The sequence below is a fragment of the Cryptomeria japonica genome, chromosome 1 (genome assembly GCF_030272615.1).
Source record: "Cryptomeria japonica chromosome 1, Sugi_1.0, whole genome shotgun sequence".
Taxonomy (NCBI): domain Eukaryota; kingdom Viridiplantae; phylum Streptophyta; class Pinopsida; order Cupressales; family Cupressaceae; genus Cryptomeria; species Cryptomeria japonica.
In genome coordinates this window covers 233594427-233666515 of record NC_081405.1, presented here as the reverse complement: position 1 = coordinate 233666515, position 72089 = coordinate 233594427, and positions in this window count along the sequence as shown.

Here is a 72089-nt window from a genome sequence, read left to right as displayed (position 1 = left end):
AAGCCATATAATCCGGTATGTAAAGAATATCAAATGGGTAAACATGTCATAACCTCCTTTAGGAGTATACAAGATAAATCAAATGATGTTATTGATCTTATTCATACTGATTTGTGTGGCCCTGCAAGAGTTAAAAGTTTTCATGGTGATAGATATTTTGTGCTAATCATTGATGATTATTCTAGAGTGATGTGGATTATGATTATTCTAGAATGATGTGGATTACTTTTTTGAGAGAAAAATCTGAAGCATTTGAAAAGTCTAAAATCTTTAAGGCTGAAGTGAAAACTAAGAAAGGATTGAAGATTAAATGTTTGAGATCAGATCATGGTGGAGAATTCACATCCAGTGAGTTTAATAACTTTTGTGACAAGCATGGTATTAGAAGACAATTTTCTACTCCCCCGACACCTCGGCAGAATGGAGTTGTGGAAAGAAAAAATAGAACTATCTTGGATGTTGCTATAACAATGATGATGGAAGATAAACTACCTCATATATATTGGAGAGAAGTAGTTAGTATAGCGGTTTACACATTCAACAGAGTACATAACAAATGAGAAACCGGTAAGACACCTTATGAATTATGGTTTGGAAATACACCTACAGTTAAGTATTTCAAAATTTTTGGTAGTAAATGTTATATCAAGAGAGATGATACTATTGGAAAATTTGATCCTAGAAGTGATGAAGGCATATTTCTTGGTTATTCTAATGAAAGCAAAGCATATAGATGTTATAACAAGAGATTGCAGAGAATAGTGGAGAGTGCTAATGTCAAAGTAGATGAGCTGAGAAAAAGTCAAATCAGAATTTATGAGAAGCAACCAATAGTGGAAATGATTATATCTGAACTGGTAGCACCTTTACCAGAACAAAGAGTTGAACCAGTTACTCCGACAACATTAGATAATTCTACAATAACTGAAGAACAGGGAAGAGGAACATAGAGTCAAAAGGATCCTAGGAATGTGAGATTGAATAATTCTAAAGATCAAATCATTAGCGATAAGAGAAATGGAGTGATGACAAGATGAAGGTTGGCAACTAATGAGGTATGTTTAATTTCACAAGTTGAACCGGTATCAGTAATTGAAGCACGTAAAGATGAATTTTGGTTAAAAGCTATGGAAGAAGAATTAGATTAAATTGAGAAAAATAACACATGGACTTTGGTTCCCCGACCTAAAAATAAAAATGTTATTGGAACTAAATGGGGTTTTAAGAATAAATTGAATGAGGATGGTCAAGTTATAAGGAATAAAGCTAGATTGGTTTGTAAAGGATATTCTCAGAAGGAAGGAATTGACTATGGAGAAACTTTTGCACTGGTAGCTAGGATTGAAGCTGTAAGATTATTTCTTGCCTATGCTGCTTATACAAATTATAAGGTTTATCAGATGGATGTTAAATGTGTATTCTTGAATGGGGATCTTGATGAGGAAGTTTATATTGAGAAACTTGATGGTTTTTCACTATCAGATGATACTGATATGGTTTGCAGGTTAAGGAAAGCTTTATATGGATTGAAACAAGTACCTAGAGCTTGGTATGCAAGGTTGGATAAATATCTTTTGAAACTTGGTTTTACTAAGGGCAGTGCTGACAGTAATTTATATTATAAAATCACTGATGATGACATACTGATTGTTGAAGTATTTGTTGATGATATTATTTTTGGAGGTGAAGATAAATTATGCATAGAATTTTCTAAGAACATGGAGAAAGAATTTGAGATGTCTATGATTGGTGAGATGAAATTTATCTTAGGTTTGCAGATTACTCAAACTGACAAAGGTATTTTTATTTGTCAAACTAAGTATTCTAAGGAATTTTTGAAGAAATTTGGTATGGGAGATTCTAAACTGGTAAGTACACCTATGGTTACAAGTGAGAAATTGACAAGGAAAGATGTTTCTGCACCGATAAATCCTACAAGATACAAATCTATGATTGGAGGTCTACTTTATTTGACTCACACTAGGCCTGACATTATGAATGTTGTTTGTATTGTTTCAAGATTTCAGAGTGATCCTAGAGAAAATCATGAGATGGTGGTGAAAAGGATTTTTAGATACTTGCAAGGTACATCAGAAAATGACTTGTGGTATCCTAAGGATGTTAACTTTACTTTATGTGCATATACAGATGCCGATTGGGATGGAGATGTTAATGACCAGAAAAGTACTTCTGGTGGAGCTTTCTTTCTTGGAAAGAAGTTGGTTTCATGGATTAGCAAGAAACGGTCATGTACTTCTTTATCTACTGTTGAAGCTGAGTATGTTGTTGCTGCTACTAATTGTACACAAGTTTTATGGATGAAGCAAGTGCTAAAGGATATAAAGGTCGATCGTGATGCACCAGTAGTTATTCATTATGATAATTTTGCTGCTATTGATATATCAAAGAATCTGGTATTTTAATCTAAGACAAAGCACATATCTATCAAGTATAACTTTTTGAAGGAGAAGGTGAAAGAAAATGAAGTTAAACTGGTTTATGTGAACACTAAAGAACATATTGTAGATATTTTCACTAAACCTCTATCCAAGGAATCATTTGAGTACCTGAGAGATAGATTGTGGGTTTCTGCCCCTCCGTAGAGACTTGATTGATGCGGTTTGACATCACTCCAGTATGCATTATTAGAGATACTATTCATTCTGGGCATTGATGTGGGATGCTACTGCTCAGGGGGAGTAGTTAGCTTTGAGATTTAGAGGCTTATGTTTTTGCTATGATATTTCTGTCAGATTTTTGGCATTGATATCAAAGGGGGAGAGATAGTGATGTGAAAAATAAATTTAGAGCTTTAAAGATATATTATTCAAAGGGAGAGAGACATTGATATTCAGAGCTATATGCAAGAGATTGCTAGTTGTCTTCCACAGAGGGAGACTTGTTTGACATTTCTTGGTACTTAGATGTTTTTCACATCTAGTGTTGCCATCAATGCCAAAGGGAGGGATTGTTGGCCATTTGGTGGAATTGATTATGTGTTGCATTGATGTTTTTTCTTGGTACTTAGATGTTTTTCACATCTAGTGTTGCCATCAATGCCAAAGGGGGGGATTGTTGGCCATTTGGTGGAATTGATTATGTGTTGCATTGATGTTTTGTCATTGATGTCATTGCTAGCTATTTGGATGCTTTACTGACATCCTTCTAGCCCCGGTAGGTTGAGTAGTTTTTGGTTAACTTGGATCCGACATGATCTGGTTGACTCTGGTATAATCTGGTGATGGAATTGGCTTGTTCATAATGCTTATACTGATATTTGGTCAGTTGGTTTTGGTTGGGTGATTGGATGCTATCATACTTACTTAGAAGATTGGTTTATGGTTCCAGCGAGGGTTTCACCAACTGAGATTTTGGTGGAGATCTTTGATATATTGCATAATTGGTTTTGGTGCAGCACCTGATGGAGTTTCAAGATGTTGTTGGTGATCATTTTGGAGACTTGGCCTTTGGAGATCATTGCTGAAGTGTGTGGACCTATACTTGGTTCCGGTTGATCTAGGTTATGGACCAACATTTATGTAACATGTGGATAGGACCTATTGTTGTATTTCCACGATATCTTGTGTGTTGGATATTATTTTTTTTGGTCTAAGGCCAACATGGTTTGTAATTATGTAATTGGTTTATTGTTTGGTGGCCGACCTAATTGTTTATGGTCAAGGGTTTGTATAAATAAAATGTAAGATCTCATTGTAGATCATCATGGTTATTGTAAGAGGTCATGGTCAAGGAATGTAATGTGCGAATAATGTAATATCATTCAGGCACAGGAGTTGGTCGATCATTAGAGATCGAATTGGGTATAGAAGAGGATTTAGTCCTTCGGTATTAAGCTTAACCGAAACTATACTCAGGCATAGGAGATTCTATCTTTTGCAGTTCAACACTTCTCTGGATTGTAGTCTGGATTTGTATGTAGTTAGTGAGACTCCTTTTGTGATGAGCAGTGTGCTCTAGGTTGTTGGCCTTCCTACAAGTGCAGGCCCCTTCATTGTAAATTCACATACTTACTGGAGAAGTATTATCTGATTGTGGGTAGGCTTCCCACCATGGTTTTTACCTTTACCGGGTTTTCCACGTACAAATCTTGGTGTTGTGTGGATGGCTTTTATTCTGTGATTATTGTTTATGATTAATTGGATTAACTGCTATTTCGGTATTATTGTTTTGGGTTCCAGTATTGTTGTTTTAAATTGCTAATGCTTACGGTAATCTGTGACAACTGATTCACCCCCCTCTATCTTAGTTGTCTTCTAGTTATCTGAACTGTCTAACACCTTGAAATCCACCAACACACCTGAAAATTCATTATTTTGTTTCCTCTATTCCACTCCTCTTAGCAAATTGGTTTGTACACTTTTCCTCATTCAATCCTTGCAGCAACCTACAAATACTTTCTCCAAACTTGTTGTGTTGGGTTTTTTTTGAGCTTGGATTCTCTTGCATCACCCCACCTGAACTATTCACCATTGGTATAAATATTGATCCAACAACAATGTGGTAGTGTATGCATCTAATTTCCTCCCTCTCATTGTGATGTAAGGAATCTCCTAAACATCATCCATCATCACTTCTATTTCACTTATAAGTAGGTTAATTGTGCTTGCATCATAGTCACATAACTTAGTTAGTGTAATTCACATGCACGTGTTTGTCATTAAATAATATCAATAGTGTCACCATAGTCTTGAGACCTATATCCTCTAGAAATGCCAATGGTATGTGTAGTGTCATAAAATTGTGATCCTTGCAATTGTCGACCACAATAGAGTCCTCATGCATGCGAACTGAATCCCTAAGCCAGATCAGAGACTGGAGACTTTCTTGATACCTAAGAACTACATCTTGCTTGCCCTTTGCACTGCTTAGACTGCATTCTGTCTTGGAAAAAAGGGAAAGACAGGGGCATGGCGCCCCTATCCCTTGCCCTATTTTGGGGCAGGACCCTTCAAATTCTGTATTGGAGGTTTCACATTGAGCGGTAAAAATCCCCCAGTGTCGGCCTATGATGGAAAATCAGTCAATTAAACCTAATTAACGAGTATATAAGTTATATTTTCCCTTCCATTTGGGCATAACACAGATACATGCAATCACACATTCAAGCATTCAAGAGCATTCAAGCATTCTTTTCCAACATTGATCATTCTCAAGTCTCTCTTCAAGGCTAGGTGTTGTATTCAAGTCAAGGATTCAACTATTGAAGAGGGGATTCATTCCAACATTCAATTCCACACGAGAAAATCTATCTATATTTTATCTAAAACCTCCCTTGAGGTGACTTACATTTTAGTCTTTCATTTACATTTACTTGCAAGTACTTTCTTTCATCATTTGGTTAATTCCAAAACTGGGGTTTGACCTGAAGGCAAACCCCCAATCCCAACACCTTTCCCTCTCTTTTTTGTGTGTAGGTTGCAGGTGCACGACTGTACTTTCAGATTTGGACTCCATTTGTAGAGGCGGAAAAACCCTTTTTGTTTCATGGATTTTTCGGAGGACTGTGTACATTCCCGCCATGGTCTGGGCAACTTTTCCTCAAATTCATAGGGCGGCTTCAACTTGACATTTCACTGCCAGATCCAAGTGCACATCTTCATCCTATGCTTCTATCTTGAGTTATAATCAGATCTTTGTCACTTTTCCACTTGATCATAAGTACACAATTCAATTCAATTCAAATCTCAATCTCAGAAGAGGGGATTCAGTTACCATCACTCAGAATTCAATCTCTTTCTCTAGAGGTTGAATCTAGTGCATTTTCCCCCCTCTTATAATGTAATGCATGAAAAGTGTTTGATGGGGAATCCACAGTGAAACTTTTATCTCTCCTTGGAGGGAAGAAAATCTTTCCTCTTGATCTCTCCATCATTCACCTTTTCCCAACGTTACAGTATGCATCATCCTTGATTGGTAAACCTTGTAGACTAATCATCTATAGATTTTACATATGTTTACTAATTTGTACCTTATATTGCAAGAAACACTAAAATAAAGAATGATAATTAATATTTTCTTAATGAATCAAAATTAATTAAAATTTTGACAAGATTAAGGTTGCTTAATTTATTATTTTTAAATTCAAGATATACTTGTGGGAAAGTTTGGGGAGCTTGGGATGGGCTTACAAGATGAATTTGTAAATGAAAAAAACAAACAAAACATCATTTAACTTCAATACATGCTTAATATGTGCATGTACTTAGTAACCTTTGTAGGAATATCACCTCCTCAAATTGTGCTATTATTGTTGAATTCAATAATTATTTAAGCTGTAAAATGCACTAATTTCATGGTGGTGTTACACAAATGAAATCAAATTTGTATTATTCACCCTTCCACCAATTTGATTATTAATCCCCATAATAAAATTTCTAATTCTAAATCTATCATCTATTTGATACTAGGGTATGTATTTGAGGAGTTAGGCGAATTTCTCCCAATACTCATTCATAGATGAATCCCCTTGTTGAAGATTTTGAAAATCTATTAATTTTTGATAAAAAAGATTTGGGGTAGCCAATTGTGTCTGAAAATGATCACAAATTCGTCCCATGTTAGGCTCAAGGAACTTAGTCCCAACTCTTCCTTATTTCTCATCCACTAAGTGGATGCTTTGCTTGCTGGCTAGTAGGCTCCCCACTTTGCCTTGGTCACCTCTAAGTAGTTTCTAATCTTGAAATACTTCTCCATCTCAGTTAACCAGGCCTTTGTAGCATCTCCTGACATCGTGCCATCAAATTTGGGAGGGATAACTTTCTTCATATCTGTAGAAAGTTCTAATGCAGCCTATATTTGCATCTTATTATGTGCTCTAGCATCTGATTGATCTTCCCTATGCTCACTTTGTGGAATATGTTCATGTCTATTATCATCACATCTTTCTTGGGTTTCTTCTTCATTTTCCTGGTCTATGCTAGCTCCTCACTTATTGTTCTAATGTTACAATTCTATCCTTGGTTTCATTAAGTATGGACAATATTTGTTCTAACTTAGCTATAGGGTTTTTAGGGTGACTGGATTCCTCTTGGCTCCCTCCAGTATTAACCCTAATGCAAACCATTTTGGTTAATCATAGTACCTTGTGCAAAATTAATATATATTAGACACTATGTTTAACTTTGTATTCCAATTCAAACTCAATTTGAAACATTAACAAGATAATTCACATATTTTTACAAAAATAGAACACATTTATTGTAGTTTATTTTAAAACATAATTTATAATTTTTTTAATATTACTATCACTACTAGTGTGTGATGCTTCTATGGGCACTTATAGCCCCTCAAAGCTAGATATGATAAAATAGGAGGTGATATGTACTCGCATATACCCCTATCCCTCCTTCACTTATTTCCCTTTAAAAGGGGTTTCACAATCATGCTCCTCTGTCATGTCATTGTGAACAAATATTTTGGATGAAAAATAAGGGTCTAATGTTTACTTATTTTTCATAGGCCATTTCTTCCTCTTACTTCGGGGGTATTTTATGATGTCAACAAGGATCTCATCTTTAGATATGAGGATATATTCCAAATAGTCGTAAATGTAGTGGGTTTCTTTTATACTAATGTTGGGTATGTTCTTGTGAACTAATTTTCACAGGGTTTGCCTGATTCTCATCCCTCCCAACAAAAACAAGAACATTTGCTTACGTTATCTATTTATTAAGTTTGAGAAAAAAATCCTAGTGGTGAGCTCATAGGTCCATGTACTGAACCTAGTAGCTTTGATACCATATTTAACATCTCTTTACTGAACATAAGAAGTCTTGAAAATGGTGTAAATTTTGATCTAGTGTTTGTATTTGTGAAAGAGAGACTTGTAGAGAAATCTCATAATCAAATCCCCTAACCACAGTAAAAGTGTAAGATGGGAAAGCAAGATTAGTGTAACATAAAAAAATTAATTAAATTTCATTGAAAGTTAAAGTAATAACATAAATGTAAATAATCACATAATTTTTTTTTAACTTTCAAATTAACTTTTTCAACACATAAAAATATGAATGATTGTATTGCATAAGATATATTGAAGTATCTTTCGATTTGTCATCAAGAAATAACATGTGCTTTTCTTTTCAAGTACTAACATACTTTCAATTACACAGTTGAGAATCAATTCAAAAGGTAGAGTTTATAAACTACAAGTGTCTAGATAACTTGATCTATATCTCAAGCCTTGGTGAATTGTTTGCAAGAGGGAGAACATCACTCAAGTGCTTTTCCTCCAACCACAAATCAGTGGTCCCCTGCACACCTTCCAGCTAGAAGTGTCCCTAACTTTCATGAGGGTATAAGCAAGGAAATTGTCAAGGAATGTCATTCGAGTTCTAGTGTGGTGTCATACATATTTCCAATAAACCATACAATAACATTTATTTTTCTAACTATTTATGACCATCCTGACTGGACTATGCAACTGGAACATAGTGAATCAACTAGATACAAGCAAACTATTGCATCTCTTTGGCCAAAGATTCAAATTAATACACTTATAAAGAACTATAGTTGAATGTTCACACAACCCTACTTGTCTTGGATTACTACAATCATCCTATAATTTCAAACTCAGTTGACTCAAATACAATTCAAGAGTTGGCATGGAACCTCTAGTCATACTTTCTTGCATTCTATTGATTTTGGGGAACTGCTACTACTTCACAAGTGAAAATGATAAAACACTTGTCTCATATCAAGATAACATTAATCTCAATTAGTTAAGGAACATGTGTGTAATGCTACCCTTCACATATTTGTGACCTATTTATTTTTTCTACAACTAGTAAGATTTATTGTTTAAGAAAAAACAACTTCTCTTTGTTCCTAGTTTGAATAGGTTTTCAAACTAGTCTTAAACATGATTTTAGCTTTAATTGACCAAAAGGACTCTTTTAGAGTTCATACTCTTTTAGAAACCAAAAAGGCTTAAATATAATAGTTCAATATTGAGAATGGAACTTGAATGAGGTACATCTTAACTTGTTGCCTTCTTTGATCACAAATCATACTACTAATGTCTTATCATTCATAATGTACTTACTAATAACTTAGTAGCATCCATATGTTCATATGTATCAATAAGTACAACCCATGCATATATATGTATATATATGAATATATGAAAACCAAAACTATTTTTATGCTCATAGCAATATATATTATATAATTAATACTTCTTTCCAAAATAAATAACAATAATGAATCATTTTTGCTGTTCTTAATAGAACTCATTCACAGTCTAAGTCAACTATCTCAAAGGTACATGCATGTACTTCCATTTGTATTACATAAATATACAAATACCATAGCTTCCAAATATAAAGACTCAGATTACTTTCGACACACAGCTATTTATTGTTGTCAAATATAACATTAAGAGTTTCAAAGAAATTGAATAGGTATGTTCAAAGAACAGTTCGTTTCCAACATAATTTATAAAATATAAACTTAGTTATATAATGTGAGCATTATGAAAGACTCATAGTTGTTGCACTAATAATACACACAAAGTTAGACAAATTCAAAAAACAATGCTAGCTCTCTACTCTTCCCATGCCCAGAAGAGATTTCTTGGCTTATGCCTAACTTCTCTTCTCAGTCTGTAGTCGTAGCACTTCTCCAGGAACCTCTTTCTCTATATCGAGCTCTCCAAAGACAACCAAGAAATGAGAAAAGAAAAACGGTTGGAAGATAAGAGATTCATTTCACACGGCTTTAGAAGAGGCAAACAACTCAAAAACTCTGCTCTCAAAGCATATAAAGCCACACTTCTAAGTCAATAATAGCACTCCTCTCTGCAGAATAATGTTTCATTATATGTCTATTCAGATCAGCCAAGAATTTTTTCCTACCTACTAGAGAAAAGAAGAGAATGCCAATTCCATTCACATCAAAAGTTACTCACACCCTTAACATTCACCTCTTAATATTTCATAATTATAACTTCATCTCTTAATAGTCACCTTTATATATATATATATATATATATTTTGGTGAGATCAAAGTAATAATAAAATCATCAATCAAATATATGGAGAATTAACAAGAACAATAAACTAGACTTAGTTTCTATCCAACCAAAATACAATATTAGGTCTAGACAACTTAGGATCGATGTTGGTTCAATCGACACTTCACTTGAAGTGACACAAAGTACTACAAAACAATTAAACTTGACCACATACCTATGGCAACAGGAACCTACGTGTCAGTGTGTGTGATAGAACTCAAATGGCATTACTCACCCATTCTCCTCGTCTATAGTCCTATGTCTCATGATACTCTCCCTCTCTATCCCGAAGGACAAGGTGGATCATATTACATCCAACTTAGTGACCACAATGGTAGTTAACCCATTAAATAAACAACATCTTATACATTTAAACAAAAATGTTAATCATATATCATTAAAAATTAATGAGAAACATTAATCTCTCATATGCTCGTTTCTAAACAATTTTCTAATATAGACTCATTCTCACATGCATATTTACCACACATTAACATAAATTATTTAAGTATTGGCAATGCCATAAAACAGGGTGTAACAACTAAGACTAATCAATGGAGAGGATTGAGGCACATCCCAATAGTGAATTATTCTCTTAGTGAAAATTCAAGACTAGTGCAAATTAGTGTTGTAAAGGACCTCGAATGTGTCACGTTAAATGCATATATGGTTCTTCTAGCTACATTATCAAAATGAAGAGATTGATTTGTAAAACTCATAAATGAGTTTACAACATACAATCTAAATTTTCATTCAGATAGTGAGAGAAAAACATCTTTAATTTTTTTTTGGAGTTTTGTTATGTTTTTTATGTATAAAGAGGTGTATGTGTGGGAAATTTGGGTCTACCATTGAAATGTAAGGTATGGAAATTAATTAAAAAAAAAGAACTCAAGTCTTTTCGAGATTAATTTACACACATCACATTAGAATGAATAGAAAATTCTAAATATTATTTTGATTATACACTTTGCAATTGTTTATAATTGCAAATTATAAATTATGGTAACAAATGTTCAATTACAATATACTCAATTATAAGGAAATGATGAAAATATATTTCTATAGAATAAGAATCACAATCTAATTTCTATAGAAATAGAAAATGTTAATCTCAAAGAAACTTTTGTAGCTTTTTAGGAGCCTTTGCCTTGGGCACTAGCATGCACATAGATGTCCTTGCATCACACTATCATCTTGCCTAGATGCATGAAAAAAGCACAAATAGGCCCAAAATTGACACCTATACACACAAAATGAAAATAACCATCTCACAATATACATAAGATATTTAAGATAAAAATATAACATAGGAACTAACTATGAAATACTAGAGTAATAGAAATCAATATAAACACAAGGAAAGAGGAAAAGATGTCACCAAGAAAGAATTCTCTTCTTCTATATAAATTTGCACACAAAGAAAATAAAAGGAAAAATATTTTTCCTTGGATATTTAAGGGGCTTGCCTTAGTAAAACCTCCAATTTGATCTTTTTATCTCAACCACAACCATATTTTTGAATAATATCAAAATTAAAACGTGATTGCTTCAAAATAAAATGCAATATATAATGACATAAAATAATCTAAATGTACTATGCTAATACTTGATGTTTTCAAATGAAAACATTCACAATGATGAGTAAGAGAGAAAGGGGAAAGTGAAAATGGAACAAAATCACTTGAAAATTGTGAAAAAGCTTCAAGAAAGATGTTGTTACCTATACTTTGTTGTCTTCACAATACTATGTAGGTGATAATTAGAGACCATCAATAAAATAAAATTCACCATATGAAAATCTTGCTAGATTGTGAAAATGACATAAATTTCTTAGGATTTGTAGAGTTCAAATGCTTGAAAACTAAAAGTCAACTTCCTTATTTGAAAATAAACAAGTTGAATCATTTTGTTCAATGTGATTGCATGCAATAGTGTTACTTTTGGAATATTCGTGGGAAGGCAATTCTCCAACAACCACTGGAACTATAAATTTTGTACGACGCTAGCATATTGAGAAAATGTCTGCATGTAGCGCTCTCATTGAAAAAAATCCAAATCAAGAAGCCAAGAACATCATAAAATTTCCAAATAAATGAGATTTTAGTGTTATTGTTTTGTATTTAAAGTATTCTATATCAAAGAACTAAAGAGAGGTGTGATCCAACATAAAATTGTAAGGGTGTGCAGGTTTTGAGGCTACATCAAGTACCCATCAAAATGAAAGCCCAATCCTTAAATTATTGCAATTGATTTTATTCTCAATATATCAAGGAAGCTTACAATCCTATCTTGTCGTATAGACATGTTGTATGGTTTGTTAATGTTTGTGTGTATTTTGTCACAATCTTAGGATGGTAAGTCTTCAACTCCTAGCTTGACATGCATGGATGCACACAAAGGTAAAACAAGGGATTAATGTTTTTTTCAAGATGTTGGTGTATCATCTTCCCCATCTCATCATACATATCTCAAGTGTAGCCCCATGGCCCAACAAGGAAAGTCATTATAGTGTTACATCTTGAAGTGGCAAGTTTCTTTTCTTTCCTATCCTTGGTATAAGGAGATCACTAGGTCAAAAGTGGTATGTTTGACATTCTAAAAGATATTGTATTTAATTCATTAGGATATTAGAGAGTGACATACTATTGTCTTATGGGTAGTTGAGTAGAACAATGCCTGAAGTGATAATAAATTCTAGGGACCTTATATGAAGGTGTGAGTTAATTCACATGTCAGTGTATTAAGAGTCCCCTAACACCATTCCAATATTACAAAGAAATTAATATGAAGGCCTTACATTCATTGGTTGATTGAAGATAATTAATTATTCCTTAATGAAATCTAGAGGTTTATACAAAGAAAGACATAAAACAAAACACTGATCTTATAAGCATTAACTAAATGATCATTAGAGGTTTATGGAATGTGGTGAAATCCTCATATCTTTCCATCATGTTATTTAGTGCCAATACAAAGGAAGTAATACATTCTTGATAAGGTTGTAAGGTGAACTTAATGAGGATATTAATATGATCTCTAGGTTTAATTGGAGGTTCGCAAGTCACAATGCACTTGGCCTTGGGTACTAATAGAATGTCAAAGGCCTCCATGTAATATATTTGACAAACATTGTGAAAGACAAGGGGGCTCAATGGTATTAATGATCTTAGCAATACAAGTAAAAGTGAAGGAATTTTAACATTTATTAGAGGTATTGCACCCATTTCATGTTATTGATGAGATCTCTAGCTACCTATATAGAGAGACATTGTGTATGTTCCTTGATGCTTTATGATTCTAGAGACAACAATGCACCCACCTCATGATGTTTACAAATTCTCAGATGTTGAAATATAATGAAATGACTTGATAAATGGATGCATAGGGTGTAAGATCATTATAATGCAGGTAGGTGCACCCAATGATTGTTATTGGTGCAAATAGCCTTTGAAACACATAATTTGTCATCATATCTCCCTAGTGCTTGTAATGAATTGGAGGGGCCTCCATTGCACATATCACCACTTATGAAAGTTATATAACCCCAACACATCGAACGATGATAGAGAATAAATGAAATATATTTTATAGACTTGATCTATCCATATAAAAGGGGAAATCCTTATTTAATATAGCCTATAGGAAATCTAATTAAATATAAAATTATGACACCTTAAATGACATTCGGTGCCAAATGAAATGACATAATTTTTATCTTTTCCTGACTATCCATAAATGCAAGAGATCTTTCCTAGCTAACTTGTATACCTCCTTTGATGAGATATTAATTTTAGACATTTATTTTAGGTGGGTATGTGTGTACACTAGATTTTTGTATTGCTACAATTTTATAGGTTAGGGTTTCACCTTGTTGGGTATAATATAATTTTTTGGGTATCGTTTCGAGGCCTTGGAGTGTAGAGGCAAAGACAAAGTAGTAAGAGAACTCAAAGTAAATTTTAATAGAAACACTAGTTTATAGTGTTGCTATATTAGGGAGGTAGAGATTGCATCATGTTATTATAACTTGGTTATCACATACTTATTCATTTTTATTTCTCCACTAACTTGTATGATAAAACTTAGAAAGCGCATCTATTGTGAGATATTTTCTCAATGCGCTTGTTGAGAATGCAAGAATTATTTGAAAATGTAAGCACTATTTGATGAATATCATTTCATGTTTGCATTTGAATTTTTCAACTTATTGATGAATAACTAAGCCTGTGAAACTAGTAACATTGTATTTCTGATGAATTTTGGATTCTATATCAACTTTTGTTTATTAGTATCTCTTTCCATTTCTCCATATTGCTTGTGACTTTATAGCCCCTTGGACTGACATTAGTCTAGCTTGTATGTGTTCCAATCATACAATATCAAACAAATCAAATAAAAAACTAGTATTAAAAAAAGAAGTTTTAGTGCAACTCATCTTTCCATAGAAAAAGAAGGTATGTAAACTCCTATGGTTTTTTTTACATTAACTTATCATGTGGATTATATTCCTTGCCCCCACCATGCATTCACTGTATTGTTATTCAAATAAGATATAAAGAGGCTCTTAAGCTTGTTGATTGTTTTTGGTTTAGTGATAATATTTTGGGTTAAGACAATAGATTAGGCTTCCAGATGTCACTATTATTTGGTTGTCCATTTTACTTAAACCCTTAAGAAAACCCTCCCGATTCTAAGTTAAGCTTGAGGAGTAGGAGATAAAAAAAATCCCATTGAGTTGACCTTCAACCCTCCATATTTTATGGCTCATCAAGTTTCACTTTCATGATGAGAACCTTGGTCTTGAAAGTGAAATAATTATTCTAAGAAGTGGAATAGTGGTTTTTGGACCCAACACTACTATCACAAAATTGCATTAGTCTAAAGTTCCAATATATGATGTAACATAGCTTAAAACTAAAATGCTTTGAGAAAATCAATTCTAAAATTTATATAGTATCCACCATACCTAAATATCAATCTCCTCAAGGTCCTTGTTGATGCATTATCTACAAAGGATTTCACCCACCCTTTTTAAGCAAGAAAAAATGAAGCTTTATAACATGAAACATGTGCTACTTAAAGTACAAGTAACTAGTTCACATTGTGAAATTGCATCTAATAGGCATCACTTGGAGCCTAAACTCAAAGTGATGAAATTTTATGGGTGCCAACAATTCATAGTTGCCACAATTCCATGCAAAAGTACATTGAGTGTATAATATCATTTACTTAATTGCTTAACACTTGGATGTTAGGACCTAGCAATATCACTATTCACAAAATATTAATAGTTATTACTCAAATTCCCTCCTCTAAAACTTAAGCTCAATGAAATTTCAAGCTTACAATAAACACAAGGCTAGGTATAGAAGAATGAGGCTACAAAAATGTGAATTTACAACTACTAAGATTCCACAATGATGACCAACAATCATGCTCATTTTTGGTTAATTGGTGTTACAATTGATATTACTAGTTTATATAAATATGAATTCTTATTTAAATGTAACTCCCATTGAAGAATACCTATATACTTTACACTAAAAGGAAAGTACACTTAGTAATGATATCATTGAGAAAAGTTAGATTTTTATAGTATAGTATCGTTTTTGGCTCCATCTTTCCATGTAGTTATTGAAACTTTAATTTGATAAATGTAAAAGTACAGCTCCACACTAATTAGCCATTTTTTAATGTTTTGATCTCTTAAATGTATTCTATATTGAGAAGGATAAGGTGAGAAAGGCACTAAAGGATAGCACATACGTGACTCTCCAAATTAAAAAAGTAGGGATACCCATGTTGAATATAAATAATTCAATATTACATTAAAACTATTACCAATGGTCCAAGATTTATCAAAAGTATAGCTACCATACTAGGTGTCAACCTATGTCAACATCCTTGTTGATGTGGTAAATTACTATTGGTCCTCACATCTCCATACATATATATTCATATGCTTGCGCTCTTTGAATGGCATACACTATGGAATTTACTTATCAATATTTATGTGCGAAGATATGAAGACGTGAAGTTTGCATTGCCTAAAATGTAATTAAATGGTCTAAAACATTATGAATGTATATCTAATTGGTGGCATTGGGTGCACATAAACTCAACCACTCTTTATATATAAGATAGATGAGAGAAGGATATGATAGAGGAAGGAAGAGAGAGAGAGAGAGAGAGAGAGAGAGAAGGATAGGACAAAATGAGAGACAGAGAGAGGGGTAGAGAGAGACGTACAAAAAGGGGGAACAATTTTTATATAATCAACTCATTATTTGTTATTTGTATGATACCAAGGATGTCACACATAGAAGATTAAATTTAAACATTAAATAATATAGAAAGTTAGTGTAAGTAGATACCCGACCGATTCGAAACTATCACTTCTCTATTAAGATCTTGATTGCATATACAACAAAATTTGCTAAATGATATAATGGGTAGAAGTACAAACCTGTGTCACACTTTTACAAAGGAAAAGGTTAACACAACAATAACTATTCAATTCCAACGCCATAAAAGTGGCATTTGTATTTTGAATTTGAAGATGATGTAAACTGATGAAATGTGTAAAATTTGATGAATTTTAAGTTTATTATTTTTGGAAATTTTTTTGTCAATAATTGATATGTTTTTTTACCTTTAAAGTCAATTTTTTTATTGTTGAAAAATGTTGAAAATCAGGAGGTTTAGTTCCCACCAAAAAAGAAAATATAAATTAACTTATTTTTTTCTGATTTTGATATCCTTTATAGATGACATACATATACAGTGCATAAAAAAAATAATTAATTTTTGATGTATATTTTATTTGTTATAACATTTTAAAGTCGAATATACCTGAATTTGATAGTTTTTTTCTCCCACCACAATTTGTCTATTAAATTTATGATAATAATAAAAATAAAAAAAACCCTTTTGGAGAAGACTTTCTCCTCTAGTGAACCATATTTTTTTTCATATTTTTTTGAGGTGATTCAATATTTTTTTTGGTTTTTCAAACCAGCCTCTTACCGAACATTAGAATACCTACTTGTAGTATTTTTGAATATATATATATATATATATATATATATATATATAAAATCTAATCAAAACATCATAAAAATTATATGAGTAGATTCTTGACTTCGATCTCTACAAAAGGGTATTTTTTGTTTTTTTAATGAATTGAATTTTTTTATTGAATTTTGTTGCAAAAGTCAAAAGTTTCAGAAAATTATCAAATTTAGTGATGTGGCTACCACTTAGGACGTTCTGGCCGGAACGCTTTAGGCCGACGTACCCGGTCATTAGAATGACCACGCCCTTCAACATCATATAAATAAATTTTTTTTTTTTGGTTTTTAAATATGAATTTGAACCAGTGCAAATTAATAAAATTGATTGTTTAATTAAATCAATTTTTTTTAGGGTATTTTGGATATAAAGCGATGAAGATTATAAAGCGGCGAAGATTATAAAGGGGCGAAGTTTTTGAATTTTTTTCAAGATTTTGGTTGAAGGCTTCTATTTTTTTCAAGTATGTTATTTTAATTTTTTTTTTTCAATTATATTTAAATATACAATAGTAGAAGGTTTTTTCAGAAGTAAATATTTTTTAGATTTTATTAAACTTTATTTTATTAATCCTTAATTGTGGATTCAATCATTTATTTTCAAGTATGTTATATTAAACCTTAATTGTGGATCCAATCATGTATTTTAACTTGAACCTTTTATTTACATGTGTGAATTCATTTATATGCCTTTGTGGACTTTTTATTTACATGTATGCGAATTCATTTTATTTATGTGTATGGATTCATTTATACGTGTTGATATATATGTGTGGATTCATTTTTATTTACATGTACATGGATTCATTTTCATTTACTAATAAACTATTGAAGTTTAAAATACATTCAAAATAGTTGTCAAATCATTTTTAGAAAGTGAAAGATGAAATATTACAAAGAATGTAGTAATGTTATTTTGATTGATCAAATTTGTTTTAACATTACCAATTAAAAAATAAGAATATTATTAAAATAAGTCTCTCAATTCTTGTACTAACTATTGTACTAATCCAAAAACACTAAATGAACTTTAGTGAATTTGTAAAATATATTAAACACTAATAAATTTGAGTATATGACACTATTTTGTGACAAATTATAATTTTATTCACCTATACAACACAACTTCTCTCTATTAGCTACTAGATTTCAAGCAATTAATGGTATTGTCACTTTCATATACATTGTGGTCAAATATAGAATCTAACTAGACCTAATCTTACTCCTTATCTTATGTATGGTAGAAACTAGATCTTATTTCCTTCTTTATTTTTTCATTTTTTATATTTTAAAAATTGGAGTTCTTCAAATGATAAATGGATGAAATACATTTCATTTAATCAATGTAGCAAGTTTAAGAATGTAAAATTAAATACATTTCATTTAATCAATGTAGTGTGAACAAATCATAGAACTCTCTTTCTTAAGAACAAAGAAAAGTAACTCTAACTTTTGTATATAGTATACACTAGAACAAATCTTAAATTTATCTAGAATAATAATTAAATATGCATTTACAAATGAAGTCTATGTATAGATTTAACTCTAACATTGTTAGATAACTATATATGTATAGATAACCTTTAAAATAACTTGAAAGCACACATCTGTGTTTTCTTTCTTATATATGGTATACGTGTTTTTGTTCTTAGGTTCAAAGTAAAATTGAAGATCTGAATATTTTTTGCAATGGGGAATAAGAGGACTAGATCAAGGTTGTATGATCGTAAAAGGGATGATAAGATGAAAGGTCATACAAAACATGGTCAACAACAATTTGTTGATGTTCAAGAAACATCTACTTAGGTACGAGATCAAATTGGTATAGAGTCAAGTTTGAAATTTTTCTTAGGTACGGAAAATTTGATGGAAATGGACGAAGATAGTCTTTTCAATGAAATTCCTTCTGAAGATATGATACTTGAAAGCACATTAAAATTGAATTATAAGAAAATGTGGGATAATTATTTTGAAAATAAGTCTATTATTGGAAGAGCACAATTATTTGCTAAGTTATTTAGGAAAGGAGAAATGACCCTTGTTTTGGAGTTGTTGGGTGTTGATAATAAGAAAAAGTCACCTGATACATTAGTAAAAGAAACTATAATTGAAAATTTGCAAGAAGCATTGAAATGTATTGACAACACAAGTCGAGGTGTTGATTTAAGTGTTGCATGTAGAGCATTGATGACTATGATTACTAGTAAGAAATTGTCTCTTAGAAATCAAGTTCATGCAATTTCTCAATTAATGAAGGTATCTAGAAGAATTGTTCAAAGATACACTAGGAAGAGAAATATGTTGGATGAAAACATTGAAAACAATTAGGTAAATATCTGTAGGGTTCCTAGAAAAGACAAATTTTTTGAAGATGTAAAAAGACAAGTCATTGAATATTGGACCAACCACTCTCATGTTTCTTCCAATAGAAGGGACATTATACAGATGATAGATGAACATGGTACAAAAAATTCACATCCAAAACATTTTCTAGGTATGACACAAAGTGAACTGCTTGAAACATTCAAGCAAGAATTTTCAGATGTGAAGATTTGTCAAAGGATGTTTGACAGATCACGTCCTTGCTTTGTACACATAAATAAGGTATGTGAAACTTGTTGTTGTTGAAATCATGTTGAATTTCATCTACACTTGCAATCATATAAAAAAGTCATGGCAACAATTAATCCAAATCTAGTCATTCCTCCAAATAAAACACAATTTATGAAGTCTATTTTATGTGATAAATTAGAAGATTTAGATGAGTTTAAAATACAGTGTATAAAAGGTGCATGCAATGGTTGTGGAGATTTGAGTAAATTTGTGTTGCAAATTGAGAATATTGATATTTATGCGCAAGTTATGTGGAAGAGATTTGAAAATGAGACATACCAAACTAAGTTAGAAGCTGAATCCAAAAAAATTGTGTTGAAAGAGAGTGAATTGCCCTAAATTGAGTTTATCTCTAGTTTTGGTAATATGATATATCCATCCAACATTGTCATTGTGTAAGATGTCAAGCTAAACAGTTTCGTGACTCAAAGAATTGTTTTCCACCAAATTGTATTCTTTCAATCGTAGATTTCTCAGAGAACTACACATTTAGTCCTCACACGGAAATTCAAAGTCAATATTATCATTCCAAGCAAGTTGTAGTATTTGTACAAGTTTTCTATAGACATGCACAATTCTAGGTGGATGGTATAGAGAGTACTAAAAATGAAGACATTATCATAAAGGAGGTTCATTTCTATATCAGTGATGATACGTGTCATGATAGGAGCTATGTAGCACATTGTTTTGGAATATTTTTTGAAGATATTAAAGAATGTGGGATAAATTGTCAACAATGGATTTGGTCAAATGGATGTGTCAGTAAGTGTTGGATTTGAAATTGATTTTGATTTAATTTTATAACACCAAACTTTTGTGTGTGTGTGGCATAAAGTTTTTGTGGAACTTCTTTGAGAGTGGACATGGAAAAGGAGAGCATGATGGAGCAGGAGCATGTGTGAAGTGTGCACTTCGCCAACATGAACATGCGAGTATTCTCTTCATATTTGTACAGTTTTAATTTAAAAATCTAAGAACTAGATATATATAGATTAAAAATATATATACATCATGGGTTCTCCAATTTTCTAAATTGAGATCTTGTGTCTAGGTAACACCATACGAAATTCAAATGAAATTGTTGAATGATGCAAAAGTCATTTTGCTAGTCGTGATACAACATACAACAAGTGTTATTTTTGGGAAGTTAAAGGTATAAATACTCTTGTTCAAGTGTTCAAATTATTTATTTAATTCAACATTTCATTCAAAATAAGTGAAATCTAAATTAATTTTGAATTGATTTGTGAGTTTGACGTATACATGTACAAATTTATTTTAAAACTACATCATACATATTGAGCTAGAAATGTATGTATACATGTGCGTTTCTAAATTTATAAATAATTTGTATTAATAGATATTGATCAATCAAATCCTTATAATTGTCAAACAATTACTGATATTAAAATTTTACATCAAGTCATGGCTACGGGACATAGCAAGCCTCTTTTTATTCTTGTAAGAGAAAAATCATGCTTTTGTGTTGATTGCATTGCGAACAACACAAATACTCAATGTGAGAAAATTGCAGAGGGATATGTTTTATAATGGAAAATGAACCAATTTATCCCAATGCCTCCTTATGAAGATAGTGACATTAATTATATTCATGATCCTCTATATTCAACTGATTATGAACGTATTTCTGATTTAGTTGTTACAGGTGTGTGCGTGCATTTTTTCTAAATTATATGTGCATTTTTTTAAATTCTTATTTATTTTATTGTTCAAATAATTTAAATGTAACTAATTTTGTTTGAAATATATATGTGGTCTATGTACAGGTGATATTTTGTGGTGATTGTTGATCCAACAATACTGAAGGTGTAGACTATTATCTACTGAGATGCACAAAACCAAAACACAAGTTATTAGAATCAGTCAACGATGGTGATGGCCAACAATATATCCCACTAGTTCAGTTGTTGTTGAAGGCACCTATTATCAAGAAATAAAGATAGATACCTAAATGGTGTAGCATTTATTGATTATATGCCAAGCCAAAAAGTTCTACACTATAGTCACTTAGTAATAGCGACAAGATTGCATTTGGAGACATTGCCAAAAAAAGGACATGGCAATCAAAAGTGGAGGTTGCTTATTGAAAATCGTGAAAATAATTTAGAGATTATAAAAGATAGGGAGGATCGAGATTATATGTACCAGGAGCTTTAAGTTAACTTGTCACATGTTTGAACTTTTTATATTAGATAGGTCGTATTATGATGAACTCATATTTTCTAGGAGTAGATCATATATATCTATCTAGATATAGACATGTGTTTGTTTGGATAGTGTGGATGGTTATATATATTATATATATTGCGCATGGACATTTAATTTTGTGGATGCATTTATTTTATGTTTTATACATTGAATTTATGCTTTATACTTTTATATTTTGTGTCCATGCATTGAATGTATACATATGGATTTGAATTTTTATGTGTATGTATGTGTATGGATTCATTTATATGTTGTCTTAAGGGGTCTTAAGGGTTTTTTTGCAATGGGGTCATAGTGCATGTACATAGTTACACCTAGATCATAGTGCATGTGTGAATCAACTATTTAAATCATCTTTATGTATGTATACATTTATGGATTGATTTATATAAATTACATGTACATGGATTCATTTATATATGTTGTCTTAAGGGGATTTAAGGGGTCTTAATGGGATTTTTGCAATGGGGTCATAGTGCATGTACATGGTTGCACCTAGATCATGTAGTGCATGTGTGAATCACCTAAAAATCATCTTTATGTATGTATATACATGTATGGATTTGAATTTATATTTACATGTATGGATTCATTTATATGTTGTCTTAAGGGGTCTTTAGGGGATTTTTACAATGGGGTCATAGTGCATGTACATAGTTACACCTAGATCATAGTGCATGTGTGAATCGCCTATTTAAATCATATTTATGTATGTATAATGTATGGATTCATTTATTTGCACAGTCTTAAGAGGTATGCTATTTACCCAATTTGTAGCTTTGGTAAAAATTACTAAGCAATACATGCGATATAATAAACCACTCTTCAATTTGAGATTTTTTTTTTATTGTCATTTTTTCCTTAAGACCATATAATAAATTTTGTAATTTCATTTTGGGCCTAAGTATCTTGGAAAGAAGTGCAACTTATAATTTTTGAGTCGAGACACTAATTTAGGATATATTCCCTCTTTCTCTTGTAGAGGTAGTTTTAGGCACCTAAAATGAATATATATGTTAGCTATAGAAATATTTTCAATTGTTTCTAATGAACTTTCTTATTTAAGAGATCCATGTAAACATTTAATTATGGATATATTCTTCAAATAAATCTTACTTTTAATCTATCCTTTTGTTGAACTTTTAGATTAATGTAGGTTAACTTTATAATTTAGATTGATAAATAATAAATTAGTTTAAGGTTAGTTTGGTAGATGTGTTCTCATAATAACTTTGCGATCTAGATTTAGAAAGTTTTGAAATCTTGAACAATATGTGTGTGTGTGTGTGTGTGTGTGTGTCTATATATATATATATATATATATATATATATATATATATATATATATATATATATATATATATATATATATATATATATATATATATATATATATATATATATATATATATATATATATATATATATATATATATATATATATATATATATATATATATATATATATATATATAGGTATGTATGTATGTATGTATGTATGTATGCTTCAAGCAAGGCTAGGTGGTTAGTTTAAATCCAAATAAACATAAGAAATCAAGTAAAAACATAAACCAACAACACAATTATACCTTGTGAGAGAGAGAGTTCTCTCTTGTTCCTTCGATTGAGCCTTGGATGAAATGAGGAATGCACCCCTTCCTCACTTGATTGGATTGGCTCCTTCTTTGGGATGTGGATTGCTCTCCACACACAACAAGATTTGAATGATTTGATAGGATTTGGATTTGGATTAAAATGATGTGCATGGGTGTGATATATTGGATTATGAGGAAATATTTTGACATTATGATGGCGTGATGGATTATTTTGGATCTCAAATGGGTAGTATAAGAATATAATGGAAGTGGATGATTTGTGAGGAGAGGAGACTCCAATTTATAGATTAGAGGAGGGCAATGAAGGGCCAAGATTGACTTTAGGAAGAAGGGTTGAGATTGATTTGGAATGGAAGACATGGATCAAGGATGACTTGGGAGAATAAAAAGGAATATTAAATTCCTTGGAGAGAGGGAAGAGAAATTTAAAATTCCAAAATAAAGGATGCATGGGGGGATTCAAAGAAATTTGAATTTCCTTGAAAGTCTCAATGTTGATGTGACATGAGTGGAGCAATATAAAATTGGAGAAATAATGATAAGCATGCTTCTAGAAGAATTAATTAGGCTAAGTGGAGGTTAGGAAAAGTGATTTGTAGGAATCACTTTAGTTAGGTTAATTAATTAAAATTAATTAACTAAGCAGGTTTTAGAAGAAATAATGGTTAAGACGACTTTAGAAGAATGGGAAAATAATTAATTTATTGATAAATTAATTATTAGATTATAGTGATAAGATTTATTAAATTTGATTTAATAAATCTTGAGAAGAAGGGAATTAACACAATTAAATTGGTTAATTATGTTGACAGAGTTAAATTAATTAAATATTAATTTAATTAATTTTAGGTGTCTACACACATATATATGTATATACATACATACATACATACACACACACACACATATATATATGTGTGTATATATATACATATACATGTATATATGTACATATATATATATACATATGTATATACATATATGTGCATGTATACACACACACACACACATATATATATGTATATATATGTGTGTGTATACATATGTATATATACACATATATATATACATATGTATACACACACACACATATATATATATTTGTATATATGTATATACATATGTATGTACATGTATATGTACATATACATATACATGTATATATATACAAATATATATACAGATACATACATATACATACATATACATGCATATACATGCATATACATATACATATACACATACATATACATATACACATACATATACATACATATATATATATATATATATATATATATATATATATATATATATATATATATATATATATATATATATATATATATATATTTGTGTGTGTGTGTGTGTGTGTGTGTGTGTGTTTATAGACACACACACACACACAATGGTCTATCTATTTAATTTAAATACATATATTTCTTTTCTAATATTTCAAGATCCCACATGAAACACTTGAATCAAATTATCTTTCTTGAATCATCAATTAACATTTAAAAATTGTTGAGTTGTTCATGGAAAACCAAGCTATATATATATCAAGTCATGAAATGTAAGATCTAGTAAATCCAAAATAGTAAGATAGAGTTCTATATCTATAATATATAATATATAATGAAATGTAGATCTGCATAACACATGTATGTATGTTCTAAAATATACATCCAGGAAATGTTGAGCTAAGAAAATAAGTATATCTTTATAAAATATGTCTGTAATGTCTAGAAAATGTATGCACGTGCACATATACATAATGGGTCAGCCGGGGCCCTGTCTTGAACCATGTCCCGATCCCTGCGCTTGCAATAGAGTACGTGTGTACATACATTAAACATTCATACATATTTAAATTTAAGAGTTATATACACAACTTCAAATTATGTTATATATATCTTTCATACAATTTATCTAATCTTATTTGAAACATAGATTAAGAACATACATTTACATGGTCTAGATAAACATACCTCAGGGTCTCTAACATCTCCACCACATGCATGCACTCTAGAACGTCTATGAGATGAAGAGCTCGGGCATGATCATGGCTCAACCTACAATGTACAAATTTTGTTAGATAAATAACTTGAAACTGAAATTTAAAAAATAAATCAATTAAAATCAATATCATTCCCTTTAATTTGAACTTAAAAAATAATAATTAAAGTAAGTTATACCTATGTGTCATGATGAATAGGGTCAGTGGTTGTCTGCAAATCTCCATACATGGATCCTAACATAATTCCCTACAACTCACAAATTATATTTAAATAATTAAAAAATTATACCTGTAGAATATATCTATAGTTTTTAAAATTAATTTTTAAATTTATACCTGATTTGTAGCATGTAATGCTCGTCCAATTCTAGTGATGTTAGAATCATGCAATGATCCCACTGTAGCATCGCCCTCAAGGTATGTCTCCATAAGTAGACTAGTGTAAACACCCCGAACTCCAGTATCAAGTGCTTACATGGGATCAAGTGATGCATGAACATGAGGAGGAGGAGGTGTATCTTGGCCAATTGTTGTATGTTGGGGAGGGGTTGTAGGATGTGCAACAACACATTGAGAATCTGTAGCACCACCATGGCAAGCAGGAGCCGGTCTACCAAGTACATATCTAACATATGTTGAGGCCTCATCTAGAGATATCGTATGCTCCATAAAAATAACTTGATATGCATCTAAAAGATCGTTGGATAGACATGTGCTCATCTATTGCAAAGGATCTATCTCATCCATGCGTGCAACATCCATTGGAGATGGTATGTTAGCACGAACATAGGGATCGTAAGTCGATGATGTATCATCAATTGCAGGAATGCTTGTATGAGAGCATAGCAAATATATGCCCACACGATCCGATTTCATGTAGTCCACCTATGTCACTATAGTAGCAATACTGGAAAAAATAGATTGTCGAGTGTCATCGACTGCACTATCTGTTGCATGTGCCAATTCCAAAAGTTTTGGAAGAACCAAAAGGTTTGGACCAAATAATGCATGCTTATTAGTGGGTTCTGATGCATTAGGTCATCCTCACTTATCTAAAAAATCTTCCTCTCCCTTGCCCAACATGCATAGGAAAATCTGTGTAGTCTACATCATAGCCCAAATGGAACTCTGCAAACAATTGTTTGCAGAAATAGAGGGGAAACTCATCCTTTTGGGGCCACATATGATGAGTGGCAAACCATCTAGGATATATAAAAGGTGCCACAAGTTCATCTGTGCACCTAGTAGGCATATAACCCCTTATTCTACCTTTCGATTGATAATGGGGGAACATAGTCTTCACATCAGCAGTAGAAACATCATCATTGATTTTTTGCCATTTTACTATCCCAGTAACACTACGTGTAAGAGAATAATAGAATGTATCAATGCTAATATCATCATAGAGGTTATAAGTCTCAAAAACATCAATCATATGATGTAGCTCATCACTAATGATCTCAACCCTTTCCTTATTTAAATGGTTAGGGGTTGTGTCCAATGTGTGCTTCAGGTGATCTAAAGCATGCTACAACATCTTTGCGGTTTCCTCTTAAAGACGTTGCTTATTATCAATGGATCTTGCAAACCAACGTGATATCTGCTCACTACCACCTAGTTGAACACTAGGCTCAAAACTAGTATGATGTGAAGTAGGACCTGACATGATGGTATGGAATATATATATTTGCATGTGCACATGCACATTACAATTTAAAAACAATTTTTTTTGTAACTTAAATATTTACATCAATTTTATATGTAAATATATATGATAACATCTTTTTTCTTTGAAGAATATTGAAATAAAGCACACAATTTTACAAAAAATATGTCTTGAACTAGACATATTTTTAAATTACATATAAAAAATTTCAAACTAATATAGAACTCTGTATGTAAACTAATACATGTAAAAGACATTTTAAACATATTAAAAGATTGAAAGAAATTTAAACATCCTAAAAACATCTTAAACTTTAATATTAAATGTCATGTTTAATAGATGGTCTTAAGGGGTCTTAAGGGGATTTATGCAATGGGGTCATATGTGGTCATAAGGGTGACCCCTTAGGACACTATGTGATACTAAGTGGTCATATTGGGTTGTAAGGGGTACGTTGTACATAGTAGGATGTTATAAGGGATTTTATGTAGTCTTAAGGGGTCACACATGTCTTCTAACACATGTGTGACCCCTTAGGACCACATAAGACCCTTTATAACATCCTAGTGTGTGATACAAAAAGATTGAAAGAAATATAAACATCCTGAAAAAAATCTTAGAGTAATATTAAATGTCATGTTTAATAGGTGTTCTTAAGGGGTATTAAGGGGTCTTAAGGGGATTTATGTAATGGGATCATATGTGGTCATAACGGGTACATTGTACATACTAGGATGTTATAAGGGGTCATATCGGATCATAAGGGGTACGATGTACATACTAGGATGTTATAAGGGTCATATGTGGTCCTAAGGGGTTATGCATGTGTTAGAACACATGCGTGACCCCTTAGGACCACGCATGACCCCATAGGACACTATGTGTATGTGGTCATATTGGGTCGTAAGGGGTACATTGTACGCACTAGGATGTTATAAGGGGTCTTATGTGGTCCTAAGGGGTCACACATGTCTTCTAACACATGCGTTATGACCCCTTAGGACAAGTTATGTGATCCTACATGGTAATATTGGGTCATAAGAGGTACGTTGTAAACACTAGGATGTTATAAGAGGTCATATGTGGTCCTAAGGGATCACACGTGTTAGAACACATGTGACAACTTAAGACCACATATGACCCCTTAGGAAAAGTTATGTTATCCTACATGGTCATATTGGGTCATAAGGGGTACGTTGTACATACTAAGATGCTATAAGGGGTCACACATGTGTTAGAACATATGCATGACCCCTTAGGACCCCATATGACTCCTTAGGACACTAACCCCATATGACTCCTTAGGACACTATGTGATCCTACATGGTCATATTGGGTCCTAAGGGGTATGTTGTACATACTAGGATGTTATAAGGGGTCATATGTGGTCCTAAGGGATCACACATGTGTTAAAAAACATGTGTGACCCGTTAGGACCACACATGGCCCCTTAGGACACTATGTGATCCTATGCCGTCATATTGTGTCGTAAGGGGTATGTTGTAAACACTAGAATGTTATAAGGGGTCATATGTGGTCCTAAGGAGTCATGCATGTGTCGGAACACATGAGTGACCCCTTAGGACTACATATGACTCCTTAGGACACTATGTGATCATATATGGTCATATTGGGTCATAAGGGGTATGTTGTAAATACTAGGATGTTATAAAGGGTCATATGGGGTCCTAAGGGTTCATGCATGTGTTAGAACACATGTGTGACCCCTTAGGACCCCATGTGACCCCTCAAGACACTATGTGGTCATATTGGGTCATAAGGGGCATGTTGTACATACTAGGATGTTATAAGGGGTCATATGTGGTCCTAAGGGCTCATGCATGTGTTAGAACATGTGTGACCCCTTAGGACAACATATTACCCCTTAGGACACTATGTGATCCTACATGGTCATATTGGGTCCTAAGGGGTATGTTGTACATACTAGGATGTTATAAGAGGTCATATGTGGTCCTAAGGGGTCACACATGTGTGACCACTTAGGACCACACATGGCCCCTTAGGACACTAAGTGGTCCTATGCGGTCATATTGTGTCGTAAGGGGTATGTTGTAAACACTAGGATGTTATAAGGGGTCATGTGTGGTCCTAAGGGGTCACACATGTGTTTTAACACATGCGTGACCCCTTAGGACACTATGTGATCCTACATGGTCATATTGGGTCGTAAGGGGTATGTTGTACATACTAGGATGTTATAAGGGGTCATATGTGGTCCTAAGTAGTCATGCATGTCTTGACCCCTTAAGACCACATAAGACCCCTTGTAACATTCTAGTATGTAATATAAAAAGATAAAGAAATTTAAATATCTTGAAAACATCTTAAAGTAATATTAAGTGTCATGTTTAATGTGTGGTCTTAAAGGGTCTTAAGTGGATTTATGCAATGGGGTCATATGTGGTCCTAAGGGGTCACACATATGTTAGAATAGATGTGTGACCCCTTAGGACCACATATGACCCCTTAGGACAAGTTATGTGATCCTATATGGTCATATTAGGTCATAAGGGGTACGTTGTACGTACTAGGATGTTATAAGGGGTCATATGGAGTCTTAAGGGGTCACACATGTGTTCTAACACATGTGTGATGCCTTAGGACACTATGTGATCCTTTGTGGTCATATTGGGTCATAAAGGGGTACCTTGTAAACACTAGGATGTTATAAGGGGTCATATGTGGTCCTAAGGGGTCACACATGACATGTTTGACCCCTTAGGGCCACATATGACCACTTAGGACACTATTTGATCCTACATGGTCATATTGGGTCCTAAGGGATATCTTGTACATGTTAGGATGTTATAAGGGATCATATGTGGTCCTAAGGGTTCACACATGTGTTAAAACACATGCACGTGACCCCTTAGGACTACACATGGCCCCTTAGGACACTATGTGATCCTATGTGGTCATATTGTGTCATAAAGGGTGCGGTGTACACACTAGGATGTTATAAGGGGTCATATGTGCTCCTAAGGGTTCACTCATGTTTTATAATATATGTGTGACCCCTTAGGACCACATATGACCCCTTAGGACACTATATGTTCCTACATGGTCATAGTGGGTCATAAGGGGTATGTTGTACATACTAGGATGTTATAACGGGTCATATGTGGTAATAAGGGGTCACACATGTGTTAAAACACACGCGTGACCCATTAGGACACTATGTGATCCTATATGGTCATCTTGTGTTGTAAGGGTACATTGTGCACACTAGGATGTTAGAAGGGCTCATATGTGGTCCTAAGGGGTCACACATGTGTTAAAACACATGCATGAACCCTTAGGACCATATATGACTCCTTAGGACACTATGTGATCCTACACGGTCATAGTGGGTCATAAGGGGTATATTGTACATACTAGGATGTTATAAGGGGTCATATGGTGTCCTAAGGGGTCACACATGTGTTAGAGAACATGTGTGACCCCTTATGACCCCATATGATCCCTCAGGACACTATGTGATCCTATGTGGTCATATTGGGTGATACGGTGTACGTTGTACATATAGGATGTTATAAGGGGTCATATGTGGTCCTAAGGGGTCACACATGTGTGACCCCTTAGGACCACATTTGACCCCTTAGGACACTATGTGATCCTACATGGTCATATTGGGTCATAAGGGGTACTTTGTGCATAGTAGGATGTTATAAGGGGTCATATGTGGTCCTAAGGGGTCACACATGTGTTAAAACACATGCGTGACCCCTTAAGACACTATATGATCCCATGTGGTCATATTGTGTCGTAAGGGGTATGTTGTACACACTAGGATATTATAAGGGGTTATATGTGGTCCCAAGGGGTCACACATGTGTTAGAACACATGTGTGACCCCTTAGGACCACATATAACTCCTTAGGATACTATGTGATCCTACACGGTCATAGTGGGTCATAAGGGGTATGTTGTAAATACTAGGATGTTATAAGGGGTTATATGGGGTCCTAAGGTGTCTCACATGTGTTAGAACACATGTGTGACCCCTTAGGACCCTATATGACCCCTCAGGACACTATGTGATCCTATATGGTCATATTGGGTCCTAAGGGGCGCGTTGTACATACTAGGATGTTATAAGGGGTCATATGTGGTTCTAAGTGGTCATGCATGTGTTAAAACACATGTGTGACCCCTTAGGACCACACATGACCCCTTAGGACACTATGTGATCCTACATGGTCATATTGGATCCTAAGGGGTATTTTATACATACTAGGATGTTATAAGGGGTCATATGGGGTCCTAAGGGGTCACGCATGTGTTAGAACACATGCATGGCCCCTTAGGACCCCATATGACCCCTTAGGACACTATGTGATCCTATGGGGTCATATGGGTTCCTAAGGGGTAATATGGTGTCGTCAGGGGTCATATGGGGTCCTAAGGGGCCACACATGTTACAACACATGGGTGTCCTCTTAGGACCCCATATGACCCCTAATGACTCCATATGACCCCTTACAATAGTATATGATCCCATGGGGTCAGTAGGGGTCATTATGGGTCATAAGGTATTATTCTCTTTAGGTATTATTGTAGTGTCATAAAATTGTGACCCTAGCAATATTCAACCACATTAGGGTCCTCATGCATGTGAAATTGAATTGCCTAGCCTAATCGAAGACCGGAGATTGCTCAACCCCCAAAAACTACATCTCCCTTTCCCTCTGCATTGCCTAACCTGCATCTTGTCCTGCAAAAAAGGGTAGGACAGGGGTGTGGCACCCCTGTCCCTTGCCTTATTTTGGGGCATGACCCTTCCTAAGTCTGCATTGAAGGTTGTGCAATGAGCATGAAAACTTCCCTGATGTCGGCCTATGACGGAAATCAGTTTCATTAACCCTAATTGACAAGTATAAAAGTTGCATTTTCCCTCTCATTTGCATAAGTTCAATAAGGTGAAAATTTTTGATCAAGCGTTCAAGATAATTCAAGTAGTCAAGCATCCCTTTCAAGCATTGAGCATCTCAAGTCTCCCTTCAAGGCTAGGTGTTGCATTCAGGTCAAGGATTCAACAATTGAAGAGGAGATCCATTGCAACATTCAACTTCATACAAGCATTTCTATCAACATTTCTATCACAACCTCCCTTGAGGTGATTTACATTTCAGTCTTCCATTTACATTTACTTGAAAGTCCTTTCTTTCATTACTTGGTTAATTCCAAAACTGGGGTTTGACCTGAAGGCAAACCCCCAATCCCAATCCCTTTTCCTATCTTTTTTGTGTGTAGGTTACATGTGCATAGCTATACTTTCAGATTTGGACTCCATTTGCAGAGACGGTAAAACCCTTTTCGTTTCGTGGATTTTTCAGAGGACCGTGTACACTTTCGCCACGGTCCAGACAACTTTTCCTCAAATTCGCAGGGCGGCTTCGTCTCAACATATTACTACCAATTCTAGGTGCACAACTTCATCCCACACTCTGATCTTGAGTTATTATTAGTTCTTCATCTCTTTTCAATTTGTCTTAATACATAATTCAATCAATTCATTTCCATTCCAAGTAGAAGAGGGGATTGACTTATCATTCTCATTTCATTCAAAATTTTATCTTCTTCTTTGGAGGCTGAATCTAGTGAATTCCCTCCCCCCTCTTCCAATGTAATGCGTGAAAAGTGTTTGAAGGGAAATCCATAGTGAAACTCTCATCTCTCCTTGGAGGGAAAGGGTAGCTTTCCTCTTGACATCTCATTCACACATTTTTCACCCACCATTACATTTTGGTGACCATTATAATTATTATGAACCCGACGTCTTGCATGCTTTCCTTTGAACAAAATTGCATATTTTTCATTACCAGTTTAATTTTTCTGCAAACTCAATGGTTCATTCATTCAAAACCCTTGTTTTAAAAAAAAATGGAATTGAACTTATGATTTGTAAAAATTGCTTGTGGTTATCTTAGATTTGAAAATTGTTTTATTCAATTTCCTCATTGTCTTGTTCGATTTGCAATCAAATTTATAAAATTAAGCGATTACTTGTTAAAACCCTAATTTTCAAAAATCATCTTGAACTTGTGCAAAGATTGGATTTCCATTTAATTTTCAGATTTGTGATTGTTCTCAGACTTGTTTTCATTCCTACAAATTCAAATTTTCAATTTCCCTCCTTTTCCCCAAAATTCAAATTTCAAAATTAAGCAGTTACTTGTTAGAACCCTATCCATTAGGTTTGACCTTTTTCAAATTTCCAATTCAATTCCTCTTTTTCTTCAAAACCCCAATAGGGTCCTGTAGTCACATAAATCTATCCATTTTAATTAAATGAATATTTTCTATTTATTTGATTAATAAACCCACTAGCCATAGTTAATTAAATTAACATTTAAATTAATTAATCTTCAAACATTCTCCTATTAATTAAAATAAATTGAATGGGTTAAAGGGAGGCCGGATCTAAGGAGGGAGGACTGGTTTCCCTTATTATTCTAGTTGTTGAATTATGAGTTCCTGCCATTAAACCAAATTCACAATCAATTAAATGAATAAATCTTATTTATTTAATTTAATTCTCTTTCCTCTTTTAAATAAATAAATAAAACATTTATTTAAATCATTAAACCTCCCCCCACTTGCATTTTCCTACAAATGCAAGTTGCAACCACAAGTTGAAATAAATTAATTTTATTTTAATTTAAATCCTAGTTTTCCTCACCCACCAAATCCACTCACAATCCTAAATCCCCTTCTAGACCCTTCTAACCACTTTCTAATCATTCCTAATTAGCCTAATCCATCCCCTAAATATTGTCACATTCCTAAGCAACTTGAAGTCACTTCTCAAAGACTCCAAAGTCTTTGAAAAACATTTAATGTTTTATGTGTTCAACAAGCTAACCTCTAAAGTCTTCCAAACCACTAATGGCTCTTACATGACCATTAATGGCACTTACATAACCATTTATGGTTAACTCAACTCACCCACATAGTTAGAGACTTTATCTCTAACTCAACCCTCATTTAACCCATGGGTCTCTTCAAGCATTTATTGCTTTGACCATGGTTATCCTCACTAACTCTTGCACAAGAGTTTATCCACTGGATAAAGACATTATTGATTGGATAATGGCTTTATTCTTTCAACTCAACATTAACCTTACCTCCCAAGTTAACCCTCAAGTCATGTCAAGCATTTAATGCTTATTCCCTCTCCTCTTAACCCATCTCTTGTTGACATTTGTTCTTGGGATTGGGTTGAAAGTCCTTACGTGGATCTTAAACCCATCAATCTTGATCCTTGTTGAGATTACTCAATCTCAACCATCCATTGCTCCATTTTACCTATAAATAGAGCCCACATTCCTCATTTTCAAATCCTCAAGAATTCTCAAGCACATCTATGATCCTGAAAAACTTGTATGCATTTAACCTATAGTGAAATTTAGAGAGCATTTAGCATAAGCATTTACATTTACTCTATTGGACTAAAATCAACACTAGATTAGATAATATCTCATTTTTAGCTTGTTCATGTTTGCATTTTCATGAGCTTTTATTCACAATCTTGAACCTCCATAAGACATCCAAAAAATAGTGCAAAAAGCTATTGAGAGCTACACTCATTTGGGAACTTGGAGAGGAGAGGAACAAGGGAGGAGAAGCTACAAACATGGTGGAGGACATTTGGAGATGTCTTGTTGCATTTCTTAGTTTCATTAAGCTCTCTATTTTTAGTTTAGTGTCTCTCTTGATATGTTTTCTTAGGATAGTTTTTAATTTGTGATTTCTAACACTAACACTAACAATTGGTTGCTTGTTTGTTTATGTTTGTTATCCTAACAATCTCCTTTTTGCAGAGCATCATTTGGTGAACCCAACATGAATCGAACATGCAACCTTCTGATATCATTTAAAGAAGAAAACTATTGACATTTTTCCATGTTTTAATTGACACACAGGTCACACTTTAGTGCTTTCGTTCTAGCTTTAGCGCCTTTGAAACTGGGCACTTTAGCGCTATTGTGCCTAATAATAGCGCTATTGTTTCTCAATTAGTGCTATTGTCCATCTTTTAGCGTATTAACCCTTAAATAGCGCTATTGTATCTTCTTTTAGCGCTTTTGGCTCTTTGTTTAACAAAATCAACTCTGTCTAACAGAGTTATTTTAGCGCTTTCGCTGGTTATTTAGCGCTTTCATGTTAAATAACACTTTTGTTTTCACACAGAGTAGCACTATTGTAATAGAGAGTTGTAAAAGAAATTTCTTGTAACCAAAAAACCAAAAAATTAGGCTTGTGGAAGCCCACCAAAAATTTGGATTTTACTAACCAGTTGGTTTTTGTGCAGGTTTAGATAAACCCTCTTTTTTGCAAGCTTTTTTAGGAAGTTAAATTGTTTTTGCTAAAATTTGTCTTTAAAAGTTGGGTTTAAAATAAATCCACTTTCTATTACAACTTAAAGGAATTTACTTCACTTCAATTTGGGTTTTAAAATTCATCACACTTTTTCAGTTTGGAGCTCTAAAAAGAACATCATTTTGGCAAACTAAAAAGAACCACAAACTCAAACCCAACAAATTTGATTTTTGCAAGTTAGGATTCATTTTATTTTGGGTTTTAAAACAAAACAACACAAATTTCATTTCTTGCATCAACTTAAAGAAATCACAATCCACACTTCGTTTTGGGCAAAGCTTAAAAAGAAAAGCCATTTTTCCTTCAAGTTCAAAGCGATTTTACTTCAAGAAAAAACGTGTTTTCAATTCAGTTGACCAGGATTTCAAAGTTCCTAGTTTAAAAAACATTTTGCCTTTGAAGTTAAAAAGAACACCATTTTTTGTTGGAGCGACATCTCCAAATAGTTAGATCACATTGCAATGAAAATCAGTTAAAAAGAACAAGTGTTTTTTGTGATTGGCACACTTGTGAAAAGTTTGTCGACTTGTCCTACTTCTAACACACACTATCCTCTCCCTTGGCTTTTGTGGTCCTAGGTGCAAGAGAAAAGTATTAGAAACACTCAAAATTTTATCTTTTTAAGAGAGGCCTGCCAAGAGACACATCACTCTTGGGAACGACCTTGCGCGGTAAATCCTTCGAGCCGCTATAGAAATCAGGTGTGAGAGAAAGTTGTAGCCTTGGGTATAGCTGTTCCGACAGTGTAACTTGCCGAAAGGACATATGGGCCCCACCACAAGTTACAAGGCTCTTAAGTGAGTCACTGTAGAATGAACTTATGTCCAAAAACATTGAAAATTACCAGACACCTTTTTATGTAGAAACCCACCCATTCTATTGATTGAGAATATTTGTGATAAATTCAGTGCAAGAGCATAGACGGTTTTGCTCCCAAGATACTCGCCATACATATTTCCTTGAGTAGAAACATGGTTTTTTGAAAGGCTACTTGTATCTTGATAAAAGTGGTGACTCTCACATCATAGGGATCATCTATTTGTTATGCTCACACAAGACTTAGTATATCACATCCTTACCTGCTACGACGGGATTCATAAGGTATGTAGTACCAAAGTTGAAGAAATATCAAGATGTGGGCTGAAATTATCACAATTGGCCATTTGACCTTAGGGATAAAATGTGTTTGAAGTGTCTTTGTTTTGTGTCAGACCAGTGATAAATTGAGCTGGCTTTAGGCTTTTGAAAAAAAACATACACAAAAACATTTGAAAATGGGTCAGAAAGTTCAAAGATTGGGTTGACTTAGACCCACACTTATTTGTGCCTTTCAAGGCAACATTATTATGTTTGTGTGCTTGCTCTGTTTTCTTGTCAAAGAAAAATCAAAACCAATTCAAAAACAAGTATTCATCCAACACAAAATTTCCAAAACCAAACATTTGGCAAAACATCAAAACAAAGTGCAAACAAGATATCAAACTATATGACCATCCTTCACATTTTGAGAACGAAGAATCTTCATCAACATATCAATTTGAAGAAAAGACCATTGAGCTCAAAGGCTTTTATCAAAAGAAGGAAATTTTTCTATCTCAATAGACAAATTTTTGTCTCACATAGAGCCTTCTTATGTCACATGCGTCTATATCTTCAAGGAAAATCCAACGAGTTTGATCAAGAGTCTTTGAACCGTAGAGATTTTACTCAATATAGAGCTTTGAGTTATCATAAAAACAAGGGAGGCAAAATCAATCTTGCCTTCTTTCCAGACATCTGCATAACATATAACATAGCTCAGGAAGAACCACCAGCCCCCGAGAGAGAAGAGGAAGAATTTGTCCCATTTGTGACACAAAGTTTTTATTGAAGTTAACATTCCATCCATTCTCACATTCATACATCATCAATCCATTCCAACTCTCGAAACATAAAGAGGTCTTGTCCTAAGTTCTTTTTAGATATTGCTTGAATTAAAACAACACATCACTCTTTAGAATGTCTCTACATCTAGGATAAACTCATCCTAAGAGGCATTTCTATGCAGGTTAAAACTAGTCTATGAGTGCATCCTCTCATTACTAGGTAGCTTGGTCTGTAACACATCTCAGACTTTGCTATACCTTATCATCGCAAACATTGTCAACAAACACAACAAGCAATTCTTAGAAGGACTTTGGTAACATCAAACCTTTAGTGTTAGAGATCCATATGCTAAACACTTCACCAAACATTTATCTCTCATTCCACCATCAACTCATAATCATTTTCACCAAACTTCAACAACAACTTTCAAACAAAATGGCTCAAACCAGATCAAGGACTAGACAACTAGAAATCAAAGAGGAAGAGGAGTAAAATCTCAATGAATTCCAAGAAGCCCTTGGAGGAAACACAAATGATGAAAATCCTAGTACTCCCACTCCTGAAGAAATAGAAAGGGCACAACACAACCCCCTCTTTAATCGACTTTTCGATGAAATCCTCAAGAACAACATTGATGCTCACTTTTTAAGACTTGCCCAAGAGGGAGCCAAACCACCCTCTGATTTTGATACTACACAATTACGACAAGCATCGAAACACCATAGTCATAATGAGGGTGGAAGAGGTCGAGATAGCTTCATATATGACCTTCATCAAGGAAATCCCCCACCACCTCCTCCTCCTAATGACATTGACATGTTGAGGCAACATGTCGAGAATCTAGCCCAACAACTCCACAGTGGTGTGAAAACTACCCAGTTTTCACTTAATGATATTTGTCCCTATCCCTTCGATAGGATTCTACATATGCCACCTTTTCCATGAGCGTTTGAAACACCTAAGTTTGAAAAGTATCGGGGAAAAGGAGACCCTCGAGATCATGTTAGGGAATTTCACTCAACTTTCCTAGAAGTGGCATATGAAGACACATATCTAATGCACCTCTTTCCTCAGAGTTTGGGAGGGACAACCACGCAATGGTTTTCTTGACTAATTGGCAACATTAGGATATTCGAGGATCTTATCCAAAAGTTCATTGCACATTATTCACACAACATAGAATGCGATGTCACAATGGCAGATCTGTGTAACACCAAGTAAAAACTAGGGGAGCTATTTTCAGATTTCTTGCAACGATGGCAACAAATGTCTAGCAGACGTTCTCTTCAGCTACCTGAACGAGAGCTAGTGGAAATATTTATTTCCAACTTGAATGAAGAAATGGAATTCCATCTAGACATGACAGGCACAGTGTCCTTTAATGACATGATCACCCAGGGATTAAAATGTGAATGGGCACTCATCAAAAAGGGGCTTATCAAGATATACAATGAACCAAAAGATGGCCCTCGCCCATGCTTCAACAGTGATAAACCCAACTTCTGAAATAAAAACAAAAACATCGTCAATGATGGAGTTGTAGATGCAAGGACTATCAAGAGTGCACAACCTATGGTCCATTTTGCGAGGTAAAACCCCCCTCCTAAGAACAAAATGGTTGTTCCCCTAGCAAATCAAGGGCGCAACACGCCGCAAGAGGAACCTAGACAATGACAACAAAATTATAAACCAAAACGTACATACACTCCCTTAGGGGAACCTATTGAAACAATGTTACGTCAATTGGTCTCTTCAAGTCTGGTGACCTTACCAAAGACATCTAATTATGAACCTCAGGTCAAACCTCCATGGTGGAGGGATAATGAACATTGTGAATTCCATCAAGGGAAAGGGCATAAAACAAGTAACTATCATAGATTGAAAGATTTTGTTCATGATCTTATTGACTGAGGAGAGATTGAAATTGAAGGACACGACCCAAAAACCTCAAATAATGATCATCTCATGTTTAAGAATTCGCTTTCATCACAAGATCAACGGGGTCCTTCCACTTCAGGATGCAACACATATACTAATGATTATGCGCAAGCTGCCTATAATTACACTGTGAATCACCTATATGATGCCGATGAACAAATTGTAACCATTACCATCAAAGATCCAAGCCCTACCTGCAATGTTGTTACACATCGTAGCAAGATCACCATTAAAGAAACTCCACAAGGCACAACCTCCATCCCAAAGCAGTATAACCTTGTGGAATAATTAGATAAGACACCCGCACTTATATCCATCTTAGAGCTTTTGTGCCTATCCCCATCTCATAAAACAATCTTGGATCAAGCTCTCCAAGAGCCGTCAGTCCCTGCCAATCTAAATACAGATCAATTTCAAGATATGGTTGGTAATCTGAGGCCATCACCATGTCTCACTTTCCTTGAAAGTGACAACACATCCTTCCAACAACCTCATAATGCCTCACTCCATATTGAAGGATTTATCAACCAACATAGGATCAAGCGAATCTTGATCGATAATGGAGCAGGCCTAAATATCTGTACATTACAATTGGTCACATCATTGGGATATGCAGTTGAATTAATGGACCCTCGCAAAAAGATAACCATAAAAGCCTATGATGATGCAGAGCATTCTTCAAAAGGAGCAGTTGTGTTACCAATCCTTGTGGGCCCAGTGGTGAAACATATCATATGTCAAGTTTTGGACCTTCCTCTACCATATAATTTATTGTTAGGAAGACCTTGGATACATGTCATGCAAGCCATTCCATCCACCTATCACCAGTGTATCAAGTTACCTCATAATGATGTAGAAATTACAATCTTTGGGTGATGCAAATCCATTTGCATATTGTAACAATATCAACCATCAGCCATAGATTACCATTCCTAATAGCAGAGAAGCTATTCCATCCACATCATATGTAATTCTAGCCTCTCTTTCCAATTCAAACACCACTATCCCAAAGCAAGAGAAGCTAAAAGTGAAAATGACAGAGGAAGGTCCTAGGGAGTACAATCTAAGCCAACTCTTTTGTGTTGGGAAACTACCAACTTCCCCTAGAACTCCTGGTAAGCCTCAAAGGTTACTTCAAACATCACTGGTCAAGCTAGCATGCACTTTGGTGCCTTTTATCCTTGGAAAGAGTTAGGAAGAGGAGACCAGAGATGAGGACTTAGCAGAATGGATCTATAAAGACCCTATCACCACAGAAATCCCACAAGCTAAGCTTCCCACAGATCAATATGGAAAAGGCCTTACCATTATGCAAAGAATGGGCTATGATGGTCAGAGTGCTTTGGGACCTTGCAAGCAAGGACGACATGAGCCGTTGCAGCCTGAATTGAAAGCCTAAAGATAACACTGGATTAGGCTTTCAAAAAGAGACTCTTCCTAAGCTCAGGTTTAAAGGGAAACCCAACAAACCTCTATATCAACCTAATACTCTAAAGAGGCCACCCTTGATTATATAAGCAGCACCAAGAACCGCACCAACTGTCCCAATGAGGCTGAGAATCCCAACAATACCATCTACAGTACCAATCATCCCACCAATCAAACCAACAACCCCATCAATAGCAACAACCGCATCAATATCACCATTAGCAATATCAGAACCCCTAGTAGTATCGACAACACTGATCATTCCATCAGACGCAATAGATTCAACAATACCAATACTCCCAGTATCGAATTCACTAATCCCAATAATCATCCTCGCAACACCAACCATTCCATCTCCAAAGGTAGACCAACCGATTAAACCTGCAGTGTTTAACTCAAAGGATATACCGGTTTGGTATAGTAATCGAATACTGGAAAGCGACTTACAGACCACACGAGTGGGAATTTGATTCCGTACATCTCAATACTTTAGATGAGGAAGACACATCACCACCTCCACCTCACAAATAAATCCCTATTTACGGAGAAGCACAGATTAAAACCTCTTGGGTTCCTGAACTGGAAACACCTTCCACAGACCCTACGTCACATCCTATGCCTGATTTTGATAGGGAGAGTACCATCAATGACCTTCACCACAACGTCTTGACCCTCACAGACACATCTTATGAACTTAACTTGATTGATGAGGTAATGCCCATTATCCATCCCGAACTCATCGAATGGAACCAACCAAATCCCCCATGCCTTGACCATTTACAAAATGATGAGGCAATCATTGACTTTTTGGAACTACAAGATAACATACCAAGCAGGGATCACAAAGCTGGATTCACCATTGAACTTAATAGCGCAGCCTACTTCGAGGTGGATGCCAAACCTTTCAACTGCCAAAATATTACAATAAAACATGGATCTTCCAGTGAAAACCACACTGTGGCACTGTTTGATCCCAAAAAAGTAAAAAGAAAGAGTGTATCCAAAGGTGAAAACCTCTCTGAGGTGCCTACGGATGAAAGGTTTGACATCCTCCCCTCTAGTGCAAATCAAGAATGGTCAACGATCCTTATTGAGGAAATAAAAGAATTCAACTTGGGGACTCCTAAAACTCATCATTACATACATCTGACATCTCTTTTAACTCCAGAGGAATAGCCTAAGTTTGTAGAGTTCTTCCAAAAGTGTCAGATCAACTTTGCATGGTCATATGCAGACATGCCTAGTCTAGATCCTGATTTAGTCATGCATCACCTCACCGTAGCAGAAGGAGATAAGCCAGTAAAATAGAAGCTTCGCAAGATGCACCCCCAGATTGTTGTACTAGTCAAAGCAGAACTTAAAAACTCCTGGATGTTGGTTTTATTAAACCAATTGATTATACAAATTGGATCTCCAACATTGTACCTGTCGACAAACCAAATGGGGGCATTTGTATCTGTACTAACTTCAGAGATCTAAATAAGGCATGTCCTAAAGATGACTTCCCCCTACCAAACATTGACATGATTGTAGACCTAACAGCAGGACATGCCATGCTTTCTCTTATGGATGGTTTTTCAGGGTACAACTAGATAAAGATTGCACCAGAGGATCAACATAAGACAACCTTCACGTGTCCATGGGGAACATATTGTTGGAATGTAATGCCTTTTAGTGTAAAGAATGCAGGGGCGACCTATTAAAGAGCAATGACCAGCATCTTTCATGATATGATGCATTACCATAATGGAGGATTATGTCAATGACTTATTGGCAAAATCATTAACAAGAGAAGGTCATCTGGAAATATTAGAGAAAATCTTTGACAGACTAGAACAATATCATGTTTGACTCAACCTAAAGAAATGTGTCTTTGGAGTAACCTTCTAGGATACATTATCTCAAGCAAAGACATTGAGGTCGACCTAGCAAAGGTCAAAGCAATCATGGACATGCCACCTCCAAAGAACATTAGTCAGCTAAGAACATTACAAGGGTGGCTTCAATCCATCCGAAGATTTATTGCACAACTAGTAGATAAATGTCATCCCTTTACACATCTGTTACACAAAAACATCTACTTTCAATGGGATGCCAGATGCCAGTAAGCATTCCAGATGCATAAGGACTATCTCATGAATACATCATTGCTGATCCCACTAGATCCAAGTAGGCCTCTATTGCTCCATATTTCAGCAACTAATACAACATTATGAGTACTACTGGCACAACACAATGCAAAAGGGAAAGAGTGTGTCGTATACTATATATCTCGCACACTGGTTGGCTATGAACTCAATTACACACCTATTGAGCGAGCTTTCCTAGCAGTAATCATGGTAGCCACTAAACTGAGGCACTACCTGTCAACACATAAAGTATAAATCATTGCAAAGATCGATCCACTAAAGTACCTACTCAACAAAGCAGCATTGATAGGCCGATTGGCCAAATGGGTGATGATTCTAAGTGAATTTAACATCGAGTATGTGGACCGTAAGGCTATCAAGGGCCAAGTTATTATAGATTAGTTGGACGATGCACCCCTCACAAGTGATCATCCTCTTGTTTCCAATTTTCTAGATGAAGAGATCTTCATGATGACAATAGCACAACCATGGAAACTATACTTTGATGGTTCATATACTAGGCATGGTTCAGGGGCAGGCATTCTGTTTATCACAGCTCAAGGTGACAGCATCCCGAAGTCTTACAGGCTAACTTTTCCATGTACAAACAACATAGCAGAATATGAGGCCTTGATCACAAGACTCAGACTAGCCATACAATGGAAACTGAAAGAGATATAGATATATGGCAACTCCCAACTAGTCATCCGACAAGTCACAGATGAGTATCAGACCAAGGATGATAAACTCATGTTGTACAAGCAAATGGTTAACAATTTAAAGGCATCATTCATGACTATCACCTTTGAGTAGATACCCAAAGATTAGAATCAAGTTGTTGATGCTATGGCTACCATTGCATCTCTCCTAGATCTTCCACAAAATTCCACACACTACGACTTCTTGGTAGAACAAATTTGGATTCCCGCTTATGATATCCCCGAATTTGAGATGATATGTCACCTTGTTGGTTCTGAATACCCATGGTACGGTGAGTTCTACACCTATCTCCATGATCACACACTTCCTCCTAACAAATCTAATAACCAATGCAAAGTCTTCATTCGCCAAACCGCTTGATATACCATCATTACTGAAACCCTATACCGACATAGGCTTGATGATACTCTCCTTTGACATTTGGAACAGGATGAGATAACAAAGGCCTTGGAAGAGGTACATGAAAGAATTTGTGGGACTCACTCAAGCGGTCCTTCCTTAGCAAAGAAGATCATGTGTGCTGGATACTATTAGCCGTCCATGGAAAAAGATTCGTACTATTTTGTCTGAAAATGCAAGAAATGCCAAGTTCACTGAGACTTGATACATGCACCAGCACAAGAATTGCAACCAATCACAACGCCATGGCCCTTTTGTTAATGGGGACTTGACCTTGTGGGTAAAATTCATCCATCTTCATCTAATGAACACAAATTCATTATTACCGCCACTGAATACTTCACAAAGTGGATCGAAGTTGTTCCACTTACCCAAGTCACTGGCAAGTAGATCGTCTCATTCATCCTTAATTACATCATCTTTCGGTATGGTGTACCCATGTCCATCATCACAGATAATGAGCTTCCTTTCAAATCAGGACATCCGTGAGCTCTGTGAGAAGTTTCACATCCAACAACGCTTTTCCACTCCCTATTACCCACAAGGAAATGGTCAAGCTGAAGAATCAAATAAGAACATATTGAGAATCCTCAAGAAGAAAGTCAATGATGTCGGTCGTGATTGGCATGTTCAATTAAATCCAACATTATGGGCATATCAAACTATCATTCGAACCCCTACAGGCACAGCTCCCTACTCATTGGTCTATGGCGCAGAAGCCATCCTTCTTATTGAGGTCGAGATACCATCTCTATGGGTTTCCTTTCATAATCTTATAGATGATGAAGCATACCGATTCTCCCATCTTCAAGACTTGGAACTACTTGATGAAAGGCGACAAGCTAGATACAACCATCTCAAGGCCTATCAGCAGCGCATGAGAAGAAGCTATAATCATCGGGTTAGATCTCATACATTTGAGGTAGGTGATCTTGTTCTCAGAGAGAATCCTCGTAACCAACCAAATAGAGAACATCAGAGAAAGTTTGAATCTAACAGGCTGGGTCCATATGTTATCACTGTTGTATTTGGGTCTGGGGCATATTAGTTGGCTACTTCAGAAGGAGAACCGCTAGCAAATCTGATCAACAACATGCACCTCAAACGGTTCCATACATAAGCTATACAGAGCATCAGGCTCCCATACATATCAGAAAGAATACCAAAAACATTCAGATAAATGTCTTGAATAAAATACAAAAAAATCAAAATAGTAAAGAAAAATCATACATCCAAACGGTGAACAACCACTCCGATGGCACCTTGGGTACATACAATGGTGAAAACCTAGCAAACAGGCACCACTCGTAAAGGCTATGGTTCCATTGTCTTTTAGACTTGTTGCGATCATATTCATTGCATCCACTCATCCATCCATCAAACCATGGATTGTTATTGATCTGCAATCAAGGATAGTACTTCATGTGTCTTGCATCCCGCTTTTTCATAGTCATGTCTAAATTGGGGGCAATGCTCTTAACCTATTGATGGAAGTGGATTCTACATTACTTGTGATTCATTGAGTTCTTCATTCAAAACTGTCTCACAAAATCCAAAAAAAACATTCAAAACTGTCTCACAAAATCCAAAAAACATTCAAAACAACTCAAAAGTCCCCCAAAAAATCATAAAACATCAAAACTTGATCAAAAACATGGAAACACATAAAAATCCTTTGTACATACGCATCAAAGCAGATACCAAACAAACATTTTGAAATACTCAAACAATGACCACTTATCACATCGACCAAACAATCAACATCGACACGCAAACTATCTTAACAAGGATGCATCCTTCTTTACCAAAACAAAGACATGCTAACATTTTCTTTGACAAGAAAATTTTATTTAAGCTATCAAGTACTTGGTTAGTTTGATAAAGTTATTTATTCATTTATATCAGGTTCCTACGCTACTCTGGGATATCCACAAGTGATTAGAGTAGTCGGGATAGTTCCTAAGCATTGTTTGTTTATCTTTTGCGAATTATTCCAATGAAGTTCTGGGGCATGTACTAATGGTGTCTACATGGGAAGTTCACTAAGCTACGTGATCTTATCCGAAATACAGTCATGGATCACTCTGGCTTGCTGACTACAACATATACCTCGACCATATGAGCATGAACCATTATGGAGGGTCCATATTATTTATTTATGTTGCTTGCTTACAGTTACAATGCTCCACAACTTGCTTCCTACTGCCTCGTCCAAGATTGATACTGTAGACACCTAAAATTGTCCAATCTAATCAATTAAATATCTTTATTTATTTAATTACTTTAGCCTAATTCATCTATTAATTAAATAAATCCTTATTTATTTAATTAATTCATTTATCCTCTTCTAGCCTTATTTCTCATTTAGATAAATACATTTATTTATTTAAATTATCCTTTTCCTAAATTAAATAAATATCTTATTTATTTAATTATCCCACTTCTTCTATTAATTAAATAAATCTTTATTTATTTAATTAATTCATTAACCTTTTCTACCCATGACACATGTCATTCATCTCTTAATTCATACACTACCTACCCCTTTTATTATTTTATTATTTCTTTTACCTACCCTCTAATCATAACCGACCTCCTTTTACACCTCTCAATCTTATCCCTCCATTTCATATAGTGTCTTCTATATAAGGAGATGCTTCCTTCATTATCAAATGCCCTCGTTGACTACATGACTACACTACGCTTTTGAACATAAGCGATCCTACTTGCAACCACATTCTGTTCTTTGTTGAGCTCTTGTGCACATATAAAATCTAAGAGCAAATATATCAAGCAAGATCAATGGAGATAGGAAGAATGGAGATCCAAACCCTATTGGACATGTGATGGTATAATCTTTGTGATTTCATTTGATTTGCATTGTCTTAGAAATCTTCATATGTTATGGTGGATCTTTGTTGTTGTTAGGCTAGGGTTTTGTGGTTGAATTCATTTAGTCTTTCAATATTGTTATTATTGTTATCCATTTTCACCATATACATTTTAGCATGCCCCGTGGGACATGTATTTTTGTTATATCTATGTTTTTTGCAGATTTTTCTAATCCTATATTGTTGTTTTGTAAAACAATTTGGAGAATAATCTTCTGCAGCTAGGGTTTTGGACACAAAATCAAGATCTTGGAGAGATTTGATCATATCTCACAAATGGCTTGGAAATTTTGCACCAAATTTTTTTTTTTCAGGTTGAAGAAAGTATCAGGAGCTCTCAATACAAAATTCAGAATTTTTGGAGCACATTTTCATTTTCTATGAATCGTTTATGATTTTTCATAAAAAATTAATTTTGAGAGCAAATGAGAGAATTTTTTGGATTTTCTTACATTTTTGGAAATCACTCAGAATTATACACAGGATCTATTCTTTGTGATTTTTATTTTGATGCAAAATATTTCCCTAAAAATCGAATCTTTAAAAATTAGGGTTTTTTCTTATTTTGATCAGATCTCACAAACGGCTTCGAATTTTGGCATCAAATTTTTTTTGTAGGTCAGGAAAAGTATCAGAAGGATTCAGTAAAACTTTTAGATTTTTTGGATCACTTGTTCAATTTATATGAATTTTTTATGAGTTTTCATAAAAAATTAATTTTGAGAGTAAATTAGCAAATTTTTCGGTTTTTCTTACATTTTTGGAAATCTCTTAGAATTATACATAGGATCTGTTCTTTGTGATTTTAAATTTGATGCAAAATCATTCCTCAAAAATCAGATCTTTGAAAATTAGGGTTTTGCATTATTTTACTCATATCTCACAAACTGCTTGGATTTGTTGCAAAAAAAATTTATGCAGGTTTGGAAGACCATCATGACTCTCCAGTAAAAATTTCAAATTTTTTGGATTGATTTTGCATTTTATATGAATTTTTTATGATTTTTCATAAAAAATTAATTTTTGGAGCAACTTAGCAAATGTTTTGGATTTTCTTACATTTCTGGAAATCTCTTAAAATTTTACAGGTGGTCTTTTTTTATGATGAATTAGATCTTTGAATTGGTCAACAAAACGCATTGTTGAAGGCCCCTATTTCACAAAGTCTTTTGGATCTAAAATTTACCTAACTTGTGTGCTTGTAGGAAGGGGTGATTATTTGAAACAATCCAAACTACTAACAGATCTTTGTTGCAGGGGTTTTTGATCTTTATTGTATTCTTTATTTTCATAGACTAGCAAACACTTCAATTGGTGCAATAAAATTGAACCATTGTCTTTTGTGTCTTGAGTAATAGGCTCTTTTTGTTTCATCTTTAGAGGGCCTGTCTCCTCGTGTGGTCATTAGGACTACTAGTGAAGAGAGAACGACCCAAGTGGTAGCAAAAGAAAAGCCATCTTCTTCCAAACCACTATAAATAACTGTATTCATGGTGAAAACTATGAATAACGTGTGCTGATTAGTTCATACCGACACTATGTCTCCCCATAAACCCGTTTAATCAAATTTATTTGATCATTTATAGGGTGTAACCCCTACCGGCTGGGAGCCTTCTGTATTTACAGAGCTGAAAGTGCTGCATGTATGGCCACACAAGTGGATGCCCTTACTAGCACCTTTTTGTTTTAGAAGCCAAAATCCTTCTAGTTGTTGGGGCAGGAGGTCGGACCTTTGGTAGCGGCCCACACACATACGGTTCTTAGTAGAGATACAAAGTTCGCCACAGGGAGTTTTCATGGGGACTGATGCTTGGCTGACCCGAGAAGTGAGTGCCGAGGGTGGAGCCAGTGAGGTCAAGCATCTAAGTATCTGTTCTGAATAGCGTAGCCTCGGGGGTAAAACCTCATGTGGGATCAACAACCATTGTCTTGGCTAGCCATAAGAATTGTGCTTGACTTATTTTAAACATTCAAAACATTCAAGACCAAATAGCAAAACATTGTGTCTTTTGTGTCTTCAAGTGTATGCAAAACATTTTTACATCAAACAACACACTTTTATTGGAGTCATTTTGAGTCTAAACACTTGCAAACATTGAGTCCTCATCAACATTGTGTCCTCTTGTCACGAAAAACAGTCAAACATTCAAATTTGGTCACAACCAACAACTTCACAAATTGGAAAAATTTTATAGTCCAGCAAACAAGAGCAATCAGTTTCAGAATTCTTGAGCTTCCTAGGTTGTTTCTCCAGGTTTTCATCTAGTATTCAACTTGTCTTTGGGTCTCACAAAGTCCATCATTGCTTTACATCTTGCATTAAATTTACATTTGTCTAAACTTGAGTCAAAAGGTCACTTGCTTGTCCTCATCATACTTTGTCAACATACTACATACAACAACATTTTGCTAAGTGGTCCCTCATCAAGGTCTATCACCTTTGGGTCTCATTTGGTCTTACTTAGAGTCAAGGTCAACTTACCTCATCAAGAGAAACTATCCTCTCTTTGGAAGCCACACCTACTCTACTACATACATACTTGGCCTTACACTTTGGACATTGCAAGTACACTTCAGATTCATTTACATTCCATCCAACTCTTAGTCTTCCATACTCTTTCCATTTTCATCTAGTCTCATCTAGTCTCAATCATCTCGGTCAATACCTAGTTCATGGTTGAAACCCATCTTCAAAAATCTAGGAGAGAAACTAAAGAGGCTCAAGAGTCTGCAAACATGAGTTCTTATGAGTATGACAATGATATCTTTTTCAATTCTGATCATACTACATTACCTGACATGGATGCTTATAGAAACATTCCAAATGTTGAGAACATGGACACTACAAACAAAAATGATACACACAATGATGATATGGACAACTTTTCAGTACATTCAATAGATGTGGAAGAATCCATTATGGATCCCCATTTTAATCGATTGGTTGAGGAAATAATGAGGAGGGATAGACAATACTTCTTACAAATGATGGCACAAAGTGGAGCCAAGATACCTCATGATTTTGACATGTCTCAAATAATGGAAAATCGACCTTTGCAACAACCTCACTCCAACATGGATCAAAGGAGGCCTAATAGTGGATGCAATAGAAGACCACATCTTGTGCCTGAATCACCATCATCTTTGTTTCAAAAACCATAGGTCCCACATACACATGGTCAAGCATATGATACTCACCTTCGCAGACCATTATCAAAGTCTTATGCAGAGAAATATGCTCAGTCACATATCAATGCTAAGGATCAACCACCAAAGCAATTGGATATCAAAGGCATGCTCAAAATTTGGACACAAGGAAACCCCATGTCAAATTTGGGGGCAACACATTAGAACATGACATGCCTATAGAGTATGGTATACATGGACAAAATAGATATTTCGTCCCTCAACATGAATCTATACCAAGTGGTCCATATATGCAACATCACTATAGACCTCCTCCATATGAACATGTGTATGATCAATATCATCCATATATGCAACATGCTTCTCCTCCAATTGGTGCCTCAAGCATGGGGTATGGTCCAAGAAGTCGATCTCCACCTAAGAGCAATTTGGAGCAACAAATCAGGGACTTACAAAAGAAACTGGAGGACATAAATACACTGAAGCCAACATACACAATGAGAGACATATGTCCTTATCCATTTGACAAGAGCATTCCAATGCCTCCTTTTCCTACACACTTTGTGACACCTAAATTTGATAAGTATAGAGGAAAAGGGGATCCTAAGGCACACATAAGATAATTTTTCACAGCTTGCATTGAGATAGCAGTAGAAGAGACATATTTGATGAGATTATTCCCACAGAGCCTAGGCAATCAAGCTATGGAATGGTTCTCCCAACTTCCACCTAGAATTAAGTCATGGGGTGACTTAGCAGAGGCATTTATTCAACATTTCTCCTACAATACAGAGACATACATATCAGTCACTACTTTGTGCAACACCAAGCAAAAAGAGGGAGAGTCTTTTGCATCATTTTTACAAAGATGGAGGAATCTAGCCAGCATATGCTCTTGTGAAATTCCACAAAAACAAATGGTAGAAATGTTCACCCAAAATGTTAACAAAGAGATTGGTTATGACTTAAGGAAAGCTTGTTTGTCCACCTTCAAGGACATCATTGAAAAAGGCTTAGCAACAGAGAAGGTCCTAATTAAACAAGGAGTCATTAAGATATTCAAGGAAAACAAAGATGACTTTAAAGGAAAAGACAAGCCAAGATTTTGGAATAAAAACAAGAACACAGTCAATGATGGTGTTGTTGATGCCAATACAGTGCGACCCAAATTCATTTTTTCTGGATCAAATCAGGTGAATACTCAAACAACTTCTAAATCATGAAGGAAGTACACTCCATTGGGAGAACCACTTGAGTCAATTTTCAAAAAGCTAGTGGCAAACAAAGTAATCATAGTTCCAGATTTTCCTCCATATGAACCAAAGGTTAAACCAAATTGGTGGAATGATGCCGAGTATTGTGAGTTTCATAAGAGCAAAGGTCATAAAATAGGAAATTGTCATTTACTGAAGAACATCATACAAGATCTCATTGATAGAGGTGACATTGAGATTGAAGGACACTCATCCAATCAAGAACATGAAATGTTTAAGGAACCATTCCCAAAGCATGACAAGGGAAAAGCTACAGCCACAGATGACCAAACCAACTATACCAGAGCATCTTATAACTATGATTCAACCATCAATCACATCTCGATGGACAATTATGTCTCCACCATTATCATCAAGGACACAACCCCCGAGAATTCTACCCAGAGACCCAAGATCATTCTGAAAGGCGTTGGATCTTCTTCCTATTGGCAATATAACAAGGATATTGAGAAGGTTGTTGATGATTATGGACATAACTGATTAAAGATGTTTTACTGTCTTGATATTATTATTTTGTCATTGATGTCAAGAAATTGATTTTCTAATTCAGTATGATGTTGCCATATCTTAAGAAATATGATATGAAGATTATAAAGAAGTCGATAAAAACACAGGAAATAATATGATAAGTTATTCAATGGGAAACTCTACCGAGTCAGACAATGATGAGATCTTGATGTTTTAGATTGTTTTAACATCATACATATGTTGTAAAATGTAAAGGTTAATACTACACTATGTTATCAGCCAAAGAACCTAGTTGGTAAACCCTAAGGTTATCGCGGTCGGTTAATGAAGACAGAATGTCTACCGAGTAAAGTTTAGTATTCACCGAGTTGTAACTGAGCTATAACAGAATGCATTAAATGGTTACATGTGATATTTAATGAAAGAAGCTGATGGGCTGGAGCAGATCAATGATTGGCAAGCCGTGGAAGAAGTTTGTTAACAAATCTAAGTCAATGGAAAGTTGGCAAGAAGATCTACAGCTCAAATTGAACCGCATTACCCTAACACAAGTTCCAAGATGATTGTACAAAGTTTCAAGGTAGGGTAAATTGTTTTTCAGATCATAAGATACAATGAACCTGGACAAAATTGAAGATCTGATGGCTATGATTGATCATGGAAAATGTGATCAAGGAGATTAAGTGGTTAGATGATTGTTTATAAATAGGAAACTGTTGATAAACAATTCATGCGAGCAAGTGTATGCACAGGGATACTACATAGTGATCACCGAGCACAGAAGCTTGAAGACCTGTTGGAATAACAGAGTATTGATGCCCAACAGATAGACAAGAATAGTTCTATGTCTAGAATGTGTTGAACAAATAAGAATCTACTTTAGCATTTTAGATGTAAAGTTGCAGATAGATTGTATTACTGTTAGCTTGTGAAAGTAATAGGAAATCTCTTAACCGAGTGGACTTAATAGTCTTATAAGTAAATCCTCTAACAAGGTGACATTCTAAATGAGTGTTTGAAATCCTTTGACAAGGTCACTTCTAACAAAGTGAAGATCCTAACAGATCTGAGGGAAATCCCTTAACCGGGTCACATCTAGCAATGTGTTTTGTAATCTTTAACAAGATTGGCTTTTAACTGAGCATACTCTAGAAGAGTATATTTCTTAGTGGGTCCGAAATCCCACAGTGGTTTTTCCCTATTTGGGTTTCCACATTAAATCTAGTGTTATGAGGTTTATATTGTTCATATGCTTTTGAGTTTGCATGTTTGACAGTTTTTATACTATGACTGATATATGTTACCAAGGTTGAATCTGATGTTTTCATTAGTGATTAAGTTTGTATGATTCACCCCCCCCCTCTCATCTTGTTAGCTATCAGATCTGTACTTATATTAAGTATTAGAACTGTCACTTCCGAACCTACCTCTGAATGTCATGTTACAACTCATCGAGGTAATTTTACTTTGCAAGGTGCTCCAACTAAAAACACCGCTTCCTCATCAACTAAGCCTAAGTATGACCTTATAGAATAGTTAGGGAAGACACCCGCGCTCATCTCCATTCTTGAACTCTTACGCATATCCCCACACATAAAGCCATTCTCGACAAAATATTGAGAGACACTGCTTTTCCTACTGATCTGAACGTGGACCAATTTCAAGCCATGGTGGGATACCTTTCTGTTCCACACTCCCTTACATTCACAGAAGCTGATGATGCCTACGTAAGACAGCTACATAATGCACCTTTACACATTGAAGCCTTCATACACAAACATCGAATAAAACAAGTCCTGATAGATGGAGGAGTAGGTCTAAACATTTGTACATTGAACACTATTAAACAATTGGGATATTCAGATAAAGCTATGAATTCTACAAACAAAATTACCATCAAAGCATATGATGATGAAGAGCGTTCATCCAAGGGCACAATCATCTTACCTCTCAGAGTTGGGCTAGTTACAAAAGATGTGGTTTGTCAAGTCCTTGATCTAGATCTCACATACAACATATTGCTAGGACGTCCATGGATTCATGAGATGAGCGCAGTCCCATCTACATATCATCAATGTATCAAGTTTTCGCACAATGGAGTTGAAGTGACCGTCAAAGCGGACCCAAATCCATTCATATATTGCAACAATCTACAACCTCGATCAGAAATAACAATCCCAGTCAATCGAGAAGCTATTCCTTCATCAGCATATGTGGATCCAGAATCCTTCAAACCTTCTACATCAAAGCAAACAGAGCTCAAAGAAAAATTCAAGGTTAAAGACCTGGGATGTGGTGAGTATATCTTTCATGTTGAGCAACTCCCACTATGTCCTAAGGTATTAAGTCGACAGGAACAATCTATAAATAATTTGCAAGGAATTAGGTGTGAACCACCTAGTGTTGTAGCTACTAAGTCCAAATGCAAATCTCCTCTAGTGGTGCAAGCAACTCTTGATATCAATAGTCCTAAGAGTGGTTCCAACGAAGAATCTATTGAGTGTATCGCCAACCCTCTTGAGAACTCACATAGCCTTACCATTTCATCTGCTCATTCCACTTCCACTCCACTTCCAGACTTGGATCAACAAGAAGTACAAAAGCCCTTACTCATTGGAGATCAAAAATCAAGCTTTGAAAAGAAAAATCTAAAAGTAAAAAATAAAGAAAAGTCCTTTAGTCAAAATCAAAATCTAAAGCTATTGGACTTTGAAAAAATCAAGCTCAAGGATAAAAATTCTATGAAAGAAAAAGAGAAAGAGATGATCTCCCCTAATATCAAAATAACTGGGGGCAAAAGTTCTACAATTGCAAGTCAAAAAGAATACTTGTTGATCATAAGTCTCCATCATGCTATCCTACTTTCACTTCTTTTCACAATCATAAGCCTTCATCACTCATCCACTTGTTCCACACATCCATTCCCTTATGGCGATACATCATGGACCTTTAATGGAACTTCCTCAAAGGACTTTGTTGTCAGGGATGCCCAAACTTCTTTAGGTGACATGCATATGGGCCTACGTAGTCCACACATTAGTAATTCTATCTCAGTTCCTTTATCAAGGAAGACAGTCACTCGAGCTACACATCATTCAGTCAAGGAATGATACAGCTACAATCATAAAGTGAAGCCTCGTACATTTGAGGTGGGTGACTTAGTTCTCAGAGAAAATCCTAAAAACCAGCAAGACAGAGAGAAGGGAAAATTTGAATCAAATTGGCTTGGTCCTTACATCATCATAGCAGCATATGGATTTGGCGCATATCAGCTCTCAACTACAGAAGGTGAACCTTTGGAGGATCCTATCAACAGCATGCACCTTCGCAGGTTCTACACATAGCTCTTTGGAATATCCTAATTCAAAAAATATAAAAAAATCAAAAATACAAAAAATACAAAAAAATAAAAAATTTCAGAAATACAAAAAAATTCAAAAATTTCAAAAATACAAAAAAAATTATAAAACAAAAAAAATCGTTACTTGGTGAAAACCTGGCAAACAGGCACCTTGTGACACAAAAAACATTGAAAAATAAAAAAAAGTAAAGAGAAATAATTTCGTCCAACGGTGAAAACCACTTCGGTGGCGCCCTGGGCAAGTACCATGGTGAAAACTGAGTCACTAGCGATATGTGTAGAGACATTTCTCCTCCCTCCTTCAGGATTTCACTTTCATCATTTCACTTTGCACACACTCATAGCCTATCCATTCATAATAAACTTACCCATTCCCGTCATGGCTTGTTATTTATCTACCCAAGATTGGTTAGCTATCATTATAAACCTCCCTTTTCACCTCCCTTTCCATCCATAATAAATCAGATCCTATCTGTGGCTAAGGCAAATCCTATGTCTAGTGATGGGTGTGGAACTGAGAACATCACATGTTTCGAGGAGTACAGTTTCTTCCAGCTTCCTTCAGTCTATCCGCGCACAATCCGCAATAAAACAACATTTGCATCACAGATCCACAATAAAGTTTCATCTTCTCCGCAATAAAGTATCAGTTTCATGGATTTAGTCAGTTTTAGATGAGACACAACAGCAACAATGGGCTTCAACAAATCAAATCTTTCAACAGACTCAGACAACATATGGTTCAGTGCTATCTAGCCTTTCTGTGAAAGTAAACATTGTGACCACAATCAAATAAGACTTATACAAGTGACAAGAGACACTAAATTTGAGGACTACAGTGGATGTTGGTGTCGAGTCTTGGTTTTCTTTTGATTTTATCTTTTGGTGACATGTCTTTTAGCTTTTCCAGGATGTCTCTGACTAGAGATTCTATCTCCAGGATGTCTTTGACTAGAAAGGTGAGGATGGGGTATCGTCACCTATTTTTCTTTTGATGTATGTGGATTGTCTTTTAGTAATGCTATGACTTGTCCATGGATATGAGGACACTAAGAGTCTAGTGTGAACTAGGGCATTCCTTGTTTGCAACTGTCTTATCTCCATGCAAATGGGTACAATGACTTTCTGGGTCGAACATATGCCTCGATTGTCATAACCTATTTTGCCATAATAAAGCTCAATGATGATAAATCACAAGAAGCTCTTTCACTTTCATATCTTCTATCTTCCATCCCCATTTCTTGATTGACTTCCATCGTCCTTCTCGAGTCCGCGTAGCCTGCTATCACATGACTGAGTATAATGGCACACCAAAAACATTTGCATTTCATGTAGTTGCACCTGCATTACCACATATAAGCATTTCATACATACATATAGATATCACAACTGCATCACATCCTGCACACAACACCTATTAGCACAATTTACATTTGCATTATCATATTCGTCTGCATTACATACATTCACATTTGCATCATGCATACACATATAAAACATAAAAGAACAAAAAAATATATTGCATTGCATCATATACATATTTGCATCCATATCATAAGCATCACATAGAAACATCTCATCACATAGGTACGCATGCATATAGCTGCTGCAAAGATGAATCATCTCATATATATAATCAAAAGTGTCATGATACAATGATGTCAAAATCATATGGCTACAACCACCCGAAGGTGTCTACACCATAATACAACATGGTACAAAACTGATACATAAGAACCCACTAATCACTCCTATCAGCACTGCTACTAATGCTAATCTAGTCCGTGTCATGGTATCCCAAGCCACATGTCTAGCCCTCATCTCCAGTCTTGGATCCTGAAACACTCATCTCAGGGTCTCCCTATCTCCATCTTGATCATACGGAATTAGCTCCCCATCGATCAATATCTGCAGAATCTTGTATACATCCTCCAAGGTGACTGTCATCTCCCCCATCGACAAATGAAAAGTGAAAGTCACAGAGTGCCACCTCTCCGCCAGTACAGTCAGCAAACCCATGTTTGCCCGAAACTCAGGCACATACAAAATATGTCTCAATCCCATAGCCTCAATCGCAGCTCGGTCCTCGGCTGTCAACTCAGGTCACAACCTCTGAGTCAATGGGAATCTTTCCCATGACTCCAGCATAGGCAAATACTCTTGCAGTCACACAAATCAATCATCTCAGTCCTAGTGACACTCATTGTTCATCACAAAGTGTTGCTTCTATCCTAGTGGTACTCCCTGTTCATCACAAAGTACTACGTGTTTGGCACTCCCTATTCATCACAAAGTGCTACTCACATTTGCACTCACTGTTCATCACAAAGTGTTGCTCATATTTTAGTACTCCCTGTTCATCACAAAGTACTATATCTTGGTACTCACTATTCATCACAAAGTGCCTTGATCTATCTTATCCTAGGGCCTATGCTTGAGTGCATCCTCTTGAGTAGTTTCCTAATTGGCAACATATGTTCTATCATAGAATTGTCAATCCTAGCCCTATTTTCTATCCTAGTTTTCCCTAGAGGACCTACTTGAGTGTATCCTCTCAGCAACTTATCCAATCAACAACATATGTTCATCACAGAACTGCCGATTTGACCTAGAAGACACAAATTCACATTTTTGGACACAAATGCGTTTTCCTGACATAAACGCGCATTCATTACATTACCTAGCATGCATTAATGACAACAATAAATGCATCAAAGTACAAGGAGGTTTGGTGGTACTTACTGGCTCTCCTGCCTTTGCTGGCCTCTGGAATCGGCTAACACGGTCGAATCTATGAACCAAAGCCATCACTGCTGACTGCTGCTGCTCTTTTTTTGCACTCTAATCTCTTGGAGGTGTAGATGACAATGAGGATGTATTTCCTTGTGGTCTATCTTATAGACTACCCTAACCCTCGTTTCTTGAGTCAGTCTTCATTATCCCGTGACTCTGTCACTTTATCCGGTCAGTCCATTCTATCCCGTCTTTCTTATTGAGAGATTGTCTACGATCTTTTTAGACATTTTTTCATCCAATCTCTCGAGGGGGCATATCATTCCCATCTTGGGGCAACTTTGTATCAGTTCATATTATCTTCTTTGAAACAACGCGACAAGCTGCATTATCTCAAAGAGGGGCAAAATGTAGACACCTAAAATTGTCCAATCTAATTAAATAAATATCTTTATTTATTTTATTACTTTAGCCTAATTCATCTATTAATTAAATAAATCCTTATTTATTTAATTAATTCATTTATCCTCTTCTAGCCTTATTTCTCATTTAGATAAATACATTTATTTATTTAAATTATCCTTTTCCTAAATTAAATAAATATCTTATTTATTTAATTATCCCACTTCTTCTATTAATTAAATAAATCTTTATTTATTTAATTAATTCATTAACCTTTTCTACCCATGACACATGTCATTCATCTCTTAATTCATACACTACCTACCCCTTTTATTATTTTATTATTTCTTTTAACTACCCTCTAATCATAGCCGACCTCCGTTTACACCTCTCAATCTAATCCCTCCATTTCATATAGTGTCTTCTATATAAGGAGATGCTTCCTTCATTATCAAACCCCCCCGTTGACTACTTGACTACACTACGCTTTTGAACATAGGCGATCCTACTTGCAACCACATTTCGTTATTTATTGAGCTCTTGTGCACATATAAAATCTGAGAGCAAATATATCAAGCAAGATCAATGGAGATAGGAAAAATGGAGATCCAAACCCTATTGGACATGTGATGGTATAATCTTTGTGATTTCATTTGATTTGCATTGTCTTAGGTAATCTTCATATGTTATGGTGGATCTTTGTTGCTGTTAGGCTAGGGTTTTGTGGTTGAATTCATTTAGTCTTTCAATATCGTTATTATTGTTATCCATTTTCACCATATACAAATACTACCATTGCTCAATGATGAACAATAAAGCACTATGGATCATCATTTCATCTCATCTGTTTATATTGCATTTTGTTGCATATCACCCATTCATTATTCATATTTATGGTTTTTTTTTATGCAAATATGAACAAGTTAAAAATGAGCAGTTATTTAATAATCAATTGGTCTTGGATACAACCAAGATAGAGTTCTCTAATACATCATCAGTGCATCATACAAATTCTCGCCAACTCTCATTCATCTATCATAAACACATGATATCATCATTCCATTGCATTTAGTTGCATATAAATGCATCTAGTTCATTATCATTTACTTACATGTAGGTTCATTACATCCATTTTAGATATTCATTTAAGTACATTTAATATCATTTAGGTGCATTAATTATCACTTACTTGCATTAGCATCATTACATCATTTCATCATTACTAAATAAAGGCATTTAGATTCATTTGTATAAATTTCCCATCATTTACTACCATTATTTAGCCATTAAATGTACATTCATTTAGTCATCTAGGTACAGTTATATGTCTTTTACATCATTCATCATTATTTAAAGTTTGTTTCCAAAACATTCATCTAGATTCATTTAGTTGCATTCATTTGCATTTATCTATCTATTAGTTAAGTACATTCATCTACCAATCTAGTATATTCTTATACTCATTCATTTCATTCTCATCTTTACAAGTTTCCTCTGGATTCATTAAGATGCATTCATTATCCTTTTAATTGCATTAAGGTGTAGTTATTCATTATCCCTTAGTTGCATTATCATTTCACTTAGTCATATTTTAAGTCATTTAGAATCATAACATAAACATTTGTCTCAACATTTGTTTATTCATTTTACACGTGCATTCATTTAGAAATCATCACATAAAAATTTGCATCACCACGTGTTTATCCATTTTTGCATTCATTTTTTTACAATCTATACACATTTACATAAACCATTCGATTCATTGCATTTCAGCATATCAAACACAACTTCATATCATCATTTTATCAACATAAAGTACTATCTATCTCATAATCAACATCATTCATTCATCATTTTGCATACATCATCATCACGGCATTACATACGTAAAGAATTACAAACAAACGAATCATAAATATATTAACCTGCATCCACATGTTACATCACATTCATAAACATCCATATAATCATCATAACGTGCATATAGAAATCATCTCATCATCATATACATCTAGCAAGTAAAAACATCTATCTAAGCATAAATCATAAACTCATCATCCTGCATAAATCCATACATATCATCACAAAATATGGGATCTCCTCATATATCACATCATATATCATCTCGCAAAAAAACATACATGTATCAGAGTAGAATGATGTCAAAAATATCGGCTACCAAGAGCCATCCAAGTCACAGTCCAAACTGACAATATAATAAAATACATAAGGCTCTCTCAAATGGCACTTTGGCCAGATGCTGCACCACCATCACCACCTGCTCCCCCACTACTCCCTACACCACCCACACTATCTCGACGTGGAGGACCCATCACACCACCATTGCTCTGCATCCTTTGAGACTAGTTTGATCTCGCCCGACGCATCTGTGAATAGCTCAATGCCCGTTGACTGGATGACACCGCCTGCTCATATAAACCCCGCCAATACTCTATCTTCGCCTGCACTCATCATATCTCCCTCATCACCTCCCCAGTAGGACCCTATGCTCCTACCCCAACTCGTACTCTCTCCTGCAGCTCCATCAATCTCTCCACCACATCATCTCTCTCTCGCAGCACTACAATCAACTCTGACTCCCATGCAAACAAATGAACATCTCTAGCTGCAACCTCGGACTCCATCTCCTCCACCCGTGCCTCAGCTGTTGTAAGTAAAGTCTGCATATATAGTAGCATATGCTCTCACACATCTCCCATCCCCATCGGATACTCTCTTCCACTAGTAGCTCCCTCTCCCATATCCATAGGTACCTCTCCCTCCCCCATATCCCTGCCACCTAATCTGACTCCTCCCTGCATCAAAGGCCCATGTGATAGTTGCAACGGCTGCCCGCCTCTCCCTCTCCACTGTAATTGTCCACCTCTACCACCTCCACCTCCAAATCCACCACCACCACCCCCTCCTCCTCCTCCTCCACCACCACCACCATCACCTCCACCTCCTCCATCACCTCTACCTCGTCCATCTACTACAAGTCCTTGACCTCCTCTCCTCCTCCGTCTTTGTCTCCTATCATCCTTAAAAGCTGGAATCGGCTCCGCCGGATCCGATATAGTGGAATAGGATGTGCAGTAATGTACTATGTGTACTCATTTGTAACCCCTGCATTTACAACCCCCGACCTCATATGCCATGGTCTCGCCTGTAAAGTCTGAAACTCTACTAAGGCCCGATCATACAGTAACACTGGCCCCCACTGGAATCTCTCCCATACCGCTCGTGCATACTCCCCTGATCCCCTCGACAATCCTTGCCTCCAACCGAACTGCCTCATCACCCTGCCAGGTACCTGTCTCTCCACATTGTAGGATGTCCTACCCATCAAGTACCGTGTTATAAGTACATAAGGAAAGGCCTCTGCATCATCATCCCATGACTCACACTCAATACAGGGCCTCCAGATCACTATATCTAGATCATCTAATGCCCGTTGCCACCACTCTAACTTCCCCATGTGGGGCTGACTCATCATACCTTCATACATATACACATAGGACTGATCCACTACCCTAAATCTCAGACTAACAGGTCATGTCACGGGTAGGTGCTCCCATGCCTAGATATGCAGCAGAGTGATCCCAACTCCTAGAGAACTCGTTTATCGGTAAACCACCTTATGCAGATCTTGATATAAATTTTCCATAGCGGATGATCCCCATGCAAAGTGGGTTCCCTCAGTCACCATCTTCTCTATAACCTGGCCCCAACCCATGCTCAGTCCATGTGATCGTTGATCAGGGCATAGTAGGCCCCCAACAATCTCTGATAGAACAACTGGAAGTGGCTCATATAATGTAGCTATCTCCTCCCACGCTACCGAGCCATTGTGAATAAACACATCCTCATCAAAAATCTATTGCACAACTACTGTCCCCCATGCTCAGTCATATGTCACAAGATCCCCTTGGATAGGGATGTGTAAGATCCGACACACATCCTCCAGTGTCACAGCCATCTCCCCCATAGCTAGATGGAACGTACAAGTCTCGTTGTGCCACCACTTCGCTAATGTTGTCATTAGGCCACGATTCATCTGAATCATGGGCATGTACATCACATCATAAAGGCTTGTCACTGTAATACAATCAATCTCGACCTCCATCAACCGATCTCTCAACTGCTGCGTAGCTGGATGCCTCTCCCGCATCTGTAAGATGGGAAGACCCTCCTACACATCATCACACATCTGCATCATCATTAGTTGTTTTATTTCAAACTTTCTTAAGTTTAAACCTAGAATATCAACAAATACTCTAATCAAGTATCTTCGGGTCTCAATAGGTAAGCAATCATGACAAAACTAGACTACAATAGGCATTTATCATAATGACCTAGTCCCAACGGGGCTGCTATGGTTTAAAACAACTAACCTATCCATCCATCAGCATCAGGCGATCATTTTTATAACACTGGGGCATCTATTTTTTTGACAGTAGCGCTATTCTACTAACAATTGCGCTAAAACAACTACACATTAGCGCTACAAAACCAATAATGCTAAAACCACTACACAACGATGCCATTTCTGGGCAAAAGCACTACAAGACTGACTCAATCGTGCTAAAACAACTGTACGAATATGCTAAACCTTGCAAAAGCGCTAAAACCACTATGCAATAGCACTTTAGCGGCACAAAAGCGCTACTTAAAGTGACAACCACGCTAAAAAACAGTTTTAGTGCTATTGTCTTGACTCAACTTGGACACTGGAAACAAGACATAAAAAATGCACAAAAAGCAAAATTTCAAATTGGCATACAACTGGTCCATAGTCATCTGGCCACTGGAATCAATAGACCCACTTTAGTCGATGATCTGCTATCGGTACTGGCATCCTGATTGCTGCTTGCTCTTTCACCAAAGTCACTATCAGAGCTCTCAATCACTATGGAGATGGATACAAATGACCCTATTTTTTGCCCCTTCACCCCCATAGATACCCTTCACCCTAACCCTAATTTTACCTCGCTCGCCGTTGTGGTCCCTGTGAACTTCCAGTGCCTCCCATTTCTTTGTTTTATCTCTGTTTTTTTCTATTCTTTCACCATTATTGCTAAATTCTTCTCTTCTACCTCCCTGCCAATTCTCGTTCTTTTTCGAGAGATCGCTTGATTTTTCAAAAAAATTTGGCCCATCTCTCGAGGGGGCATACCACCCATTAAATTAACATTTATGAGGCATATTTCTTCTCGCCTATTTTTCTTTCTTTGAAACGACACGATAAACCGTACCGTCTCAAAGAGGGGCAAATGTAATCACATAAATCTGTCCATTTTAATTAAATGAATATTTGCTATTTATTTGATTAATAAACCCACTAGCCAATAGTTAATTAAATTAACATTTAAATTAATTCATCTTCAAACATTCTCCTATTAATTAAATAAATTATTCAATTTATTTTAATTAATTCATTAAACCAAATTCACAATCAATTAAATGAATAAATCTTATTTATTGAATTCAATTCCCTTTCCTCTTTTAAATAAATAAATAAAACATTTATTTAAATCATTAAATCACCTCCTACTTGCATTTTCCTACAAATGCAAGTTGCAACCACAAGTTGAAATAAATTAATTTTATTTTAATTTAAATCCTATTTTTCCTCACCCACCAAATCCACTTGCAATCCTAAATCCCCTTCTAGACCCTTCTAACCACTTTCTAATCATTCCTAATTAGCCTAATCCATCCCCTAAATATTGTCACATTCCTAAGCAACTTGAGTCACTTCTCAGAGACTTCAAAGTCTTTGAAAAGCATTTAATGTTTTATGTGTTCAACAAGCTAACCTCTAAAGTCTTCCAAACCACTAATAACTATTACATGACCATTAATGACTCTTACATAACCATTTATGGTTAACTCAACTCACCCACATGGTTAGAGACTTTACCTCTAATTCAACCCTCATTTAACCCATGGGTCTCTTCAAGCATTTACTGCTTTGACCATGGTTATCCTCACTAACTCTTGCACAAGAGTTTATCCATTGGATAAAGACATTATTTATTGGATAAAGGCTTTGTTCTTTCAACTCAACATTAACCTTACCTCCCAAGTTAACCCTCAAGTCATGTCAAGCATTTAATGCTTATTCTCTCTCCTCTTAACCCATCTCTTGTTGACATTTGTCATCTTGGGATTGGGTTGAAAGTCCTCACATGGATCTTAAACCCATCAACCCTGACCTTTGTTGAGATTACTCAATCTCAACCATCCATTGCTCCATTTTACCTATAAATAGAGCTCACATTCCTCATTTTCAAATCATCAAGCATTCTCAAGCACATCTATGATCCTGAAAAAATTGTATGCATTTAACCTATAGTGAAATTTAGAGAGCATTTAGCATAAGCATTTACATTTACTCTATTGGACTAAAATCAACACTAGATTAGATAATATCTCATTTTTAGCTTGTTCATGTTTGCATTTTCACGAGCTTTTATTCACAATCTTGAACCTCCATAAGATATCCAAAAATAGTGCAAAAAGCTACTGAGAGCTACACTCATTTGGGAACTTGGAGAGGAGAGGAACAAGGGAGGAGAAGGTACAAACATGGTGGAGGGCATTTGGAGATGTCTTGTTGCATTTCTTAGTTTCATTAAGCTTTCTGTTTTGTGTGTAATCTCTCTCTTGATATGCTTGCTTAGGATTGTTTTTAATTTGTGATTTCTAACACTAGCACTAACAATTGGTTGCTTGTTTGTTTGTGTTTGTTATCCTAACAATCTCCTTTTTGTAGAGCATTGGGTCCTATTTTTAAATTTGAACCTTAATTCTGCCCATCTAGAAATCGTAAAATTCACCAATATTTTAGGGTTAGCTTTGAAATCATCGTAATATTCATCCCTGAAAATTTCAAATTAAGTTGGTCGGACCATGTGCATTCCCGTCACGGTCCTTGGGTTTTTTCTCAAAATTTTGGAAAACTATTATGACTGTATTTAATAGTCTAAATCGAGAAGATTGGCTAATTTTGTCGATTTTTGATCCCTCTAGAATCGAAGATACCTCCAAAATTCAAAATTTCAAATTTCAAGAAATTTTTTAAAGTTAAGAGGTTAATTATAATCAGCCCTGATTTTAAAAATTCCGATTTTAAAATTAAGTGGTATCCCCTTGGCCCTAATTTTAAAATTCCAATTGTGTCTTTCTCTTTCTCCAACAAACTTCAATTTGTGTAATCATTATTTTCTTATATTTTGCATTACTCAATTTTGTAAGCTTTGTTCCTATAATTCAAAATTCAAATTTTCCCTCTAGTGCATGAGTTTTACCACTATTAGTCCAACCTATACTATCCCTGTTAGACGAAGCATTATAATTAAGGACTCCCAAGGTTTAATTACTGAGGAGATGGAGCCTAATTTGGGTGACTTCTTTAATGAGGATCATGCTAATTCTTCCAATCCTAATCATGTGCCTATTTACCTCATTTATGAATCCCATGATGAAGAAGAAACTTTAACTAGGGTCTCTATAGATCAACTTTCCAAATTGGACAATCAATTTGATAACTTTCAACAATGGATGTCCCAAGAATACCCTAATAGTGAAGCTCTTCCATTAATTGAAGGCCTTAAGCACATGATTCAAGGTGATAAGAATGGAATTGATATATTGCGTGCAATTGCACATATTGTTGATTCTAATGTCATACCTATCAAGGGTTGTGCCGAAACCCTAGGTTATTCACAACCTTCAACACAAGTCAATCCTTCTATTCCTTTGACTACTCTTATGACTAGTATTCCTACTTTTACCTCCAACATCATGGCTACTTCAACTCAAAATGGTATCCCTACAACAATTAGTCATGGGGGCAATCCCTCTTCTTCATTAAATCCTCCATCTTTACCTATGTCTTCAATAAGTATTCCTATTATCCCTCAACCAATCAATGTGACAAAAGGGGGCAATTCCTTCAACAAATCTGTTCCTCCTTTAAGTGTCCCTTTTCCTACCCAATCATCACCTATGCCTACTTATCATAATGTCCCACCACCTTATTCTCAGTCCATGCCTTCTTTCAATAACATCACACCACCTTCTCAATCAACTATATCTAATATCAATTCTTCTACCGAAGTGACAAATAACAATCTTGCTCAAACCGTGTCTTCCTTACAACAACAAATTGCTTCTATGTGTCAATCCAAGTTTAGTGTGCCCACCTTTGATGTTGCGAGCCCACTTTCTCTTGATATTGTTAAAGTCGTGCCACCTAAACATGTTGATGTCCCTCAATTAGAACTTTATAATGGAAAAGGTGATCCTCTTACGCATGTCAAAACATTCCAAACCTTGTGTACTCACTTTTCTTATGATCAAAGATTGCTTGCAAAACTGTTTACAAGAACACTAAGAGATAAGGATTTACAATCATATTTCTCTTTGGCTTCTTATTATATCACTTCTTTTCAAAAACTAGAAAATGCTTTCATCCAACAATTTCAAAACAACATTGGTCCTAAAATCACTTTGACTGATCTAATGCATTGTAAACAAGGTGTTAAAGAAAAAGTGACTGATTTCATTGGTAGATATAAGCATTTGTGTGCTCAAATTTATTTTTCTGTACTGGATAATGATATTCAAAGAATTTTCATTTCTAATTTGAAAAAAGATATTAGGGAAAATCTTTTTTTTTTTGAGTTTACTTCCTTTCCGTAGTTGTGCGCAACACTCCACAATTATCAACTGGTTGTGAGTCAAATAGAGAAATCCACTCCTATGGCTTTGAGTGGTAAGGGGGAGAGTGTTCAACAACCATTTGTGAAGTTCAAACCAACAAAAAGCTTCCTCAAGTTCAATGATCTGCAATCAACAACAACAATGTGAATGCTACAACAAGTGTGCTTTCTATTCCTAAATTTTTCCAAAGAGAAAGACATATACTCCTTTGAATGAATTTTTACATAGTATTATGTCTTAGTTATTACAAAGATATGTTATCAAACTTCCTCCTATAAAACCATCCGATCCTTCTAAACTTGTATCCCCTTATTTTGATAACAATTCATTTTGTCAATTTCATCGTCAGCCTAGTCATGATACTGAGAAATGTTTCGCATTGAAAAATAAGGTTCAAGATTTGATTGAGAAAAATAATATATTTGTGGTAGGTGTGAATGATAAAGGGAATAAATCAGTAGCTCCTCCTAATCAAAATCTTAAGATTTTCATGGATCCCTTACCTTCTCATACCTCTAACATGATTGAGATTGTGCTTTCTTCTTTCTCTTATGAGGAATTCACCTCTATGGCTCCGAACTTGGTAAATATGGTAGAAAAAAAAGATATGCCTAAGGATTCATGTATTACATTTGACCCTAGTGAGACCATTAGAGCACCTGATGGCCCTTTATACATAGTTGCGAAGGTTAAGAATATACCTTGTCATGGTGCCCTTATTGATCCCTCTTGCATTGTTAATGTCATCACTAAGGAGTATCTTTTCACTTTATGATTGCATAAACCAATATATGATACTTCTAATGTGGTTGTGAAGTTATTTGATGGATTCTCTTGTCCTACCATTGGCTTTATCACCCTTCCTATTGAAGTTCATACTAAATCTATGGATGTTAAGTTTGTTATCATTTATTCTTCTGAGCAATTCCATGTGAAGTTGGGCTATCCTTGGCTATCTTGCATGAAGGCTATTGCTTTTCCAATCCATAAGTGTTTAAAATTTCCTCACAATGGAAAAATCATAACTGTGAACCATAGCTTATTTAAACCATCCGAAAGAAGCTCTGATGTTCCTATTGATTTCTTTTGGCCTATGCAATTTCAATCTCTTCCATCAAGGAGCAATGCTCTTTTTCAATCTTATCAAAAATGGAAGAAAGATATGATATTATCCTTAAGTCAACCTAGATCCCCAACACTTCACATTCCTATCATTCTTGAAGATGAAGTTCTTCCCCTAACGGATAGAACTAATCTTCTTCCTAAGGAAGATCCTCAACATATTCCCATGGATGTGTCTATGCCTTCCCCTAAGAAACAAAATAATATTCCTCTTAAGCTTAGACCCATACCTCCTCCTCATGATGGACCTGGTCTCCTTCCTACACCTAATATTCCTCCTTTGAATGGCGCAGTTTCGCCTCCTTCCTCTTATAGAGAGAATTAGCCCGCTTGTCCCCATATTCAACCTAAATGACCTCAACCTAAACCTTCAACTATCAAAGACTACAGTATTCCTCCTTCACCAAATATTCCTCCTCCTTCTCAGTCTTCCACTAAGACTCGACGAAACCGTTGTACAAGAGAATGCCGACAAAGACATTGTGTTTGAGCTCGTGAAGCTATCCCTCAAACTATTTAATCTCCTATAACTCCAATAGTTGACAGGATTCCCTTTTCTCCTAAGCAAGTTGTTGAACCTAAATCTCCAAATCATGCAAAAAACATGTGATGGTTTTACTTGTATTCATGTGTGAGCTCCTCTTTCTATAAATCTTGATGAGAAAATGAGTGAAAATGATATTCATGATGGAAATACAACTCCCAATGCTTCTGATAGTGATTATGAATATGTTGATGTTGACAACCATTTATCAGCTGAATTTTCAAAAGCCCTAATCCTAGCTCCTAGAGTCGAACAAAGTGACTTACCACGTGAGCATAGTCCTTGTTTGGATCTTGTGATAGCTCCATTTGGTGTGCTCGATGTCGCTCCTCTGTCGTGTTTCTCACCTTCTCAAAATAGTGATCAGCAAGATCGGGAGGTGGATGTCATGCTAGATTAGCAACATTGGCACCATAGATTTTCTCTCTCTGTCCTCTCTTTCTCTTTTGTGACTATTCTTCTATGTGTATCCCTGTTCTTCTATTATCCCCTTAATGTCTACTTGAGGACGATGCAAAGCATTGAGATCTCTTTTGGTCTCTATCATGTTGACTCAATAGACTCTTATCTTCCCTTTCTTCCGAGGAAGTTTCCTTTCTTTGGGGAATGATGATTATTATATGTACATACATGTATGATATACATGAGTTATCATACAACATACTGACCTCGAGGAAAGAGAAACTACCTTGTGTTTTTGTGTTCATTATCCTTGGGTTTATTCCTCGATTGGGGGCTAAATCCTTGCAATAACGTGCTCCCTCTTTTCTCTCTCTCTTAGGTGTATCCTACCTTAAAGCAATTGCTCCCGATAAGGTTCACGCGACCGCTTTGATGTGGGGGCATACACTCTGCTCATATTTTCCTTCTTGATACTTAGAATTATTTAGTGAACTTGGCTTTGCTTCATAATTTTGGTATCTTTTTCATGACTCATAGTGAGGGGAACCTTGCTACTTGCAGTCATGGTTTTGCCTTCTTGATCTTAACTTTAACTTTGTCAATCGATGTCGTAAGATCCTAAGTCCACTGGGGGCTTGGCATATCTTGCCTCCTTGATGTGGTAAAAGTTTTTCAATCTTGTTTCCTTGTACTTTACCGACAGTATTGGCGTACGCTCATACTCCCGCTAAAGTGGGGGCTAAATGTAGTGTCATAAAATTGCGACCCTATAAATTTTTGACCACATTAGGGTCCTCACGCATGCGAAATCGAATCCCCTAGCCTGATCGGAGACTGGAGACTACTCAACCCCCAAAAACCGCATCTCCCTTTCCCTTTGCATTGCCTAACTTGCATCCTGTCCTGCAAAAAAGGGCAGAACAGGTGCATGGCGCCCCTGTCCCCTACTCTATTTTGGGGCAGAACCCTTCCTAAGTCTGCATTGAAGGTTGTGCAGTGAGCAGGAAAACTTCCCCAATGTTGGCCTGTGACAAAAATCAGTTTCATTAGCCCTAATTGACAAGTATAAAAGTTGCATTTGCCCTCTCATTTGGATAAGTTCAATAAGGTGAAAATTTGCGATCAAGCGTTCAAGAGAATTCAAGCATCCCTTTCAAGCATTGAGCATCTCAAGTCTCCCTTCAAGGCTAGGTGTTGCATTCAAGTCAAGGATTCAACCATTGAAGAGGAGATCCATTTCAACATTCAACTTCATACAAGCATTTCTATCAACATTTCTATCACAATCTCCCTTGAGGTGATTTACATTTCAGTCTTCCATTTACATTTACTTGAAAGTACTTTCTTTCATTACTTGGTTAATTCCAAAACTGGGGTTTGACCTGAAGGCAAACCCCTAATCCCAACCCCTTTTCCTCTCTTTTCTGTGTGTAGGTTGCAGGTGCGCAGCTGTACTTTCAGATTTGGACTCCATTTGCAGAGGTAGAAAAACCCTTTTCGTTTCACAGATTTTTCTGAGGACCGTGTACACTTTCGCCATGGTCTGTGGAAATTTTTCTCAAAGTCACAGGGCGTCTTTGTCTCGACATATTACTACCAAATCTAGGTGCACAACTTCATCCCACACTCCGATCTTGAGTTATTATCAGTTCTTCGTCTCTTTTCACTTAGTCTTTATACATAATTCAATCAATTCCTTTCCATTCTGAGTAGAAGAGGGGATTGACTTATCATTCTCATTTCATTCATAATTCTATCTTCTTCTTTGGAGGTTGAATCTAGTGAATTTTTTCCCCCCTCTTCCAATGTAATGCATCAAAAGTTTTGAAGGGAAATCCGTAGTGAAACTCTCATCTCACCTTGGAGGGAAAGGGTAGCTTTCCTCTTGATCTCTCATTCACACATTTTTCACCTACCATTACATTTTGGTGACCATTACAATTATTATGGATTATTACAGTCATAATAGGTCATTATAGTAAGAAGGGGTCTTAAGGGCTCTTATTCCGTCATATGGGGTCTTATATGTTATACATGTGAGCATGCTACAATGGGTCAAAATATGTCTTCAGATGTATGAAGGGGTCGTTCATGTCTTAAGAGTGTCTTAAGATGTCCTAGTTGTGTTCAAGTGTCCTAGTAAAGTTTTATATAGGTGTACGTCACATTTATAAATAATTAACCATTAAAAAAAATTTAGCCATTTAAATGTTTAAAACATATATTAATGAACATTAAAAATTTTTAAAGCAAAAATATTATTAAGAAATTAAAAACTAATAAACTAAAAAACTAAAAGACAATACAACATTATTATGAAAATAGCTAAATAATTAATCTACTACTTCTTTTGCATTTTAAAAAACACTAAAAAAACAAAAAACAAAAAACCTACCTTCAAAACGCTTCCGACCGAAACACTTCCCCCTTTCCCCTGCTCGCCCACTCAACTCTAAGCCCCTCGATGCAAAATGAGGGCAAAAGTCTTTTTCGGGGTTTATATAGGGAAAGGGGTTCCGGCTGGAACCCCTTTGCTACATCGGTGCCATGTGACTGCCACATTGGTTCGGTCGGAAGTGTTCCGGCCGGAACCCTTTTGGCTGAAACTCTTCCGACCGGATTGTACAGATTAGTTGTAGGTGTGACACAAATCCGTACTTTTACCCATATACCAATAGATTTCATATATATGTAGTACAAGATTCTAAATCTCTTTGTCATACTTCTTACACACTAAAGTACAATTGGTGGTATTTAAATAAAATGAAAAAGAAACAGACTCTTTTTCTTATTATTGAATAAAGCAATCAGGTGAAAAATAATACAAAAGGATAGCCAACCAGCTGTCAATGAAAACATATCAAATCATAAGACTAAAACAGCTC